The 63,196-nt window shown below is 35.6% G+C and overlaps 1 protein-coding gene and 1 non-coding gene across 2 annotated transcripts; one reads left to right on the forward strand and one right to left on the reverse strand.

Annotated features, from left to right (window-relative positions):
- Nucleotides 1–23,093: 23,093 nt before the first annotated feature.
- Nucleotides 23,094–54,950, reverse strand: LOC138707017 (probable cytochrome P450 49a1). Its single transcript, XM_069836576.1, has 8 exons — nucleotides 54,682–54,950; nucleotides 48,912–49,137; nucleotides 44,531–44,724; nucleotides 38,651–38,849; nucleotides 33,635–33,800; nucleotides 31,697–31,915; nucleotides 29,081–29,284; nucleotides 23,094–23,377 (listed from the first exon to the last, which is right to left on the reverse strand). Exons 1-8 carry the CDS (start codon nucleotides 54,842–54,844, stop codon nucleotides 23,225–23,227), a joined length of 1,524 nt encoding a protein of 507 aa, XP_069692677.1. The 5' UTR covers nucleotides 54,845–54,950; the 3' UTR covers nucleotides 23,094–23,224.
- Nucleotides 33,442–33,513, forward strand: TRNAY-AUA (transfer RNA tyrosine (anticodon AUA)). The gene has a single exon. It is a non-coding gene; the product is annotated as a tRNA-Tyr (tRNA).
- Nucleotides 54,951–63,196: the final 8,246 nt, after the last annotated feature.

Raw genomic sequence — 63,196 nt, forward strand, 5'->3', positions numbered from 1 at the left:
AGGTGAACAAATACTTTGTGAATATAATAGTGTATTTCCTATGTAGCACATAGGCTAATATTAAACCTATAATTGTTTTTAAGAAAACTTTTCATTTATATGTAATGACAGCTAGGAAGTTCGTATCGTAATTCCGATGTTGAACTTGGACTGTACCGCAACCGAATGCATAGCAGTACGAGACGTCAACATTTAACGAAGAATAATCCGGGAGAAATAAACGTGTTACACACTTCTGTTTGCGTAATTATTTAATAACGGATGAGTTTACTTTTTTGGAATCATGCCTAATATAGCATTACGTAAATAATACAATAATAACAGAATAGCTCACTTTGTTCAAAACCTAAAATACTTACTTACTTACTTACTTACTTACTTACTTACTTACTTACTTACTTACTTACTTACTGACTTTTAAGGAACCCGGAGGTTCATTGCCGCCCTCACATAAGCCCGCCATAGGCCCCTATCCTGAGCAAGATTAATACAGTCTCTACCATCATATCTCACCTTCTCAAATCCATTTTAATATTATCCTCCCATCTACATTTCGGCATCTCCAAAAGTTTTTTCCCTCCGGCCCCCCAACTAACACTCTATATACATTTCTGAATTCGCCCATATGTGCTACATGCCCTGCCCATATCAAACGTTTGGATTTAATGTTCCATAATTATGTCAGGTGAAGAATACAATGCGTGCAGTTCTGTGTTGTGTAACTTTCTCCATTCTCCTGTAACTTCATCCCTCTTAGCCCCAAATATTTTCCTAAGCACTTTATTCTCAAACACCCTTAACCTATGTTCCTCTCTCAAAGTGAGAGTCCAAGTTTCACAACCATAAAGAACAACCGGTAATATAACTGTTTTATAAATTCTAACTTTCAGATTTTTTGGCAGCAGATTGAATGATAAAAACTTCTCAACCGAATAATAACAGGCATTTCCCATATTTATTCTGTGTTTAATTTCCTCCCGAGTATCATTTATATTTGTTACTGTTACTCCCAGATATTTGAACTTCTGCACCTCTTCAAAAGATAAATTTCCAATTTTTATATTTCCATTTCGTACAATATTCCCGTCACGAGACATAATCATATATTTTGTCATTTCGGGATCTACTTCCAAACCTATCGCTTTATTTGCTTCAAGTAAAATTCCCGTGTTTTCCGTAATCGTTTGTGGATTTTCTCCTAACATATTCACGTCATCCCCGTAGACAAGCAACAAAACCTAAAATATTAATATAAATTAACAATAATATTCACGACTGTACACAACTCCACAGAATGATACTATGCGTTGTTTATGTGAACTGCTTATCGTCTGTAGCGAGCGGGAGCAGGGCGAGGCGCGGGTGAGATCTATACTTCTCCCTGTAACCAATTGAAATCTACTGTTTTGGTACGAACTTCCTACCTATGGTTATCACCTTCATATCATTCAGACGCTAAAATGGATAAAACAGGAGTAGAGGAACGGAATAGTAAAATTACCAATACGACTCAAAATATAAAGTCAAAAATGAATGTAATGCGACCACAAATGTCTGAATTAAATTACTTTTGGCGCAAATGAACGGTTTCACTGCAACACAGATGAAGTGGTTCTGATTTGAATTTCATTATACGGTATGAGATGTTACAAATGTTTCCACAGATCCATTGTATTCACAAATACGCAGCACTTGCGCGAAAAGTCAGGGAAAGTGGTGGAAGTAGGTCAGAGTAGGGATGGTGCGTATGGCGCGCGAGGGCAATGACCGCGCTGGAAACTGGAACTGCCAACTTCTGAGCAGCGAAATTCCAGCATGTTGGCTTAGCTTATATATAGAGATTCCTGTGTTTCACTCAACATTTCGATATTACTGTTTCACATTACACTTTTTAAAGAAACGTTAAGATGTTTTGACAAATGTCAACTTTCAAAACAAATGTCATCTTTCATAGCCTATTCTTAAGCAATGAACTATGGCTCTTTTATTTAATATAATTTTAATTAATTTAAAGTAACATTTTCTCCTATTTATAATACTTATGCTTTTATTATCTTGTAATAAAAAAGATAACTTACATAGAATGTGAACGTTTTTCCTATAATTTTCATTTTAGCCGTAATAAATAAAGCATGCCTTCTGTGCATTAAATTAAAGTAACATTTTCTCCTAATTATAATACTTATGCTTTTATTAGCTTTGAAATAAAAATGATAACTTACATAGAATGTGAACTTTTTCCTATAATTTTCATTTTAGTCGTAATAAATAAAGCATGCCATGATTTTCAGAGGGAAAACTATGTGATAGCTAGAAATTATAAAATTATGTATTGAACAAGTCTCCAGTTTTAATTATCTCGGTTTTAACCTATCGTATATTGTTCAGGATAACCTGAATATAAAAATGAATGGAATAATGACAACCTTAAAAAACAAGACATTAAAAACTACAGAGATGAAATTCTACTAACTGATGATAGTGCCTGTGATAACTTACACATGTGAAAATTGGACAATGAATGGATTATATAAAAACAGAAATAGAATCAGCTGAAATGAAGTTCTCAAAATCAGTAGCTGAATTTAGGCGTACGCAAGGGGAGGTTACCGGTTTTAACTCACTTTAGAACTTAAAAAAAATGCAACTTAAAATATACATCGACATAAGAGGAGCTAAAAGTAGGACTAGAGTAGATAGGTATCAGTAGGACAAAAAAGTAATATAGATATATGTAAAGCAAATAATAGAGGGTAGGCTTAGTTAAGACTATAGTACAGTAAATGATTGTAGTGATATGTTAAATAAGTTGGTCTGTGAAAATGAGGAATAGAAAAAGTAATTGTTACGTTGTTAGGAAATAGTAGAAGGTAGGAATAGAGGGAAAGAAGGAATATTTAATAAACGCAGAAATATAGGAAGTGTGGTGAACGAACATGAAAGACTTAGTGGGTGAACATTAAATGATGAAGAGAGGTCGGTCATTAACATCGAGTATTGTGCAAGTTGTAAATAGTATATGGAACGGACTGCTGGCCCGAATACTATATAATGTGAAGGGCCAGCAGGACCAAAGGTTTGAGTGAGAATAAACCATACCATACAATATCATACCATACATCGACATAAGGCATAATCCTTCTACCCATCCTGCAATATAATTCCTGTGCTTGGTGCTGCGGCATGTTCGAATTATAACAATACTATCTTTATTTACCACCAAGTACCGTCCTTGTAATAAAATGAAGCTGACACAATATGAAATTGAACTTGTGAAACATATTGAAAAGATTGTTTTGACAGTTCTGCATTGCAGATGTTAAGCATTGTGCAATGTCGATTTTAAACTCATTTTAAGATCGTTACTCACCTGTTCGTTAGTTTGAGTTCTGACTTTATTGTGAAACTTCGTTTAACGTTTTATGCATTTGACAGTTAATATTTAAATCAATATAAAAATTTTTCTCAGTAACAACAAAAAGTTGCAATAAAAATTATGTATACAAAATGTATGTCATGTACGAATATTTCTGAAAATATACAACCAAGAAAAATGTATAGCCTATTACTCAAGTTTAAGTAAACTTGAGTAATATATATTTTTATGCAAAGATTAAAACCTAGCACCGTTACAATTACACATATTGAGTAGCTTAATATCAAAGACGGACATCTGACCTCAATCGAAATTTAGATAGCTGTGGTTTTTATACAATTTTTCATGCTCTTTCCAGTTATAGTGAAACCATATGCAAACTCTAACTCTTACTTACTTACTTACTTACAAATGGCTTTTAAGGAACCCGAAGGTTCATTGCCGCCCTCACATAAGCCCGCCAGCGGTCCCTATCCTGTGCAAGATTAATCCAGTCTCTATCATCATACCCCACCTCCCTCAAATCCATTTTAATATTATCCTCCCATCTACGTCTCGGCCTCCCTAAAGGTCTTTTTCCCTCCGGTCTCCCAACTAACACTCTATATGCATTTCTGGATTCGCCCATACGTGCTACATGCCCTGCCCATCTCAAACGTCTGGATTTAATGTTCCTAATTATGTCAGGTGAAGAATACAATGCGTGCAGTTCTATGTTGTGTAAACTCTAACTCTACATTTATAAAATAAATTGTGTTAAATATTACAAAGAACACTGTGAATAAAAAATTGCCTCTAGATCAAAACTATGTAGACGATAGACGTCCGTCTTTGATATTAAGCTACTCAATATAAAAACTAAATATAAACATTTACATAGAGATAATAAATTTTACAGGAGAAAAAGTTCGTCCAAAGGGCTGGACTCTGGAAGAGTACCCAAAACGCTCATTGCATTTCCGCGTTGAATAGCAATACTTAAGCGTTGACGCAAATAAGTAGTTAGTATTTTAAATAATAATAATAATAATAATAATAATAATAATAATAATAATAATAATAATATGATATGATATGATATGACATATTTCGTCACAGCACTTCTTTACATGTAATGGCGTACCTCACATTTCTGTATCCGGTGCCACCATTAACATATTATTACAATAACACATTATTTGCAGTACACGTCTACACAAATACTCCCAATTACACTATGTACCTTTTTAATAATAATAATAATAATAATAATAATAATAAACATTTAAAATATCGCTAATTTAAATTGTAAACAATGTTATTAATGGCCCCCCTTGACAAAATTCTACGTACGCCACTGAATACATTCAGTTTAAATTAAAAAATTAATGAAACAATAAAAATTAGTACGAACATACGTATACTAAGAATGAAGACCGCCTACCAAAAACATATTAAACTCTAAACTCAGAGGCTACAGTAATGCAGGCAGAAGAAGAAGAAGAAGAAGAAGAAGAAGAAGAAGAAGAAGAAGAAGAAGAAGAAGAAGAAGAAGAAGAAGAGCAATTTTATAGTAAATATCCCGGCTAATTAAACTGAAAAACTTGCACTATTATATTTTCAAGTTCTACTCTACGCATGCTTTGTAACGTAACCTCGAATACTTTTGTTTGGAAGTGGATACTTCCTCTCCGAATGTCTTAGTAATTTTATTTTGTTTTAAATACTATTATCATACTGTACTTCGGTTGTTCAACAATTTATGGCATGGGCATAATACGCACATATTCCGCAGCCTCGAAGTTCGTCAGTATGGCAGAAGTGTCACTGCAGTGCATTGATTGTTGTAGGAGAGCGGTCGTTGAACCCGAGGGAGGAACCAAAACACGAGGACTGGCCGGGACGCGAGAAAGAGAGCGAGCATCGGCTGTTGTCTTCCCAGCTAGCACACGTGTAGCTGGAACAACTAGGTCACGCGCCACCATTGCCGTCATTGGGATTCTCACTTTTTATTTCAGTTTTATCGGTCATTACTCTATCTGCACCCACATTACTAAACTCAGCGATCATATGCCTTACTTTTCACGGTCACGACGAATGCTAAATATTATTCCTTGTCCTGGAAGAAGAAATACGATAGGGGAAGCAAAGCATTACGTTGTAGATACAAACAACTGAATTCATTACAGCATTTCTTTTGTTTTATACGTCATCAAGAGAATTCACGACATCATATTAAAAGAACTTATATATACTATGTCAAAAATAAATGCATAATATTTTATTATTTTTTTGAACTTACGTTGCAAGAATAAAAATTATATGAAACTCAGATATAAAAATAGTAATTTATAGTGTGCCTGTTACCGTTAAAACCCGAAATCCATCAAAACCAGTTTCAACTAGTAAAAACTACTGTACTTTTAAAAATGTAGGTAAATAGAAAGTGAGTTATTGTAAGATCACAGTCTACTATATACAGTCACGAAGCTTGAGTTTTGAGGGTGCTAGAAACAATAGACTGTGACGGTATTATTTTGCATTGCCTGTAATGAGGCGATATTAGCGATCCCAGTGGTGAGCAACTATCTAATGTTTGCATATTTACTACGTACTGAGCTTCGCGACTGTATATACTAGACTGTGGTAAGATCTACAATCAATGAGAGGTTAGGTTTGGTTTCTTTAGGCTTTTACCGAACAAAAACCTACCTACCATTGATTCTAAATCATACGAAAACTCGCTTTCTATCTACCTACATTTGCTTGAGCTACTAGATGTGAGGATAATATGAAAATAGATTTGAGAGAGGTGGAATGTGATGGTAGAGACTGGATTAATCTTGCTCAGTATAGGAACCGATGGCGGGCTGATGTGAGGGCGGCAATGAACCTCCGGGTTCCTTAAAAGCCATTTGTAAGTAAGTAAGTAAGTAAGTAAGCAAGCATTGATTGCAACAATTTTATGCAAAAAAGTCTCTAAATGTATGCAACACGAGAGACTCTCCAGAGATGAAATTGCATAAAACTAGGTGCATTAAAGAACGTATGTTGCAGCCTACACTAAACGAACCTAAAATCTGAGGTTTAGTTATAAGAACATTATAATTTTAAATTGTAGGCCAATATTTTGGTAGTGTTTTGGTTGCGAAGAAGTGATAAATGAATGAATATATTAATGTCATTGTATTGGTTGTCAAGGAGAGAGTAATTTAAAAGTTTTAGCAATGAATTAAAAATTTTAATTCATTGCTACAAATAAAGAATTTTTTAAGTTGTCAAGGACGAGGAAATAAAGAGCAGTTTAGATATCAGTAATGTATAAAATATACATTATTAACGCTTTAATGTCTACTAATGGTGAGGAAACACACTAGTCAATAAAGTACGGGGAGATGCAGTTAGGCCTATAACATTTAAAAAAAAAATACTCTTTCGATGCTAATTTGTGCCTAGAAAATTTGGACTCTTTAACAAGCCATTTTAACAAATATTATATGAAGGAAAAATAAAATTATTTCGATCTTTGGTTGGTTATGCTTTGACCTTAGAGAAAAGAATTAAATGCGAGACTTGTATTATAAAAATTCATAAGGTCCCTGAGCCAAATAACGCCATGTATACTTTTAACGCCACCCTATTAAAATTTGTTAACGACACAAGTTTTCGGTAGTGCACTACTGTAGCCTGCATTCGCTTGCAATCTAGTGATGAAATGAGTTACTAGCTGTCCGCTGACATTTACGAGTGACATTATATTCCATCATTTTCCTGTTATGTGTTGATAGTGAATGGCTGTTCTTATATCAAGGTAAGAGGCAATATTTTATTTTGTGTGTTGAGAAAATAATAACTATATTAAACTATAATATATTTTCGTGATCCTTAAACATCCTTCTATGTATAGAAACTATTTGCTATCTATAAAATTTGAAAATGTTAGAGAAACAGGCATGTCATGTTATCAAGTACTCGGTAGCGCTTTAACGCCATGTGGCGTTAAAGGTCTACAGACAAAATTTTAGGTTATGTTAGTACTAAGGCTGACAGTACAGCATCAGTGTGAAAACATCAGGAAAATCACCAAGCTTTCAACTTACAAATGTTCAGAATGTGCAGTGATGATATTGGTTCAATTGCATATCGAACTCTTAATTTTTTTTTTATTTTACATAACTTAATTTTGTTGTTTTACTTATTGGAAAACATTCATATTAAAGTAAGGTAAATGCTTTTGTGTTTAATAACTTTCTACTGTGTCACATTGTCTCTCTCTTTTTTTTTTTTTAAGTAAGGAGTCACTGGGAAACATATTTTTCTAATCCATCTGATGTTTCATTTTCAGATCAAGAATCTTTCATTAGTATTGAGTGATTTTGTATCTTTTATTAACAGAAACTCAAACTTAGTCGCTTAGTTCAATTTGTGTTGCTTAGGAAAAATAATTCATTAACGGTCTTACTAATAAAAACTCTTTATACAGACGTTTAACTATCCTATACTTATACAATGAGTAGCTCGTTTATAAGTCGTGTGTAAATTCCTTACTAATAATCACTACATACATCGTGTATAACAGTATAGTTGTTACACAACTACGTCATAGTTTCGTCATTACTTCATTCCGAATGGTAATAGAATATCTGTGGTTCTCTATTGCATCCGGAAGAGCGCTCTAGTGTTCCATGTTAAGTATCGATAGTACAACTGGTTCTCATCGATTACCACACTATATTTTGGTCAAAGAGTACAAGCTACAGCAATATTATTCTAATTATTCTGCGTTCTTTGGTTTGTTCTTCTGTGGTTACAAGCGTTGCTTACGGTTACAAGGCAACCATTATCATAAAATGGCTGTCGATACGAACAGCTGTTAGAGGGGCGGCCATTTTTTCTCTATATACAACGCTTAAACAAGGGGTTTCGTGTATATAACTACTGCAAAGCAATTCCCATTGTATAGTTACAGACTGTTTGAACGTCCATCGTTTATGCACGGTTTATTAGTAACGTTTTCTGTCTCAGCTCTGCATAAGTCTCGTATAAAAACTATACACGGTTTATTAGTAAGACCGTAACAATATAAGTGTATAGGTTACTAGAAAATAGGTGGCGTTAATTGGACAACCTGTTCCTAATAACGCCAGTTTACAAAGTTTTCCTATTTGAGTTCTAATTCTTGTTCGGTATATAATATATCCATTTTCATTGTGCTATTTTGTAAAGATAAGATTACAGTTTCTATTTCATAATTTTCGTGTTTGTACATAACTTATTTCCAGAGCAAAAGTGACTGAAGTGTTAAGATGGCGTTATTTGGTACGTGTACCTTAGAAATATGAATTTTAATGTTTTCAAGGTGAATGTGATCACTGTGATCAGAAATAGGCTTTTCGGTATTCCACCATGTTTTGGAACTTAACGTTTCCAATGTTTCGTGACTACATACAGGTTCCATCATCAGCGCTACTCTAGGCCAGGGGTTCCCAACCGGCGTATCGCACAGCCCCGTGAAGTGTGTCGCGAAATTTTGAAATTGAAAAATACATTTTATGCCATCTAAAAAAATCTCTTTACAATGCATTTTTTAATTCACAACGAAGTCTGTGATATGGTATATTTTATTTTGAGACAGACTTTACCACTGAAACGTGAACATCTGGAACAATGCTGAGTTTAATTTTTCTGCCTGGAAACAATTCGAATGAAAGTGAACACTGCAACAATGCTTAGTAATTACTAATTAGTTTACTCTTCCCACTTAAGCCTCGTTCACACTTTTCAAGTAACTTGAATTCAAGTCACTTGAAAAGACGAACTTGAAAAGTGTGAACTATGTTTCAAGTTGACTTGAAATCAAGTAACGGCTTGAATTCAAGTTTTAAGTGAAGTTGGATCCCTTTCTATTTTTTACTTGACTTGAAAGGACACTTGAAAAGTGTGAACGTCACTTGATAACTTGAATTCAAGGAGAAAAGAGCGGGAATTTAAATTAACAGCTGTTTTAAGAGTGTTAAATTAACAACTGATTGTTTTTCAGTTCTACTGGGAACGTAAAATAATAGGAAATAGTAGTAAGTGAAATAATGACCAAATATTTGAGTTTCTGAAGCTGTATAACATTCACGAAGGCCTGCGATTATATAAACTCCAAAGTTTCGTAATAGAAATGCAAAGGAAGCTGCAAGGAAGAGTTCATTGAAGAACTGAACAGCAGAGATTTTAACGTGGACACAGATGAGATAGCCTATGAAAAAGAATAAAAAAACTATTAAACTATAGGTAGAAAAGAAGTGAGGAAGACATGAGGGATTAAGAAGAGAAGAGCGTTGCTTGAAGGGATGACATTTATCGCCGAAACTGGCATGGTTCAATGTAATTGATAATTTTGGGGGGGGGGGAACTGTAACAGCTTCAAGATAATCATTTTCAATTATGGTAAATCAGACTCGCTTATATTTTATTACATTTGCGATAAGAATTATTAAATCTGCTTGAAGATTTAACTTATTCTATTTGTAATAGTCAATGGCCGTGTATTTCTCTTACTAATCTAATTCCTAACACATACAGTACTGAACAACGCGTCTCCCATCTCCCATTTCTTCAATATATTTATAATTTCCCTGGTACGGAGGCTTGCTGCTACAGAAATTCCTAATTGCACAACATCCATGGACGCCATTTTATCCTACTTGAAAACAAAATAACTTGAATATGTCTGAACTGCGACTTGAATTCAGATACTTGAAATCACGTGACTTGAATTCAAGTTACTTGAAAAATGTGAAAATGTGAGGCTTTAGTAATAAACAGAATTTAGAATCATCAGAACATATTGGTCAGTTTCAATAACTTACGTGTGAGCAGGTGATAGTGCGACTACTTTATCAAAAGTGCTTTTATTTAGATTTTATCATGGACAAATTTTTAATTCGAAAAAGACAATCTGAATCAAGTTCTGGTTTAGACGACAGCAGTGCTAATTCAAAATAATGTGAGCGAAAATTCCCTTCAGGGTTCACAAAAAAAGTACTGCGTTTCGTAAATATAGTGAAGGAGGGATATTTGAAAATCTGCTTCCAAACTAGGAACGTTTACTTTATGATTAATACAGTACTTCGAAATAATATTTCTGTGCATTTTAAGTGAATAATTCTAAGTTCTGCTCAAAACCACTGCCACTTTTAGCTCTAACTCCTTAACGGTTGAAAATTGGATCCATTTTAAAATTCCTTTTCAAAGCGAAAAGTTATATTTGTTCAGATAAAATTTTTGCACATTTAAAGAACAAAACTAAAACTATTTCAATAATTTATTATCATAATACCGTGACTGAGCATATTGGGAATTAAATCAACGACTTTCCCAAAACAGGCTATGAAATGTTTCTTGTACACTAAAACAATTTTTATCTCGAAAAGGAAGCAAAAACGGGTAAAATTGTATTAAACTTTTTTGTTTGAAATACCGTATCTCAAAGAATACCCCCTGAAATTAATTCTGGTGGATGATTCCTTCAATAAAGAGCAACAAAAATCCTACATACCATTTTGCTATATTTTTAATAATTTTTCAGAAAAATGTGCATTTTAAAATACGTGAATTATAAGATCGTGCAACGCTGTAACCAGTAGGGAGTGCATATCAGGTTATGTTGCTTTGAACAACTTCTTAACCTGCCTTGTTCTGAATAGGGAAGTAGAAGGTCATTGCAGTGTACATTGCTTTTAAACTCGTAAAAAAATACAGGTTATATATCGTTTAATTTTTATGTTCAAACTGTGTTAGAGAACGGATAATGAACTGTTCATTTTACGTTAAACAAAATCTTGAAATTTTGAAAATAAATTCTACAACCTAATTTTAATTAAGTGTTCAGAGAACACAGGCAATAAGATATGCTTATTTGAAAATAAATTTAAAATAAATATTTCTGCAGTCCTATTTCAATTGAATTTCTAGAGAACAAATACAATGATGATGTTTATTTCACATTATAAAAACACAATTTTAAAACATTTAAAGCTCTAAAGGAAAAATATAAAAATACTATATGAGTATTTTTATGTTAAATGAGCAAAATTAAAATAGTACATTATGCAACGAGCCTATAATGGTAGTAATTAAGACTCGAGTTTCATAATTTTCATACGAGCGTCTTAATCGCCATTATAGGTAAGTTTCATACGACTTTTTATGCTCGACCATATTTTTAACTTGAAATAATTCATAAGTATTCATGTTATGGTTTCTACGTGAAGAGCGGAACTGGCCTTCTAAATTGTGAGATGTGCGCAGACGCGAAAGTATTGATTTTTTCCGAGGAACGAATGTCACTGACCTTGATATAATCTAGAGAATAACATGAACATTAATCTTGATATAACCTGGAAATTGATTTAGAATTGAAAAACGAGATGACAAATTGAATTTATTTGAATATTACTTACAATTAACGCTAATTTTACAGTAACAGAACATAACCTTCTGCGACAGTATTGGATTTCTAGCCTCTGTGACGTTTTGCTAGTTGTCTTTCGATTGCATATCCGAGGATAATCGATACTTGCGGTTTTATAATGGTATAATAGTGATTTATCATTGGCTGAACAACTGAACTATAATGAATAGGTGTACTTTAATGTGGTGCATTAAAGGGCTACTACCAGGTGTATAATTACTACATTTCGGCATAGTCGAGCATAAACATTATTTTTAAAATCTTTCGATTTATTTTTAAATAAATGTTCGGTGAACACAGGCAATAAGAAATGCTTACTTTACATTATACAAATCTACTTCTTGTTGTTGTTTAGTCAACTGTCCGAAGACAGGCTTGAACTTCATAAGTAACATCAATAAGGCATCACTCATGAAGCAACTAGGTGAGGGGATAATGGGTAGGGTGGCCAGTTCCTTTCCTCCTCCAATGCATACATCGCTGATTAGCTACATATTCCACTAATAAGACTTCAGATGCATACAAACAATTGTTCTTCCTCTGACACATATCGTCAAGTGAGATGTAGGCCTACTGCCTGATAATAGATGTACATATCAACCAGAACCTCAATCAGAGGTAATATACTTAGTAATGATTAAAAAAAAAAACTCCGTTTGTCGTATGCAAGCATTTTCTTCAGACAATTAGAAATAGTTCTCTCCAAATTTCATTTTTAAAGTGGTAACCAGTAACTTACATACAAGAAATCAAAGTTCCTGAGCCGTCTTTAAAAGCAATTTTGTGAATTATGTTTACATTTCTCGTTTTATCACCAGTCGTCTCGAACACGCCAGCTGTTCATAGTACCTGGCCCTTCGTATATCTGTCTCTCTCCAGGCAATAACCTTTACAGCGTTGTCAGAGTGCATTACGTTTTAAAATTCCTTCGTAGAACGAAAATTTACACTTATTCGGATCAAATTCCTGCATATTTAAAGGACAAAACTAAAATTATTTTAATCATTTATTATCTTAATACACTGTTCTCTTAAATTGACTGAGCATATTTGAAATTAATTCAATAACTTTCCCAAAATACGCTATGAAATATTTCATAAAAATATTTTTTTCTCGAAAAGAAAGCAAAAGCGAGCAAAACTGTACTAAACTTTTTTTTTATATCTCAATATCTCATTGAAATTAATGACATTATTAATGGTTCACTCCGTAGGCCTATATCTATACTAATAATAAATCTGTAGCCGAAATTTTTCTGGTAATTTTCGATTTTCCAAAAAATAATTTATCCTAACATATATAATTAACCACCCTGAAACCGAAAATCGTTTTTTTTTTTTTTTTTTGTTTGTATGTCTGTCTGTCTGAATGTTTGTTACCTTTTCACGCGATAATGGCTGAACGGATTTTCGATGAAAATTGGAACATAAATTAAGTTCGTTGCAACTTAGATTTTAGGCTATATGGCATTCAAAATACTTTATTTAAAAGGGGGTTATAAGGGGGCCTGAATTAAATAAACCGAAATATCTCGCTTATTATTGATTTTTGTGAAGAATGTTACATAACAAAAGTTTCTTTAAAAACGATTTCCGATAAGTTTTATCCCAGGAAAAATGTTGATAGAACTGATATTTAAGGATATACAAGAGTTTTAAAATAACAATACAATACATTTCCATCGCCGCCTCAGATTATAGTGTCGTTGTTCCGTAACTTCTAGGTGCAAAATATTACATTTTTTAGTAGGAAGAAAAACAAATTTATTCATTCTATGGCATAGGAGATCGTGAATTCTTACATTTTCGAAAGAAAGAAATATAATCACAGTCTACTATATACAGTCACGAAGCTTGAGTTTTGAGGGTGCTAGAAACAATAGACTGTGACGGTACTATTTTGCATTGCCTGTAATGAGGCTATATTAGCGATCCTAGTGGTGAGCAACTATCTAATGTTTGCATATTTACCGTATTGAGCGTCGCGACTGTATATACTAGACTGTGATATAATTAAGTTATATATATAGTAGATTGTATTATTTGCTGCATCATTATTTAAGTTATTTAATAGAGCAAAAATCTGAAAATCGATATGTCACATAGGAGTTATTGCAGGAACGACGACGATGGCTACTATGAAATCAAAACAAATGACTCCGTCTATTTAAGGCGGCCTTGACGTTTATCAATATTAATATACAGAGAATATTTTGTGTGTTTGTATGAAGTAATCTCAGGAGCTAATTAACCTTCACTATTTGAAATTTGTAGTTTCTCTAGATGGATGTAATGCTACAAATGAGGACTGAGGTAAGATGAAAAGAAATCTGTACTCACAGAAAACTTGATATTCTGTCGAAATATTGTATAACTTGATTATTGCAACTTTACTTGGTCCACATAAAATACTCTAATTTCATACACTCATTTTACCATACAGATCACTGGAGCTGAGTTATTTTAAAAGCTGTCGTGAAATGGCGTTCCTGCGCTCATAATTTACCCATATTCGTTTCCTGTGTTTCTTAAAATAATATTTATGTAAGGTACCTCATTTTTTTATTTGCATAAACAATGATATACAACCGAGCGAGTTGGCTCAGGCGGTAGCATTTGAGACACGCATTCGGGGGTCCCGAGTTCAAACCCTGTGGCCGATCAATCTGACTGGGGTTTTTCATGATTTCCCTTAGTCATAAAGGCAAATGCCGGATTAGAAAGATACATGTCATTATTCATCACCGCCTCAATTACCAATACCAAAAAAATTAATCAAAATCTATAATCAGTTACATGAACACAAGCCATCTACAACACACAATAGAAACAGGAACTCAACAAGAGTAAAAACGGCCTGCTGATATACCCACACATTCTAAACAGGCGACATGACCACAGATGTTAAGGCGTGAATAAAATAAACTAAAAAAAAAAATGCACAGTAAGGTTAACATAAAAATGATCTTCGTACACAATCAACTCTATTAATTTGGAGTGATTTATTAAAGGATGCATTCAAGACTAATTTAGAAAAATGTTAAACGAATTATCTTTGCACCGAATGAGTGGTCTCTGGACCAAAATGATAGCATTTTAATTATTTAAATTAAGTAGCATATTAAACGATTTATTCTTCTATCAAACACGAATGTTCCCTAAACCCAATGTTCTATTTTAATTATGTAATTACTTTATATTTATTTGTAATAAGTGCAGCGGAGCGCAAGGGTACAGCTAGTAGGCCTATAAAGAGTGAGTATGAACTCTAATGACAAACTTCCAGAGGTTGTTCAGGGATGTTAGCTGAGTGTTTTGATATAAGGAAGTCATGGGAAAAACAGTGGATATAAAAAAATATGATACACAATGTGTAAAGTTGCTCAAGTATTGGAGGATGTGCCTGTAGGTGAAATTGACTGTGTATGTGTTTGTGACATTCCTCTCTTTAAATATGCACGTCTGACATCCTGTGATGTGGAAAGATCATTTTCACAGTATAAGTTGTTGTTCAGAGATAATCGGCATGCATTTGTGATGGAGAATTTGGAGATGACCTTTGTTGTTCACTGCAATTCTCGGCCAACTACTAGCACTCAAGTGTGGTTGGTGAGTATCTAGTAACATTTTTTTTTAAACTAAGTAAGGTATTTTCGTCATATTTAAAACAAAATATTTTTTTAATTTTTAGAAAATATTTTCGTACTTTTTAGCACATAAAAAATAAATATATTTAAATTTTTTAGCACATAAAAATCCGCTCCCTAGTGATCAGAAGTACGTGAATATGAAAGAAAATTTAACTCAAATCACAGCTTTAAAATATTCAATCAGAATATCATATCCTTGAAAATGTTAAAGACGACTTTATCATATAAATCTACTAAGGTACAGTCTTTGAGCTCAAAGGGTACAGTAGGTCTATAACGAACAAAGCGTTCAACTCTTACATGCCGCCAAGATGCAAGTATGGTCACAATTTTGTACCACAAGAGGACTCTCGCATCAGCTCAATATATAAACGGGAATAGACTCCATCTCTTGAGCAATACTCCAACTCGCGAACTCATGATGTCGACAGGGTAGCCAACCGAGGCAGTCTACGGTGAGGGAGTTGCCTCAAGCTTTACAGAACAATTTCTTAACAGAAATAGGTAAAGCTACTCTAAAGCACTCTATTAGGGAAGAACGCGAATTTACTAATGAATATTTAATATTCTCAGTTGTATACACTTCAGCCGTGTTTTACTCAGGGACGGATCAAGACTCTGGTGGTGTGGCAGAGAAGGCTTGATGGCCTTCGCTCCATCAGATTAAATAAATAAGGAATCGTTGGGGCCCCCGGCGAAAGTAATAATTGGGCTTCTGGAGTAAATAATAACGATAATAGTAATGATGATGATAATTGATTGATTAGATCGAGAGAACTGGAGAAATAAAATATCTTTTGGTTGAGGAAATCTGTGTTATTACAGAAAATTCCTTAATAATAATAATAATAATAATAATAATAATAATAATAATAATAATAATAATAATAATAAACTGGCTAGATCGAGAGAACTGGAGAAAAAAAGTATCTTTTGGTTGAGGAAATCTGTGTTATTACAGAAAATTCCTTATTAATAATAATAATAATAATAATAATAATAATAAACTGGCTAGATCGAGAGAGCTGGAGAAAAAAAGTATCTTTTGTTACGGAAATCTGTGTTATCACAGAAAATTCCTTAAGTTGAAATCAACGCATTTAATAACTCCTTCAAATCTACTTCAACATGGGGAAATGTTCATATAGGGATCCCACAAGGATCTATATTAGGGCCTCTTCTTTTTCTAATTTTTATAAATGACCTTGGCCCCATAATAAAAGGAATAGGTTAAATCCTATACTATTTGCAGATGACACGAGTATCATAATTACAGACAAAAACTTTGCCACATTCAAATATAAAACAGAAATAATTCTCCTTAAAATTTATGATTGGTTTACAACCAATAAACTAGCATTAAACATTAATAAAACTAACAATTCAATTTAAAACCACTTCAAATTTAATTTCTGAAACATTGGACACAATTATCAACAATATACCTCTACTAGAAACATCAACAACCATATTTCTTGGTTTGCATATTAATAATACAATAAATTGGAAAAATCATATCAAAGAAATAACCCCCAAACTTAGCTCAGCATGCTTCGCAATTAGGTCGTTACAACAATTTCTAAACAGCAGTATCTTAAAGACAATATATTTTGCCTATTTTCATTCCATTATGTCCTACGGAATAATATTTTGGGGAAATTCTGCAGATAGTAAAAATATATTCTTATTACAAAAAAGAGGCATTAGAATAATAGTTGGAGCAAAGGCTAGGGAATCATGTAGATTATTTTTTTTTTAATTAGAGACGATCCTAGACTATATTGTTGATGTAGGGCTTTAAAATATTTCTGTAAAAGAATCATGCAGATATATAATTAATTGTAGATGTTATTATGTAAATGCTTTACAATGGTAAATAAACTATCCAAATTTGATATTATTTTACAGGTAATTATTATTTTAATATTCTGAATAGTGTTTTATAAAGTGTAATGTATGTAGGGCCTATATTAAGCATAAAAAGTTTTATTCATTTAGCTTTTATAGTAACTGAAATAAATAATAAAAAATTAATTTCACCAAATTTTTGCAGGCCAATGGTGTACCTCGCCCCTTAACAGAGAAGAATATTAAACTAGAAAATAAACTGTAGGATGTGTAGGATAAACCATTGATTAAACTAAACTCAACAATGCAGCGCTTTCAGAGAACACCAATATAGCGCGACGTAATGTTGTGACGGAAGGCTAGCCTCATCCCATAAGGAAATATAAAGAATCGATACCCCCTCCCCGGTTCCTTACGAGTCAAGGTCGCAGCCATGTCTTTAGAGGCTCTTTGCCTTAAGCCTCACTGCTCACACTGTTCTCTCCATACTGGAGTGACTGCCATCAGTGAACGTAATACATGGAAGGATCGTAGTGCAACCAAGTGTTATGATACATCGTTATTACAAACTTATAGGCGTACTGTTACTAGGAATAATAACTCAAATTTTTTGGGTAGGCTAAACCTCAAAAGTCTCTTAAGAGCTTCACCACTGATTCATGGATGATAAGAGAATACTGATTACCGTATTTATAATTTTTCATGCAAATGAAGCACAGATGATACAAATATGGAACAAAACAAAAATATTCTCATTCTCTCTCTCTCTCTCTGTGTTCTAATACTGTATTTGTTTTCAGCTCATGTCGGTGAATATGTAGAAATCCTGCTAAAACGCAGTCATTCTCTATCACAAGCTTCACTTGAACTCTCAGAAATTTGAAACATGGCTCCCAATATAGTCGAAGCATTGGGAGAGGGAGGGAGGGAGGGGAAATGGGGAGGGAGGGATGACGGAAAGAGAGAGAGGGAGGGAGGGTGAGAAGGACGAGCAGGGAGAAGGTGGGAGTGGAGGGGGAGAGGATGGAGAGAAGGGAGAAGAGTGAGATGGGGAGGGAGAGGGCAAGGGAGAGGGGGAGAGAGGGGATGATGAGTGGAGGAGAGAGAGGGAGGGAGAGAGGGAGAGGGAGTGAGGGAGAGAGATCGAGAGAGGGAGAGGGGAGGAGGAGGGGTGGAGGAAATATTTCAAAGAAGCAGCTAGAAGGTCTGAAACAATTAACAGGAAATAAATATTTGTTAGGGACGATAAAATCTGTTCGATTTTTTCCCTGGATCTACAGCTCGACCAAGTTAAGTCTGCGAGCCGAGAGGGGAAGTTGGAGGCAGTTCTGTAGTGAAAGGAGGCGGTAACGAGAGGAGACCAGTACAGTCTCATATGACAGCAAAGTTTTCCTACTGCGCTTCAGTTCATAGAGCGGTAACAATTTAAGACGCTTTGAAATAGACTGTACTTCTACTTCTGCTTGACAGTGAGGTTTGGCGTTCTGATTGGCAAGCGTGGGCGTAGGAGAGAAAGTTGCATGAGGGGGGAGGCTGGGAGACAGCGTAACTGTTGCCTTTATCTGAAGACAAGGACAAAAAATGCATGCGCTCCGTAGTGTATTTTAAACGATGTGCACACGTTGGAATCTGAGCGTCAAGTGACCTATGTGGCAATTGTGTTTTGCCTCTACATTCCATCCCGATATCCCCACTTGCAGACTTGACTTGGACAAGCAGTAGTGTAAAAGCACGAAATTATCTTCAAATGATGATGGAGAATTTATGTTAATGACAGAACAATAAGAAGGAGATTAAGGAGATAGACCTCATCTCTAGAAAACCTGTGATTTGCAAATAGAGTTACCAGATGAAAAAAATGAAAAACAGGACATTTCATCTGAAGAAAAAAAAAACAGGATTTTCCACGAGAAAGTAGGGCACAGTAACATGACATGTGACATAATGCTTATTTTGAATATTTTATATAATAAGGTAAATTGTTACTCTTAATAATAAAATTGATACAAAACTGTCAATAAAATCATTAATTAAACTATGTAACTGTACATTACAAATAAGCTTATAACTTATTTAATCTCCTGACTGTTTTTTTCTATGTTATTGGGTTATTTTACACGCTGTATCAACATCTAGGTTATTTAGCGTCTGAATGATATGAAGGTGATAATGCCGGTGAAATGAGTCCGGGGTCCAGCACCGAAAGTTACCCAACATTTGCTTGTATTGGGTTGAGGGAAAACCCCGGAAAAAACCTCAACCAGGTAACTTATCCCAACCGGGATTCGAACCAGGCCACCTGGTTTCGCAGCCAGACGCGCTGACCGTTACTCCACAGGTGTGGACTCCTGACTGTTGATACTGCTGTGAGGATCCAATTTATTTGGGCAAGGCAATGCTATTTGTCAGCCAGTAAATACTAGGTGAAAATCCAAACAAGATAAATGTCTTAAATTAAATTTTACAAACATTATGTCTCTAATGGACTTCAGACATACACGGTTTCTCGCTTCAATCCACTGAGAAATTGAAGAGAGAGAAAAGGAGGACAATTTCTTATTTTCTGTAATTACTTGCCAGACGTAGGACACAATCTTAGTTATAGATACTCATCGTCTCTGCAGATATTTCTCTTCCTCTATGCATATCTGAATTCATCAAGCATCCGAATAATATAGGTAGCATATCGTCGTTGTTCCTGCAATAACTCCTATGTGCAAAATATAAAATTTTTTAGTAACTTAGGAAGAAAAAACACATTTATTCATTCTATGGCAGTTGTACATAGGAGATTGTGAATTCTTACATTTTCGAAAGAAAGAAATATAATTAGATATAGGAGATTTTATTATTTGCTGTATCATTATGTAAGTTACTTAATAGAGCAAAAATATGAAAATCGATAAATATGTCACATAGGAGTTATTGCAGAAACAACGACCATACACTTCGTCCATATTTCACGAAAGGCTGCAAAACGGTATTTGTCGAATACAGGGGGGAGAGCCATTAATCCTTCCCATTGAAGGCTTTGAGGAACCAACCTGGACAAATACCCAATGTCCCATCCCTACCTTCCCATGGTTCAGCTGTTAGTAAGCATAATTTTACAAGCTGAACTAAAGGGAGTGGCTACTCATCAATTAGCACTGGTCAGCTTGATGAGTTAATGACTGAATTTGGTATAATTTTTCTCTATTCAATACCTAATTCCCTCTTTACCCTTTCCTATCCTCTGACTGAACTCTTACTTTCTTCGACCCCGACGGCATTAGAGCATTCGAGGCCTAGGGGTTCATTTCACTTTCCTCCCTACCCTTTCTACCTTTCTGAATCTAGTGCTGACCTGCTATGGCACTAAAATCGTCCTCCAGTGGCTTAAGGAGGGAAAGCTGGTGATCAACAAGATCTCCCAGCTAGGTCCAATGGACCCGTCGACCAACAGCAGGTGTGGTCCTCCAGACATTCTGGGGGTTGTGTGTGAATGGAGTAGCCACCAAAACGTTAAAATATGGTGTTCACTTAAATCGGCTACAACTTGCCATTTTCATCAAAATCTGTGCGTCAGTGGCTAACCATGAAAAATACTGGAGTGCAAGAGGTCAAATGACTGGCATTAGAAAACAACAATAACATATTTCACGAAAGAAAATTGTTCTTGCAGTTTCCTCTGGACTTAAAGATATGTTACGTCACAAAATTCAGTTTTAAACTAACTGAAAAGCCTAAATAATTGAAATATTGCCGGTACCAAACAGTAACAAGAAATATATTTTTTTTTTACCAATGTCAGGTTGTCATTTGACATTTCTGGTCTCTCCTGGCAATTGCTAATTTGTAACCCACTTCTGAGGTTGGGACACCTGGAAGGCAGAGTTACACTGCTCCGATGATATGATAGGATGATTATGAAGTGCCAGGAGAGGTCTTAAACCTAAGACCAACCTAATTTTCAGACCATGGACGAACTCAGGAACGTACCCCTTTAAGGAAAAATTCCTGTGTTCTAACCAGGAATCGAACCCTGGACCTCATGAACTGTAGTCAGAAGCTCTGACCACTAGTCCATGATGCTGGTTAATAACAAGAAATGTGGACAGGGGTATAAACGAAATCATTAGCAAACCATAAACTTTTTTGTTGTAAGGACAACATTCATTGCACAGAACACGCTAGGATGAATGCTGAAGGGATAGAAGGGTCATAAACATAGGAGAAGAAAATATTGAAATAGAAAAACATGTGGAATGGTAAGAAAATGTTCATACAAGCAGGGCTGGGCAAAATACTGAGATCCAAGTATTTCAAATACAAATACAAACTACTTCGAATAATTGTATTTGAAATACAAATACAAAATACTTTTAAAAAATTAACCAAAATACATTTGTATTTCAAATACTCGATAAAATATATAGGCCTGAAGAAATAAGAATATTACTGAAAATCTAAAATATTATATTAACATTAAAAGTATTTTTACCTCGAAGTTTTATATAAACACTGTAACTGAACATTCTTCCTTTACCCAGTCAGCAATGAAATTATGCTACATATGAATAATTACTGCTCCCTTTGAAAACAACCAGTTCCTCAAATGTTCATAAGATAAGGATCCCCTTGCTTGTGAATGAATAAATCCTGCAAAACAGAACAGTATTTCTACAGGCGTAGAGGAACACAAACTTTTATTATATTTATAAAAGCTTGTTTCACTGTTGGGTAATTCTCTAAAGTGCACAGGGTTGTCCCTTTGCCATTGAAGAATTGTATGAGCTCATACTCCACAGCAGACAAGTTCTTTTCTTTTTGCTTTTCAAAGTCTGTTTTACTTGAGTTGAAAACATAAAAATGATGTTTTCATCGTCTTCATCGTCTGAACTGACCAAAGATGTAGCAGACAACTGCTCAGCTGATTTCACAACGCATATTCTGTGTCCTCTTCTTATCACTTAGTGAGGAAATGTCAAGTAGTCATCTCATCTTCAATGATGGGTGGAGCAAGCTGCCAAAATAGCTCAATTTTCTTCTGGGGTCAGATCAAACATAACTTTAAATCTTGATGAAAGTGAACTTATTAGGATTGGAGTTACTTGGAATAGATGGCGTAGATTACTAGGTAACAGAATATGTAATCTGTTTTTTAAGGGAAATTAATGTGGACAAAAGTTGGCCGTAATAGCACGTCTTCTCATTTGCATTAAATTAAGGGCTACGTCATTGGGTTTCAGAACTGCACAATATTCTTCAAGGTACTGAAACTCAACATCTTTGAAGGTTGGCAATCCCAGTTTTTCACATATACTGTTTATATCATGTTTGAATTGCAATATTTGAAAGATTGAGTCATAAAGAGAATTCCATCGAGTTGGGCAAGGAAACTTTAATGAATATTTCAAGACATCTGATATAATTTCTGAGTATTTGAGTCTCCTAGACGCATTCCATAATGCTGAACATTTAGCAAGTGTTGGGTGATGGATCCTTGATGCTGTTGGAGATTTCTTCATGGCATTAAGGAAATCAGTTGTGGCAAGAAAACTAAGTGTATGGCTAGCACATCTAAAATGGGTAGGCAAATAAGACAAAAATTCATTCTTCAAATCGAAATCCAAAACTTGAAGAACAAGAAGAAGAAAAAAGTATTTTGAGTATTTGAAATACAAAATACATCAATTTTATGTATTTAAATACAAAATACTTTCGAAAATCCTTACAAATTACAAAATACAAATGTATTTCAAATACTGCCCAGCCCTGCATACAAGACATTATGTTGATGTCTTATACAGTGTTTTTTTTTTTGCTTGCCATCATATTATAATAGCAATACAGGTTCAATATTATCGTATAACATAAAACTGACATACAATAAAATAGTTTGTTAAATATCGATAATATTGAAACTTCAACAGTGTGTCACATGGTGTCTCTTCATTTGTGATGCTCGATCCTGAAAACAGATGTTGATCGGCCTGTCTGGTATGCGGTTCATTCGGTACACCATGCCCAAAGATTCTGTGTTCTGTTCCTTGATGTTCAACTTATATTTTCTCAGCACCTGTTAGAAAATTTTATGAAATAATGCAGATAAAATATTCAAGTAAAATTGTAATTTTACATATTGTTTCACTTAGTATAGTAGTTAATGTAGTTAATTATTTAATCTAAATAAAAAAAAAATTAATTTTCAGATACATAAAACAAGATAAATTTGGCATTATTACGAGAAAGAAACATCATACAGTACCAATAATAGACATTAACAGAGGTACAAAGTCTATCTTACTGTGCTCGAATTTTTCTGTTATAGCTATACAGGGTGCACCTAAAAACAGAGACTTACAAATTGAGAGGACATAGACACAATGTTTAGAAGTGTCGGACTGTAGCAAAACACTTAAACAATGAAAGAGTAATGGAACAGAGAAAAATTCTCTCCAGCACCGGGATTTGAACCCGGGTTTTCAACTCTACGTGCTGATGCTTTATCCACTAAGCCACACCGGATACCCATCCCAGTGTCGGACAGAATCGTCTCAGTTTAAGTTCTAACTCTTGGGTTCCCTCTAGTGGCCGCCCTCTGCACTACGTCATAGATGTCTATGAACGTAGGACTGAAGTCCACACATGTGCTGAGGTGCACTCATTATGAGTGACTAGTTGGCCAGGATCCGACGGAATAAGCGCCGTCTTAAATCACAAAGTGATTTACGCGTATCATATATATTATTATTTTAATTTACCGAAGTACATATGATATTTCCATGCAGATATTCTGCGTCATCATACGATGACATGATATGCGTAAATTACTTCGTGATTTAAGACGGCACTTATTCCATCGGATCCCGGCCAACTAGTCACTCATAACGAGTGCACCTCAGCACATGTGTGGACTTCAGTCCTACGTTCATAGACATCTATGACGTAGTGCAGAGGGCGGCCACTAGATGGAACCCAAGAGTTGGAACTTAAACTGAGACGATTCTGTCCGACACTGGGATGAGTATCCGGTGTGGCTTAGTGGATAAAGCATCAGCACGTAGAGCTGAAAACCCGGGTTCAAATCCCGGTGCCGGAGAGAATTTTTCTCTGTTCCATTACTCTTTCATTGTATGATGACGCAGAATATCTGCATGGAAATATCATATGTACTTCGGTACATTAAAATAATATATATAATATATAAAACACTTTAAGTTTTATATCATATAGCTATGTTTTGCTCTGACTTCCATTGGTAATGTAACAGACATCCTAACTGTAGACAATTTATTCTCACACTCGACATTGCATTTCTGTCGTCAATTCTGTAAATGTAGCGGTATCTAATTCGATTTCTAGGCTCAGCCAGATTTGCAGGTAAAGGCGATACATACACTCGATCTTCACTGAATCCACATAAGGAAAAATCCAGAAATGCAAGATCTGGGGAGCGAGGTGGTCATGCTATCTCATTCCTCGACCATTCCATTGACTTAGGAAATGTATGTTTAGTGGTGTGCTGTCTTGCTGGAAGTGAATGTGTCCTTCTTTATAGTTTTTTTCCAATTGTGGAATGAAGAACTGGAGCATGACAGATACAGGGTGGCCCACGAAATGTTGAACCATTTATATTTCAATTCATTTGAATACTATGACCCATAATATAACAAACTACATAAACTTAGAATAACAAACTCAAGGAGATACCCATCCCCAAAACAATTTTTTCCTTGAAATTATTCAAATCTGCTTCACAGGGAGACTTGCATAATATATACGTTACTGTAGGTACATTAACAGAAAACCAAAATTCCAAGTCATACAGAGTTTGTATGCACTTGATGTGGATCTCTGACATCTTGTCAGCCCACTCGAGTTGTGTGGATATAAAGAGAAAAATTGAGATGGTGTCAGGTGCAGTTCCTGGGTAGCTCAGTTGGTAGAGTGCTGGTACATTCAACCAGAAGTCCCAGGATCGATACCCGGCCCCAGAACAATTTTTCCCTTGAAATTATTCAAATCTGCTTCACAGGGAGCTTTACCTGAAAAACTAGACTTGCATAATATATACGTTACTGCAGGTACGTTAACAGAAAACCACAATTCCAAGTCACACAGCGTTTGTGTGCCCTCGATGTGGGTCTCTGGAGTCTTGTCAGCCCACTCGAGTTATGTGGATGTAAGGAGAAAAATTGAGACAGTGTCGGGTGATGTTTCTGGGTAGCTCAGTTGGTTGAGCGTTGGTACGTTCAAGAAGAGGTTCCAAGGATCGATACCTGGCCCAGGAACAATTTTCCCTTGAAATTATTCAAACTCAAGGAGAATTGATGTTAATTAAGAACTTGTTCATGTGGGCACCATTTTGTCGCAGTAGCTCTTCAAGACGAATGTTCATATTCTGCAATACTTGCCAAGACAGATCTTCATCAATTGTGTTGCACACTTCCACAACATGGGCTCTGAATTCCACCAGATCTCGAGGATCTTTTAAGAATTCCCAAAGAAAATAATCGCAGGGATTGATATCGGGGCTGTGAGGTGGTCAAATTTGACCACATTGATGATGCTGAGGAAAGCAGTGGGACAACACTCTTTCACCAAACGTTTGATGCAGGAATTCGAGAACAACACTGGCTGTGTGTGGTCGAGCTCCATCCTGCATAAACCACTGCGTGTGCATTGGAAGTCGAGTAGCATAAAGTGCAGGAAGGAACTAGTTTGGCAACATGGCCATGTACCGTTCCAAATTGACCATTTGGTTGAAGAAGAAAGGTCCAATAGTGTTTTTAGCGGGGCCCACCTTGTGTTGAAATGTTGACAGAAACGTCTCTGTGTAACAATCACACTCTTCGTTTCTACATGTAAAAGCACTAACTTCACTCTCTGTTGAGTAGTAAGTCTGTGAATAATAAAATTATTCGGTAGCGGTAAAGTGTTTTATATGTTTCTAAAATGAATAAATACTTTTTTGAAAGTGAAAAATATAAACTTCTCTAGGTTAACTATAGAATAAAAGTTTATTTTAAAAATAATGGAAGAACAACGTCATCAATTAATTTAATACAGAGCAAGAGATGAATCGAAAATGTAACGTGGAAGTGTATGAAAAAACGCTTAGATTTGTGAATATGAAATTGAAAATAGGTTATTTTCTACGATGTCTGAGAACAGACTTAGTACTCTGGCTATGCTGTCCATTAAAATGAAGCTCCTAAGGGACATTCCAAAGTTTAACAAAAAGATAATGGATTAGTTCGCCGAAAAGAAACAGTAAAGGATGAACTTTTCATACAGGCATCTACCTAACGTTACGTTTTATTGTTTGCTTTAAGGAATATTTAATAGCCAATCTTGTAGTAACTTTCATGTATGCTTATTTAAACGTTTAGTAACATTTATAAAAATGAAAACTGCACACCCAGGACGAAAAGTCACAAGCTGCTACTGGGCACAAATCGTCTGAATAGTAATAAAACCATTATAATGCTAGGTACGGGAATTTAAGCTAAGACCCCTGCCTATATCATTCATTTATAAACATCCAAAAGGATCCAGAATATAAATAAGAGGACTCTATGAAAAATTACCGGCCACTGCCTCACTCAAGTTTCCTGCTACTTCAACAGATGTCTCTGTGTGCCTTATGATTGCAGTGATATCCAATATTCGATCAAAAGGTAGACAAACCAATTTCTAACAACAAATGAAGATTCTGAAAATGTGTATAATGTAATTTAAACTTGCAGAAAGGAATAGAAATGGATTATTAATGATAATTCGTTGTTCAAGAGACAGACACAATCGAACTATTGGAATTAACGTGCTTGGTCTATTCCAGATAGAACGATTTCAACTAAGAAAAAATCAAATTCCAGTTAATATTTCCTGAAACTTGTGATCACTATAGTCGAAAATACCGTAAAAAGATTCCAGCTCCATTTACTAATTTCAAGGAATAGAATCCTTTTTTTCACGTTTAACGAACATCTCTTATCATCTTTCTGCAATTTTTCCTTCACTTTAATTTTGTTCCCAGCCCTCCTGTTAGGCATTCCTCAGTCTCCTAAATAAAGTCTTAAAATAACAATTCTTTCTTTTTCTCTACAGCATTTTTTTCAATCTCTGCCATCTGTTTTCAATTACATATCGCGCCTTTTTCTTCTCTTTCATTCTTTGTCCAGTTATATGAATTTTCATTGTGTTTTCACTAAACTTTCTACCACCTTACCAAACTCTCTGCTATTTTTTATATCACTATCTGAATTCTCTCAGCTTCAGTTTTCAGCTGCTGGTAAGTCAAGTGAATTTAGTCATTTCGAATGGTCTCAACACGTATACACAGGGCCGCCGATAAGGGGGGGGGGCAAAGGGGACGAGTGCATATGGGCCCGTGAGCTGTAAGGGCCCGTCAGATTAAGTGAGTCTGATTACTTTTCATTATCACGAATAATTATTCGTAGACACATATGGGTAGGCCTACTATAAAATTTTGTAAGAATATTTGTTACATAAATTTGACATATTAACTCAACAATAGTAGAATTAATACAAATTATCACTTCATATATCAATATTTGACTTTTATACAATAGAATATCAGCTTCCCGCATTAACGTTCACCGACACAACAATTGCTTGAACTATGTTCCCGTTGCTTGTATTGAACACGTTCAATTATTTATTGGTTTGTCCTTTTTAACTACCAAGCTGGCCCACTGCAATATACTAGTGGACTCTCTCAAACTGAAATCGCAGGATACGTTTCTTTTTCAGTACATTGTATGTTTCGTGTCGAAACTTTCGTCTTTTCGTTGTCGTTTGTCTAGTAAATTCTGTTCATTAGTGTTACTGGTTATAGTTTAACTGCACAATGGACAAGTACAGGCATAAGTCGGGAGCTGAGAAGCACAAGGAGAGACAGAAAAAAATTGGAAGATATTAATATGGGTGCTAAACTGCGTGAATAATATTATGAAGATATTAATAAAGAGATCAGTGATGAGCCGAAATATTTAAAATCAATTCATACCTCTAATTTAGGGCCAATCCCACTGAAACCTATGAATCTCTTAAATAGTCTGAGGGAATTAAAACTGGATACTTTATTTCCAAATATTTGTATAACCATTAGAATATTCTATACAATTCCTGTGACAGTTGCTGATGCCGAAAGATCCTTCAGCAAAATGAAGGAAATAAAAAATGTATTCAGATAAACAATATGTCAAGAACGACTGAGTAACCTTGGCTCCTTAGTCTGGAGAGCTATCTTGCTAGATCTTTAAATTTTGATGACATAATTGATGATTTTGCATCAATGAACTCAAGAAGAGTTGTTTGTTGATGTTGGACTGCAAGTTAGAAAATACAGGTGTTTAAGAATAATGTTTTATGAATATATATTGTGCTAATGTGAAGTTTTGCTAAAAGTTTTCAACGTAATAAAAGTGTATATTTTTAGGTTTGTATCTGTGCATGGGGCTATCTTTTATTTATTTTGTAAATAATTATTATGGTTAGAATAATAGTAACTTGTAATTGCTACTTTTTCAATAGGGGCCCATAAATTCTTTCGGCGGTCCTGCGTATACATAATCTTATATTATTATCTTCCTCCCTTTTACCTGAAGTCGAAAGCTTATTCAACTATCGGAACGCAATTTTTTCTGACATATCTCAACAATAGTGCATGTTTTATCGTGTTTCTCACTTAATTCTAATGCTCTTAAATATTTGAATTCCTACAATGCTGATTAAAGCATTAACGCTTGCATACCTGTGCTAGAAGTAACTGTATCTCTTGCTCTGCTAAGCGCCGCCCGGGACACATTCTAGGACCATAGCCAAAGGGAAGAGATGCAAAAGGGTGACCTCTGATTGCTGAAGAATCACGTAACCAACGTTCTGGCTGATACTTCAATGGATCAACGAAATACTTGTCATCCACTGAGCTTACAGAGCTGAATGCAGATACTAAAGTCTGTAATAACAAAAAAAAAAAAAATAAAATAAAAAAAAAAAATAATAATAATAATAATAATAATAATAATAATAATAATAATAATAATAATAATAATAATAAACAATATAAATATATTTTATTCACTCTCATTTTGTTTTTATACTGGTGATAATGTCTGAATATACATCACTTGAAGTATTTTTTTTTCCCCCCGTTGTTGGTAACTCTATAGCATCTATTAGATACTTTATGGTTGTGCTAACAGATGGAGTTACTTGTCAACAATGTGACGCTGAAACGTGTGTTCAGGTTACTGCCCAGTGACAGTCCTGATGTATTTTTATATTAATTTGTGATGATTGGTTAATATTAACCCGGCACACTCACAATCACACTCACATTCATACAAGTTTCCAGACTCTAGACACCCAGGGAATTCTTCTTCTTCAAGAAAAATTCACCAAGAGCCGAGCTCGGGAATCGAACCCGGGACCTCCTGATCTGTAAGCCAGCATGCTAACCAACAGACCACGGGGGCAGTCAACTTGAAGTAATAATGGTTAATTTCCCAAGTATAATATATTGTGCTTAAATTACTCTTACTGTAATTATAAAGAGTATGGAAAACAAAAATATAAATTATTATTAACTATTTAATGGAGAAAAATTCAATCCAGCACTGGAAATCGAACTCAGGACCCCTCAGATTGGCGCGTTAAATGCTCTTAGCCAACTGAGCTATGCTAGGATCTGATCCACGCGACGGCCTGAACTCTCTTCTTAGTCATTTCTGTTTAGGTTATCATAATTACGGATACAAAAATACGGACATATTTGTTTTCCCAAAAATTCATTCTTAGTTTTTTGCCTAAGGGCAGGTCTTTCAGTAAAACCCAACATTCTCCAATCTTCCATATAGACATTTCGTCACTTTTTTACTTGTATGATACGATACGGACAAGGGCCTTAAAATACACACTTTCATACAAAATACAGATATATATGGTAGTGACCCTATTTTTGCATAAATCTGTATTCGTAAATTTGTCACGACAAGTGAAAAGCACCAGTAATTACTAAGAGTTTCGTTTGTTTTACTAACGAATTGTTGCATAAAAATTTGTCATTTGCAAAATAGTCAGAATCGCGAACACACTTTCTACTAATCCTTTCTTCTTGGTAAACTTTCTTGAAAGTGCAGTAATAACATTGCAGTTGATTATGCTACCAACCACTTCTATAAAATGTATAGCATACATTCGAAAAAAAAACAAACTATAACATGTGGTGTTTCCTGAAGAAGTTGTCTCCAAATATATGGAAAGCAGTTAATCTCTTATAAGCTTTTGTTAGATTATGAAACAGCATCACATAATAATTCGCCAAAATTCATTTTTCCTGTGTTAAGATTAAAGAAGGTAAATTTCACACAGGACAGAGTTGGCTTAGGAAAATTAAAGGAAACAGTATATCAAACCAGGAGTTCTGAAACAAAACATCTGAAATTCGAAAGTGGTTAAAACTTTTATTTCCTATTTATCACCATCAGATATATCAGATGTTTTTGCAGAACTAATATCAAAAGCCCATCATCCTCTAGGTGAATGTTTTGAATTTTCTCCTTATATTCTGGAAAAATATATTGAAACTTCAACCTTCCTCCCTGGATTATGGGCTGAAGCAGCACAATTTCGAATGGTAGTAACAATTTTTAATAGCCTCCCTATGGATATAAAAAATAAAACTCAAAACATAAAATTATTTAGGGTCAAATTAAAGAAGTACCAGTACGGTACCTAATTTCTTACGACTTCTATTCTGTAGGTGAATTTATGACATTCAACAACACTGCATGAATATTTCTGTCTTGTATTAAGTATTGATACGAACCCCTTGTGTTGTACTAGTAGACTATATTGTAAAACTCTTCTGTATATATTTCAACTAGACTGTAACTATGATTAAGACTTTGTAGTACTATTATTTTTTTTTTTTTTTACTTGTTCCATATTCTAGCTGTGAAGCGATGTACAAATACCATGGAATGTAAATAAATACAATACAGCAACACTTCCATCTGCAGAATTACCACTACTAATATCAAAATCAGGCTCATGTAATTTTGTACTAGGTTCAATTTTGTTAATATCCAAATCTTCACTGTATCAACAGAACTATAAGAATCAGAACAGTTGTCGTGCAGTTTTTTGTGAACCTGTTTGTTATTCATCCTATATCTGCTAGCAGATGCCGTTGCAGAACATAGAGATTATGTATGAAACAACTTAATATGAAATGCAGAAAACGTCGTATGAACACCACTACTTGGGTAATACCACAACACAGAGGAAGGTTCATTTCTCCCGACGTAGAATTGGAAAGGATTAAAATGATAATTTTTACTTTCTTAGTAATGAATCATCTACTAACCCCAGCAGGTACACAATAGCCTCCTATTACTGCATTACTAGCCAAATAGCGACCATTTGCTCCAGCTGTTGGGGACAATCGCAATGTCTCTTTAATACAAGCTCGCAAGTAAGACATGTGCTGAGGAGATTCTTGCACCATAGCTTCTTCATATACTTTTTGCTGCACTTCAGGATGAGTTGCCAAATAATGAAATGTCATGGCCACTGTTGTAGCCGTCTGAAAAAAAAAAGTACAATTGCATTACCACATTACCATTCAATTTTACTCTCTCCTCACACCACAACTTTTACTTGAAATTGTTTTCAAATTACTGTATGGCTACTAAACATCTTCAACAGTTACTGTTAAACTAATTTTATATGCATAATTGCTCGATTTCAGACATATTGTTGAAAACCGGTGATTTTTTAATACTATCCATTTGCACAGTATTGGTAAATATTAGGACAGTCTTTTATATCATGGAAAACTAAAGGAATACCCTTATAAGAAGTACTGTTATAAGAAGAAAACCACAACAAAGTTGGAGTCAACAATTATTTTAAAATTCTATAGCAAAAAAAAATATATATATATATATATATATATCATAGTTTAAGAAAGTTTCTGGAGTTTGACAACACTAAGAACATATTTAAACTGAGTAGCAGTGTCATAGCATAAAATTTTGAGCAGGGGAAGCTAACTCAAATTGTCTTTCATGTACATATGAGAAAACGTATTGCAAAAATATAGTCTTAAAACAAATAGTAATCAATGTCAAGTCAACAGTCCGAAGATTGGTTGGAACCTCGTAAGTAACACCAATAAACCATCACCTTAAATAGTACGTAGTAAATTATGATTTCATGGTTTACACATATCTCTAACAAATAGACACGTATACGTATAATTTAACACTAGCTCACTCTCTGTCATATTAAGAGAAATCACAATATTAATGGTCAATAAATACAGTATTAGTAATTACGTAAGTATGCGTCTGTCTTGATTGTGTCCTTCATTGACAGCAAGGGAGTCGGTCGTTTCTTTTTAAATTACACTTTTGTTCATAAGTCAGTCTTGATAATGGAATTATCCTAAAAAATCAAGTAAATTAGTGCCAGCAACTGTTATTTCACTCATTATTTATTATATCAGCCACAATGGACACTAACACTTCAACTAAACACAATCACGAAAGGGATAACTCGGAAACTAAATTCTTTTCAATGTTAAAGCTAGCTTCTTGCGAGCCTTGCGACCAGGGTAGTTTTGTTAGAAAGAGATGGAAAATCTGCGGGGTGGGTTACACAGAAGAATGAGAGGATTGAAAGCTGGTGTGTGCAGGCTTCATGTTTACTGCTGCATCACAAATCATCCTGAGCTGCCGCATCAGAATATTTAACGCCTAAATATAAATTCTATTAAAATTAATAAATAATTTTGTTCATAAACTGCAGGTTTGTTATAAAATTATTATTAACTGGGGAAGCTGAGCTTTTTAGCTTACATTGACGCTACGCCACTGCTGAGTAGTAACAATAATTTCCATTAAAATTTAAATTTTAAAAATGATAAAAACCAGTCAAATCAAATGAAAGAGTAATGGAACGGAGAAAATTCTCTCCGGCACCGGGATTCGAACCCAGGTTTTCAGCTCTACGTGCTGACGCTTTATCCACTAAGCCACACCGGATTCCACCCCAGTGTCGGAAGAATCATCTCAGTTTTAAGTTCCAAGTCTTGGGTTCCCTCCGGAATCCGGTGTGGCTTAGTGGATAAAGCATCAGCACATAGAGCTGAAAACCCAGGTTCGAATCCTGGCGCCGGAGAGAATTTTCTCCGTTCCATTACTCTTTCATCGTATGATGACGCAGAATATCTGCATGGAAATATCATATGTACTTCGGTACATTAAAATAATATACAGTCAAATAAAGCCATTTTACTAACAGCATCAATTCCACCAAGGAACAACTCCATCACTAGCATAACAACGTCTTTCCATTCCAATGTCGGATTCGTAAATAATGATGTTAACATAGGGTTGACTTCTTCCATTTGTTCAGGACTTTCATTGTACTTGCATTTCATATCCTGAAGTTTTTTCTCTACAACCCTGAAAGAAAGTAAGACATTAAACTACCTTCAATTGCTTTTTCAGTTAATGTTAATATTGCGTGTCTCAATCTAATGTGGAATACACGCAGGGTTTCTCGATACCGGTACCAGTACTGGTTGCTTTCTAGCACATGAAGCTCAAAGTCAAACTCTGTCACACATATGCAGTGTGTTCTCGGTTAGTCTGAATCATTCAACCATTATAAAAAGGAGTGTGTGTATTCAGAATGCAATATTTCTTTAAAAAGTGTGTGACAGGGCTGAATTTAAATCTTCTTTAGAACATTATTCTTACATATGTATAGAGTCCGCTCATGAAGTCTGAATACTATCTGTAGAAAGATTTCCTGGTGTGAAGGTTTCAGCTCGTAAAACAATCCGTAAATTAGTATGTAAATTTCTAGAGATTGGAAGTATTGCAGGTTATAAGCACAGAAAGAAAAAATGGATTTTGATAGAAGAAACGTTGGATGACACTGGCTTGGAAAATTCCACTAAAAACCCATTAGGCTATTAGTCCATCAAGCAGGAATTTCTCTTTATTCTGCACATAGAGCTACAACGTTGTTGAAAATCAAACCATATAAAATAATAATAATAATGGTTTATTTAACCTGGCAGAGTCAAGGCCACATGGCCTTCTCTAACACTCAACCAGGAGTAAAACTGCATTACAAAAAACACTACAAATTTACAAATTACACTACAATTTTACACACAAAACTGAATAAGATAATAATTAGTGTGTGTCATGAGTAAAGATCGGATTTTTAGGTACTAAGAGATATTTTTATCAATTTAGAAGAGATAATTGACATTGTGGTGCAGAAAGAACTAAGAATATTTAACTTTGTTTTATAACAATAAAAAAAAGTTTCACTTTTACTGTCTTACTGTTAATGCTATTTAAATATTGTTTGGGGAAAAATATAAAGATGTTATCTTTAAACTTTTATTTTATGTTTTGCTTGTTCGATATATTGCTAGACTCCCTTTAAAAAGATGTGCATTAAATGTTGCTCTATGACACTGATTGTAAATACTAAGGTTGGATAAAAAGTAATAGCAGCAGTTCGATATTTCTGACATGGCTTTATTCACAGGGGTACAACATTTACATACCTTCTATATAGTCGCCCCCCTTATTTATTACCTTTTGCCAAATGTTTGGAAGGCGTCATACACCATCAGCGCGTCCATCTTTGTTGATGTTCCATATTGACTGCCCTATAGCACGGATAAGTTCCTCTCTGGTATTGTACTGGGTCCCTCGCAATGGTTCTTTCACTTTGGAGAAAAGATCGTAATCGCATGGATCATATCGGGTGAGTACGGTGGATGTTCCATTAGTCCGCATTTTTCGTCTGCCTTGGAGGTACAGCGTGGTGCAGTATTACCCCATCAATGTCATATGCCACAATGAACATCACTTTCACAGCACTTTGTATAGGGCGCACTTTCTTCGGACGAGAAGAATCTGGATGCTTCCATTCATTTGATTGACGTTTCATGTTCGGTTGGTTCGTATGAGCAAGCCCAGGTTTCGTCCATAGCGACGATTCGTCCAAGAAAGTCGTCATCTTTCCTTTGGTACCGGTCCAACAAGGCCTGTGCGACTGAATAGCGGTGCCATTGTTAAACCTCGGTAACCCAGGATGTCTTGCAGAATGTGGAGCACAGTTTTATGGCATACTCAGACATCCGCTGCTAACTCACGCGCAGTCCATCGGCGATCAGCATCCAACAGGGAAGCAAGGAGTTGAACTGTGTTGTCCTCCATGGGGGTCGTCCTATACGGAGGTTGTCCTGAATGGTATCCCTGCCTTCCCGGAACGCTTTAACACATCATGCCACTGTGTGATATGGCAACGCTGCATCGGCATATGCTTCATGCAGTCCCTGAAAACATTCTTGTGCACTATGACCTCGTGTCACTTCAATTTTGATCCAGGAACGTTTCTCTAGTTTTGTAAACGTGGTCTCAGGGCGCTCGCACTATCCCTATGGAAGTCAACGTTCTACACACCGCAGTAGATTGACAGAGTACTGTCGCCGCTGGCTGCACTAACTCATCTAAGAGTCCTTGTTCATGTCCACACAGCTGGCAACTCACAAACGCACCATCGTCACGTGACAGCAGTGTTGCCATTACTTTTTATCCAATCTATGTAGCTCCCTCAAAGCATATTCCTGGGTACGTCATTGTATAGTTATAAACAAGCAAGTAATATCCTAACTCTAGTATAGGCCTATAAATAATTCTGCTGGATTTCAAAGCAGTAGGCAACTGATGCAACTCCATGTTCGAAATTCGCGCCATTCTCTTCTATTGGCTACAGCTTCAACTTAAGTAGACTTATGGGTATCTTCACTAAGTAGTACTCACTTTTCAAACGCAAATTCAAATGAATAGTATCAACTGTTATTTACAAATTAGCAAGCGTGCTTCGGTAGATTCACTCTCTAGTCTTTGTTGACCAGTTCTCCTTTGTTAGATTTCCGAGTGTTGTGAACAAGGCCTCAAAACGGTTCTAATGTACATTATGGTCCACCGCTGTGAAGTAACGGTTAGCACGTCTGACCGTGAAATGAGCGGGCCCAGGTTCAAATCCTGGTTGGAGTTCTTCCAGAGTTTTCCCTCAACCAATTGAAGCAGAATTGCTGGGTAACTTTCGGCGTTGGAACTCGGATTCATTTTTCTATCATTAATTCACATATCACCATCACCATCATCATCATCATCATCATCATCATCATCATCATCATCATCATCATCATCCATATCATAGCCTGGATTAAGTTCGCAGTGTAGTGTGCTGTACTTGTACAAGAGCACAGCCGTTTGGCTACCTAACCATTCACAGAACAGAGTGGTAAGCACAATATGTCTCAGACTGCAGTGTAAGCCTTTGGGGTCACTCCTACGTAAAAGAAAAAAAATGTACATCATATCCACTCATGTATACTCAATGTCAATTTTAGTACTGGTACCTAAAAATCCAGTCCTAGTCATTAGATACAACTGGGAAATCCTGGAAAAAGATGTACTTTTGTGAATATAATGCATGATGGAGAAATAAATTCTTATTTTATTCTCCGAGGATGCTTGGTTCCATCTCCACAGCTCCGAAAATTCACAAAATTGCTGCTACTAGTCCACTGAAAACCCAGACATTATTCACGAGGTTGTCTTAGATGATGGGAAAGTTGGTGTATGGTGTGCCATGAACAAGGAAAGAATAATTATCGGGGTATTTTTCTTTTTTCAAGAGTTGATCGACATGGAACAAAGGTACACATTCTTTCAAAGAATTCTGCTACCACTCATACATCTGATGGTTCCCTATATAAACTTAATCAAGTGTCACAGAACAGTCATTAGTATTAATAAAATTTATAGCCCTCTCAATCACTAGATCTAACCTCCTGTGATTTTCATTTCTGGGGTTCACTGAAAGGTAAAGTGTAGCCTACAAGAAAAACCCTCGCACCTTAGATGATCTGAAGCATAATATCCGTCAGGAGGTTGTCTCTATTTCTTGATGAGAACTTGAACGAGTAATGGAGGGTTAAGCAGGTGCCAAAAATGTATATAGAAAAGGATACCAAACAGTTTCAGCATATTGAGAGAATACCGGTATGTAACATATTACCAGTATCACCATAGTATGTCATGTGGCCAATAGGTGTACCATTTCTATGCATATATGAAAACTGCCATGCAAATAGACCATGTTAGACTGAGACATTCTGTATTATAATAAATCAGTTATACTTATAAGTAGGTGTCAAAATAAACACAAACATAATTACTGACAAAATAAGCCAATAATCAAGATGCATCTTGTATGTACCTAAATAAAACTATGCTTCAAGTTGCAACACTGTGAAATGTAAAGGTACGGTCACACATCGCTACTTTTGCAGTGCAACTTTTGTACTGCAGCTGCAAAAGTTGCATGTCGTGTTCACACGTAAGCCAAAAGTAGCACGCTGCAAGCTACTTTTCATGCTGCGCAACCCGAGTGCTGCAAAAGTTGCAACTGGAGGTTGCGAGTCTGTTCACACACAAGGCGCTACTTTTGCAGCCGCAGTCATGCTGCAGGTTTCCATCTCTGTGTTGACTTCTCAATATACATTTATGGTTATGTTCGCATTATTAAGAAACTCGTGCGAAAGCTTCCTTATCTATTATTTGCTTTTCTGTCGTATCTAGTGTTCAGAAATTGGCATTATTTTTACTATAAAGCTTTTAAAAACGCCTATATACTTAAATGATAACCAACAGCATATTCACGTAATCAGTGTTGGCAACCTTCCTGTTTGAAACTACGCTACAGAAAATTTAAAAAGTGAATTATATCGTCAGCAAATATGCTCAGACTGTGTTGTATATTTAATAACTGTTACAAATAATTTATTTTCATCACATTTAACATTAAAATATATCCAAACAATAAAAGTATCATTGGCACATTTGGGTGGTAACACTGGTTGCAACCGCAGCAAAAGTTTCAACAAAACCGATATCAAAAATGCTGCGGCTGCAACCCTGAGAACCCTGTTCACACGTTGCTACTTTTAAGCTGCGCGCAGCATGGAAAAGTAGCGGGCAGCAGGTTTGGCAGCCGCTACTTTTCGGGTTGCACCGTTGTTCACACATCGCAGTATAAGAGTTGCGCAGTTTTTTGTACTGTATTGCTGCAAAAGTAGCGACGTGTGACCGTACCTTAAGGATCTAGTCTCTTGTTACACTTATCCAAATAATTACAAAGCTAACAAAAACAAAAAAAAGTAGATCAACAATAATATTCAGCTATCTTCATGATTACTGACAGGCCTACTTACCGGTGAATGACTTCATGGGATGATTCTAACTTCTGATAGCCACTTGTTCGATAAAATTTCCACATAGGAAGGCCAACGAGTGTCTCATACAAGCCATCCATAAAGTTGATACTTGCATTTATAATATCCATTGTTTCAGCTTCTCTGTTGTTTGGTGCCAAACATGAGAACCGTACTCCAGGACTTGTTACAGAGATAGCTGTAATAAAAGACAAGTATTGTTCAATAATAGTACATACCAGTATATTTTTAACTACTGTAAATGCGTGATTAGGGTGTAAAATTAGTAACTAATTTTAAAAAATCTTGATACTACACATTTCTGGCACTAGTTTCTGAATTAGAAACTAATAGACAAGGGTGATTCGGAAAGTTAGTTCTGGTATTTTTTTTTCAGAAAGCACTTTATTGAGGGAACTTTTAATACATGCAAGTGAAAGTACACCTTTCAATTACTTTTCAACATACAGTAATTTCTATTTACATTCAGACATTTGTTGTACCGCTCCACAAGCTTTCTATCTAATTGTACCATACTTCTTTTGTTGTTTGTTGCCTTGCTTACAGAGTTTTGTACTGTAATTGCTTTTGATTGTTACATAATTATCTCCGTTCTTCCCAGTTCCCATGCTAATGATCGCTCAGTCACTTTTGGAATTCAGGTTTTAACAGTACAGCAGCACTACGTGCAGTATCATTCATGACTACCTATATTGAAATTCTAATTGTTTGCCCTTTATAGAAATTTTACTCAATAACGGCTCCAGGCCTATATTTCTTAGTTTAGGGCCGAATTCATAGTCAACACTTATCGTAAGGAAATCCTTAAGCAGTTGCTTATAATCATTTCCAATTCATAAATCCCACTGAAGTGAACACTTATTCAAATAAGGTAGCTTGTCAGCTTACTCAAGTGTTTCCTCATATGCATTGTAATCAGCTGATTCAGTGTACAATGGATGATGATTATGATTTTGATTAATTTATCGAGTCCTATAATGAAAAACCCTTTAGAGATGTATAATAACCAACATTTAAGAAGACATAACGTTTCGACAAGAACACTGTTGTGGATATTCTGGTGTCTCTCATTGAAATCCACAATACAACCATGAGGCTTACCGATTTCACCACGGCTGAAAGTACTGGTTGCTTTGAGATTTTACGATACAGCAGCATTTAGGTAGGTTTAAATGGTATTTTTTCGAAAAGTGTTTATGTCCCAAAAAAGTGTTATTTGCATTTTTGTTTGTACTCTACCGAAGGAATAAGTTGTTAAAATTTGCGTAATTAATATCACTTTCACTTTGTTTACCATAAAATAACTGAAAATTATATTAAAATGATTTACTGACAGGAATATTTTCGGAGTTTGTATAAAACTCAACTGCAATTTTGTCCCATGTCAATTTATTCTTTTGGAGAGAACAATTATCAAATTTTTTTTTACTTTTGACGATGTCTCTATATTTAATAATTATTTCTCTTAGCTTACTTCTTTCTTCTTCTGTAAAATGCTTTCTCGACATTTGTATAATTTTAGTTCTATAATATTTACTTCTGTATTTGTGTACGATAATAATGTCGATTTAACAATTTGAAGGCACTGGAAAACAATTGAATGTACGAAAGCGCTCACATCTAGCCATGTTGCCATATTTCTTTCGATGTCAAGGGAATGCTCAGTGGATGTGAAAGAGTAGCGTCTCTGCAATATGATCTAAATAAGTGCTAAGGAAATGCTTATTACTTAAGTGTTTCCTCATTTTATAAGTGACGCCTATGAATTCGACCCTTAGTCTGACAGTTCTCATTATATCTTCATAAACAAGAGTTGTGCTTGATCTCAAAACGACAGTAAATGTGATTCATGTAAGTGAGCAAGATATACAGAGTGAACTGTAAGCAATGTCATTAATTTCAGGAAGTTATTCTTTGAGATACTTGAAACAAAAAAGTTTAATACAATTTTCCTCGTTTTTGCTTCCTTCTCGAGATACAAATTGTTTTATATGAAACATTTCATAGCGTAATTGAATTCCCAATATGCTCAGTCAATTTAAGAGAGCAATATATTATGTTAATAAATGATTGAAAGAATTTTAGTTTTATCCTTTAAATGTGCAGAAATTTCATCTGAACAAATGTAACTTTTCGTTCTGCAAAGGAATTTTAAAATGTTACATTTGTTCGAATCAAATTTCTTCATATTTAAAGGACAAAACTAAATTTTTTTCAATCATTTATTATCATAATACACTGTTCTCTTAAATTGACTGAGCTTATTGGGAATTAAATCAATGGCTTTCCCAAAACACGCAATGAAATGTTCCATATAAAGCAATTTTTTTTTTCCTGGCAAAGGAAGCAAAAACGAGCAAAATTGTATTAAACTTTTTTTTAAATATTTCAAAGAATAACCTCTTGAAATTAATGAGATTACTTAGGATTCACTCTGTATCATAGCCAAATCTCTGTACCGGTATTGTCTGTTACACAGATCATAAAGATGTTCAATGTCGGTAAAAACTCAAGAGTACAAGATTCTAGAGGAAAAAAACGGACATTTTGAAGCTGTGGTAAAAACTGTGCTAATGGAAAAATTAAAAGAGAACTTAAGAAAACTGCAAACGAAGACATTAATAAATAGTGTGGGAGTAGTTTGTCAGCAACAGGGTGAAAAATCACTGTGTATTGGATCCTATGGTACAGGAATATGCTAGAAAGATTATGCTTAGTGTGATTTCTCAGATTACAGTGTTTGGGGAAAGTCAGGCAGTCAAAAATATAAACTGTGTGCAGAAAACCCTGTTTGTTTATTGGAAAAAATAAGGAAAAAGTGAGTAATTTCATTCTGTTCAGTGTAATGTTTGCATAAGTCCAATTATAGTGTGAATAACTACGTAAATGAGTAAGATATTTTATTTCAAATAAATTAAGTGCATATCCCTGGTATAATTTCTATAGTACATCTCTACTAAATGGAAAACTGGCTTTAACGAAAAATTTTCCTGGTCCCTTACGATTCTGTTAAGGGCAGGTTTTACTGTAAAAATAGATTGGTGACAGGCTCGATGTACCAACCCTACGACTACTAGGCCAGCACCCTATCCACTACGCTACGGGGCACTTTACACTTATTTCCTTTGTGTCTTATAAGGATTATGAAGAAATTAAAAAGCTAAAATCTCGAAAGTAAGGCCTACTCGACTGGATTTTGGGATGAGTAGTGTTTTTTTCATATATGTAGATTGACTTCACACAAGTTCAACAAAATCGGCGTCCAGAACACTGTGTACTCCCCTTGTTAGGTTATCTGAACCCTCAACAACATTTCTGAGAGAAACATTTGCCTTAATACCTAGACATTTCATAGTCATCACTAGGGCTAGGATTTTGATGAAATTGCATCTTTTTTCTAGTAAGCCAGAAACATAGCTGCTTTAGTATTTATGTGTTATGTGATAAACTAAGTGTTTTAAGACATATTTATTAGGGCATTTTTTGCATTTTTTGCCTGTTTCAACTCATAAGAGCATTTTTCGTTTTATTCGGTCATTTTTTAGGCATTTTCATTTAATTTTGGCCATAAATCCCCTTTATTAACGTAAAATAATGTTTATTTCCTTTGATATTTTCTCTTCATATTTAGTCCATTAATACCCATTTATTTTTTATAATATTTTAATCGTTTTTCTACACAAGTATTGCCATTTTAACGTAGTATAACCCATGTAATGGATGGATCAGTCCAACCACTCCTTCAATGTAGACTCTTCTATGCCTACTAGTTCCGGATTGGCCTTGTGGTGGACTACATGGAAATTACATCAGGTAAAATGATTAATTAAAGTGTACTACTTAGAAAAATTATGTAAAATTAAATAAACTTAAATGTTGGTACTAGAATTTAATTTAATTACTAGTCTAAGTATTAAGTAGTATAAAACTTCTTTTCCTACTAAGTCAATTATGTAAGATCAATTTTTAGAGCATTTTTAAGGGCATTTTTGTATGATTTTTTGGTCAGAAATACATTGTTTTTAGGACATTTTTTCATGATTTAGGTCATCAAAATCCTAGCCCTAGTCATCACCCAGTTCAGACTTTAGAAATGAAGCAATATCTCTCCCATGGCTGCTACCCAACAACAATACTTTACTTTTACTATTATCAGGTTTACAATTTTATTGAACTTTACTTGCGTCGAGTTTAGATTATTCTGACTAACATTCATTGCATCAAGAGCACTGAACCTGTTCTGCAGAGAATCTTCCACTTCTGGATTTGGAATTCTTAGGTTTAGTCCACATGTCTAATCCTAAATATGTAACCGAAAGTATTTTAGAAGAGATGTAGGCCTACATTTGACTTTTCCATTACCAGCAATGGAATAAGCCGACTATACACTTTTTGTAAACAATATCCAACTTTGTTTCCTCCTTCATTTTGATCAATGCTAAAGCATTTTGTTTCCTTAACATTATAGTGCTTCAGAATTATCACTTATTAAATAGTACGTGTTGTCACGTGGTCGATTCCATAAGTCTGTGGATACTCCCGTTGCCTTGTTGCACGGTTGAGTACTTCAGGACTCCTCGAACTACAGCAATTTCCTAATCGTGGAAACGAAATATATAAGAATATTAACAAAAATTTATGCCAACAGCACAGCAAAAATCAGACTAAACAAGGAAGGAAAAGAATTCAGACTTGAAAGAGGAGTCAGACAGGGAGACCCTATGTCCCCTAAAATGTTGTTGTTGTTGTTTTCTAATGCCAGGCGTTTGACAATAAAGTCATTTGACCGTCCCCTAAAATATTAACAGCCTTCTCGAAGAAAGGCCTACTCGAAGAAGTGTTCAGAAAGAGAAAGCTCAATGACGGAATAACTATTGACGGGAAGAAGCTCTCTAATATACGGTTTGCAGACGACATTGTAGTCCTAGCCATGTCAGCCAAAAAACTGGAAGCAATGATAGTGGAGCTACAGAACCTCAGCACGGAAGTAGGACTACAACTAAACCCACAGAAAACAAAAGTCATGACTAACAACTCCAAAATACCGATCACAATAGGAAGCAGACAACTAGACTACGTGACTGAATACATCTACCTCAGCCAACTAATGTCCTTTCACAACAGACGACAGAACGAGATTCAAAGAAGAATCGGAAACGCATGGAAGAGATTTTGGAGCCTCAGTTTCATTCTGACAGACAAGACATACAATTTAAAATTGAGAGTGGAGTCATGAACAGCTGCATCCTTCCAGTTCTCCTATACGGAGCACAGACATGGTCTCTTAACGGAAAGAGAGCGGGACATGCTGAGAAAGTGCCAACGGAAAATGGAGAGGAAGATGCTGAACATTACACTCAGACATAGACTACGTAACGAAGACATAAGAAGACAAACATACCTCAAAGACGCAGCAGAGATGGCCGACAAGCTGAAGAAGAAATGGGCAGGACATGTGATGCGACTCAACGCGAACCGGTGGACACACATTCCTACGACATGGGACCCAAGGATTGGCAAACGGAATATTGGAAGACAGAAGACAAGATGGGCAGACGAACTTAGAGCAAGATTCGGCCATCTATGGTCAAGAACAGCGAAAGACCGACAACAATGGAAACTAATCACAAAGTGGCTTGCAACCTAAACAGTGACTAGTGAACAATGGACCCTTCAGATATGACATTACAAAAGTGACCATCATTCCCGGAGTGGCTAACCGGGAACTGTTTGACAAGCCACCCTGCATAGTCAGGAGGCCCTTGCCCTTCATGGGATTTCGTGGCTAATTCTAAATATTAATCACCCAATATATCCATTCAGTTAGATTATATGAAAAGAAATTTTCACATTACCTACCTTCAATGGTGAATCTAAGCAAGTGTTGAAAGATATCAGTTACTACGTCTGAAGAAGTCTCGTCCATCTTTGTTTGAAGATAGTCCACGAAACTCTGTGCAACTTGCTTTTGTGGCTCAATGTAAGCCTGAACAACACGAGTATGAAGAAGTGGCAGGACTGCTGCACGGAACTTGTACCATTCCTCTCCATTTCTAAATTAGAGGACAAAATAACTCTAAGAATATGTAGTATATCTGAAAGCTTATACGTACCGGTACATGAAAAAAGTCAAATGTGAATGAAATACAGAGATAAATCTATACAGGGTGATTCAGACCACCCATAAGTCATTTATTTCGGAAACTAGTGCATTAAAATTTTCGAGACAAAAATATTTATCACTAAAGCACATGTGAACTTTCACTTGAGCTTGATTTCATCAATCAATCTTAACAGGAAGTAGGGTCAGTGGCGTATCACTTTAAAATTTCAAATGGGAGTAGTGGTCAAATATGGTAACATTTGATAGAGCTCTTCAAAACAAACAACTTTCAGAGGAAACGTTTTTATTAATTCCTACTCTTTCAATGAGAAAACGTACAAAAAAGCAATGGGTGATTCGGACCAACGTTAAGTCATTTATTTCGGAAACTAGTGCATTAAAACTTTCGGGACAAAAATATTTGTAACTAAAGCACGTGATCTTTCACTTGAGCTTGATTTCATCGATCAGCCTTAACAGGAAGTAGGGTCTGTGGCGTATCACTTTAAAATTTCAAATGGGAGTCGCGTCAAATAGGGTACCATTCGACAGAGCTTTTGAAAACAAACAACTTTTATAGGAAAAGTTTTTAACAATTCCTACTCTTTCAATGAGAAAACGTACGAAAAGATAATGTCATTAATACTGAGTAATGTTACGAAAAGAAAATGTAAACTACATAAGTACATTTAATATTAACTTAGTACACACGCACAATTACCTGGCTGAGTGTAGACCTGGTGGCCAGCAGGGATTAATACAAGTAAACTACCCCTTCCCCTTTTCGTATTGTAACATTTCTCAATATTGATGGCATTGTCTTTTCGTACGTTTTCTCATTGAAAGAGTAGGAATTAATAGAAACGTTTCCTATGAAAGTTGTTTGTTTTGAAGTGCTCTATCAAATAGTACCAAATTTGACCGGACTCTCATTTGAAATTTTAAAGTGATACGCCACTGACCCTACTTCCCGTTAAGATTGATTGATGAAATCAAGCTCAAGTGAAAGTTCACATGTGCTTTAGTAATAAATATTTTTGTCTCGAAAATTTTAATGTACTAGTTTCCGAAATAAATGACTGTTACAGGTGGTCTGAATCACCCTGTATAAGAAACATGCCGGTACTTAGTGGGCTTGGCTCTATTTTGTAGTAGTCTTAAAACTTAAACTACTTATTCTGAAGGGGGGGGGGGAAGGAACAAATAAACCCATTTGTACATATTGTGTCGTGTACATAACCATATTTATTACAACTTACATATATTAACTTCTACAATTATTGTATTTTAGATGTTCAATTGTCTTTTAATTTTTAATTGATATTTTAAATTTATTTTAATCTGTAATCCAAATGGACATAGTTTATGCAATTTTATACCTTTTGACTGTTTAATATTCCTACTTATACACTGGATGGTTTAAAAAAAACGTTTCCATGTTTCGATGTAAGCAAATCTCTTTGTAATTAATATGTTCAGTTCATACACTTTAAGAATACTGTGTCATATTACACAATCTATTCACATTCATAAAAGTCAATTTTCTAACACAACCTGATGATACCTGAAAAAGCGGAAGTACTTGTTGTAAACATTTGATTTATTCTATGTTGTTCACATATTAAAGTAATTAAATAAAGATTGTGATAGTCAATGAGGTTTTTATATAATAAATTATTATTTATACATATAACTTGTTGGTTTAATATGTTCTCAAAACTTCATTTCTAGTGTTAAAAGAAATAAATTAATAGACTGTAAAGTGACATTACTTTTTACCTCTGTAAATAGTGGGCTACACGATTCCTAGTATTTTTGTTGAATATTACCCTCAGTGTCCTTTCCCGTAGTAATAACATGCTATTGACTCCTGTTGCACTTCTCCATATATTATGAATTCCATAGTTAATGTGAGATTCAAATAGTGCAAAGTATACCTGTCTGAGATTTTCTGTTGAGGCTAATGGCCTTAACTTCCTAAAAACAAAAATTACCCTTGACAATTCAGTACATATAAGTACCTGTTCTTTCTATGTGCTCATGCCATCCTAATTTTGGATACAAATAAAAACCTAACAGTTTAACATGCGATATTTCATATCTAGTATGTTCGAGAGACCTAAGATCAGTTTGTGTTTTTTTTTCTCATTAAGCTCGACCTGTAATCATGGAGTCAAATTTCATGCTACGGCAGCCAAATACATTATATTAAAGGGTTAGGTACAGCTTACAGCAGTAAAAGTTTTGGAAATACTCAACATTTTTTTCCTACACTACTGTATCTTGCACAATAATGAAAATTGGTATGTGTAAAATACTGTCCTTCTGCTATATGAAAAAAAAATACTTTTACGATAAAAAAAATTATATATATAATATATATATTTTTTTTTTCAAAATTCAAAATGTTGGCTGTTCACTGAGCAGTGATAAAGCATTTCCCTCATAATTCATAAACTTGTTAACTTTTTCATGTTCTCTCTCTTTTATTTTATTGCTGAAACTCATGTTTACAACATCATGCTCTTTCAACTACATTCCTTAATAAATAATATTTTTTTTTATTTTGTGTTACAAGAAAATACTGATATTTGACTATTTTTTAAATGAATTGATTTCTTATCAGACAATCTATCAAAGGTAGAGAATTGATCTTGCATCATATTGTAGATATGACATGCATAAATACACACAAAAAATTTCATCACAGAATGTTGGATAATTTTTTAGTTATGTGGAAAACGCTTCATCACTGAACAGTGAACTGCATTTTGAAAAAAAAAAAAAAAAATGTAAATAATTTTTTTTTAATCGTAAAAATATTTTTTTCATATAGCAGAAGGACAGTGTCTTACACAGACTAATTTTCATTATTGTACAAGATACAGTAATGGAGGAAAAAAATGTTGAATATTTCCAAAATATTACTGCTGTAAGCTGTACCTAACCCCTTAAGGAATAGTTCCTGCAATGTTCGAACATGAGAGATGCAAGCAAGACATTACAAACTTCATGTTATTTTATACGAGGCGCGTCCATAAAGTAACTTTCCCACTTGTCCCACAGCTAGCAAACCATATGTTGAGCGAAGCGATTGCGTGTACATGATAGAGTATGTCCTGGCATGGCGCATGCACTAGCGGAACTTCCCAAGTGCTCTCAGTAGCTTCATTGCATTGGTTGAAGATGGACGCTCCTATTACAGCTCCCGCTGTGTGTGAAGTGCGATCAGTGATAAAGTTTCTGAATGCATGGAGCGGGACATCTGCGGGAACTGACTGCTGAGTTCTGTAATTGTGAAGCGACGATTCTCCATGATGCGTTCCCGCACAAGCTCCACAAGGTCGTCTGTGATGATGGTTGGTCTCCCACTGCGCTCCTCATCATGCACATTTTGGCGTCCTGCTGAAAATTGTCTACACCAGCAGCGCACCATCTGCTTGCTCATGATGTTAGGCCCTTAGACCTGGTATAGCTGACGATCAATTTCAATCGGCGCTATGCCCTGTGCATTCAAAAACTGTATTACTGATCGCACTTCACACGTGGCGGGAGCTGGAATAGGAACATTCATCTTCAACCAATCCAACGAAGCTACTGAGAGCACTCGGGAAGTTCTGCTAGCACATGCACCATGCCAGGACATTACTCTGTCACGTACACGCAGTCGCTTCGCGCAACATATGGTTTGCTAGCTGTGGGACAAGTGGGAAAGTTACTTTATGGACGCGCCTTGTAGGAAAAATAATCGCAAAATCTGTGTTAAAATGCATAAGAAGCTAAAACATGAATGGGTGGGAGTGGAGACAGGTACTATTTTTATAACGAGGTGAAACAAACACGACAGGCCTCCTTCTGTAGAGCGAACATTGGCGAATATCGAACTTCGTCATACTCGACAAACTTGAACCGAACCCAGTGCCTGTAATGCACGACACTATTAAGGACCCTGTCCAAGAATTCACTTGAGCATGGTTTCCATTTTTGTTTGCTTTTTTTTTTTTTAAGTATAATGCAGATTCTTTCTTCGGATTGGATTCATCTGGTCACGTGTTGTACTGTTACTGGAAAAACAAACCTACAAAAGTCACCCTTTGGCTCATAGAGGACAGAATTACCTTCTTATCGTTTACTTACCCTGGAACTATCCCTATGCTGCCAAATGTATTTTGCCGATAATAATGAAGTGCAGGGAAGGGGGGTCTGTATGGGTAGCGACCCTCATGACGAAACATTGTTCGTGTATCTTCTGCATCCACAGTCACAACAAAATCTGTACCACCGAGTCGCAGTTTGAAAACAGGCCCAAACTTTCTACTCATGTCCACGACTGCTTCTGTCAGCCTTTCAGCATTATAAGGACCTGTAATTGTTAGCATCATGTAGTACTAGAATTTAGTATTATAGTATAATGTGAGAATACTGAAGTTTTCACTGTACCGGTACAGATCTAGTAATATTACTAAGTTATTGTATTTGTTACTTACAAGTATGAATTTTATTCTGAGTCTTTCTGTGCATTATGTCAGCATATTCATAGACATATTGCGAAGTGTAATACATTTGACAATATATAAATTATTTCCAAGAAATAGTCTGCCCAGGCATCCTGGGTTGCCAAAAACACAGAATAACACACATATAAGAATAATAACGATTACAGTAAAATAGATGAGTCAAATTGAAATGTGAAAAGGAGCTTAAATTTAAGAAATAATAAATTTGTACATATATTGTAACAATCACACACTAACAGATAGAAAAAGGGGGGGGGGAATTATGATATTCTGTATAAATGATTTTTCAGAATCGCCACAGATCCTTTAATGGCTGAAGTAATTATTTGTGGAATGATATCATGGATTCCAAATGTTTTGATAGTGTTTATAGTTGATCGTGGGATGGTGTCCCTCGCTCCAATCATTAAACCATGTACTTCCCAGGTGCCTTCCATCTGATATTTTTCTCGAAAATACGGAATAGTGGGCTCATAAATTTGTTGTTTCTCTTTGTTGACCTCAGATGGTTGGGTCTGGCTCACCTCAAATCTAACAGTTGGGTCCAGTATAAAGCCTTTACTATTAGTCTTGTCTAGAGCCACGATGTCCGCTCTTCTAATTCCGCCGCCTTCAGACGCAACGCAGTGCACCTCTTCATGGACCTCGTAGGATCTTTTTCTAAGGGCTTGTGCTATTAGTTTTCGGATGTTATGATGGCGTGAATTTCTCAGGAGTTCTCCATGCTGACAGGATCCTAGGACGTGTGCTAAGGTTTCAATCTCGTTGCAGTATCTGCAACGGAAACCGTCCAAGGATCTCCCATGAAGACTTCTCACTGGTGCTACGTTAGCATTCATCTTAATTGCGTCCCGCCATTCAGAGGAAGACAGACCCTCCTTAGGAAAAATCCATTTATTTCCAGGAGTATATTCTTGAAATAAAATAACACCTTTTCCTTTATGTAGAAGCGCACACCATTTGTCGTACTCTTGTTTCCTAAGATTTTGTCGTAGTTTGTGGGTGGACATTGAAACTTTTGTAGCCTACATAACATTAATTCATAGTGTAAGTTATGCATGTTAGGTTTTCTTACACAAGTTTTGAATAGGTAACGTTTTACAGCCACACTTTTGACAACCTAAATTGCAGTGACACCAAATTTATTCATCCATAATGATCCCACACGCATAAGCAGACAGACAGCAAGCACACATATACACATGCGCACAGACACCGACTATTGGAGCAGAAATAATACAAGATAATACAAGTACAGCAATGTCAAACACATTCATTTTAATTTTATTAGATGTACTACAGAAGTCCATGCTAATATCAAATGTGCTATCAGTTGTGTAATTATTTTTACAGGGTATGCATAACAGTAGGCCTAATGCCTAATTCATGCAGTGAAGAAGAAAACAAAACTATTATTTTATTGTGCTCACAATCAAAATTCAGATTACTGGAAAAGCAAAAAGGTTTTAAATCCTAGGGAACTAAATCAATGATACGAAATTAATGGTGTACATAATCCTTTCATTAGCGCACCCGGGTTCAAATCCTGGTTGGGACAAGTTACCTGCTTGGGGGGTTTTTCCAGGGTTTTCCCTCAACCAATTGAAACAGAATTGCTGGGTAACTTTCGGTGTTGGATCTCGGACTCATTTCGTCATCATTATCATCCATACCATAACCCAGGTTAAGTTCACGGTGCGGCATGCCATACTTGTACAAGAGTGAAGCCTTTCGGCTACCAATCATTCACAAATAGCAGTGGTAAGCACAATAAGCCTCAGGCTGCAGTGCAAGCATTCGAGTCCCTCCTCCATACAAGAGAAAAAAAAATCTCTCATAGAGCTATAATTAACATATCTCAGCAGTTTGGTCCTGTGTTCGGTATTTCTTCAGACAAATTACGTAACATGAACGTCATCTTCGTCACTAGTTCAAATCAAAATACCATTCTTGAAGCATAGTTAGGCCTACATACAGTAGTTTTAACAAAACCTGATGGAATCTAAGGGAAATCACCGTTCCAAAATGTTTATTTATCGGAACAGTTCATTTATACATTTCCATTGAATTCACTATATAAAAGCCAGACTTCCTAGAATTCTAAAAGCCATGCTCCAATACTGTCCCCAGGGGAAGAGATTTTTGGGCTGTCCAAAAAAAAAGGTGGACCGAGAATGACTCACTGACACCATAACAAGCCTTAGGCCTTATACTTGTTTGGATGATGATGATGATGATGATGATGATGACGACGACGTATAAGCCAAATAATCAGCAGGGTAACAAATCATCATTCAGATTGGCAACCAGTCATGATTCATCTTTCGCCCACTTCTTTAAATGTCAGTACCTACTGAATTACTTGCCTCATGTCACGCGCATTCCGGAATTTGGTGTATATATGCTGGTAAATTGTGTGCTGGAGGACCCACATATCACTATCTTCAGATAAAGTGTCCGATGTTCCATCACTATCACACTACAATGTATGTCCTTCCAACATGACAGCGTCGCCACTGACATATTATTCCAATAAGTTATACAACTCCCGTGTAAATTCACCTGTCGATATACGTTGGAGCTGTGCTGTATGCTTGGTAATTCTACATCACCTCATTCACCAGTATCTGTACCATAGCATGAGGGTTACAAGCCATTTTGCAAAGCACACAATAGTCTACACATATTCCACATACCGGTACATTATTCGTTAATGTAGGAACAGGCATGTGCCCGGAATCACACTACCGGTACTTAAGTACCAGTCACTGATGTACAAAAGGACAACTACTAGGCATGTGCCATATCACCTAATGACACTAGAACCCTCAGGTAGAGTGTGTTTGATAATTAATGGTTGCAAACATTACAGGCACGTGCTATATTTTCATAAGCTATGTTATTGGGGTTATGGGCGATTGCAAAATGTCGCACTTCGCACCAGTTACTTTGGTCTCATGCTTGTCCACCCCAGACAGTTTCGTAAAAATTCTCGTCGGTAGGTCCAAAGCCTTCCCTTGTGAGTCAGAAATTGTTTCTTTCTATGTATGAACATTCCTTCTGCAGTTCACTATTGAAAACATATTTTCTTATGCGATGACATATTATTTTCATACGTATTATTATTCACAGTTCATTAAAAAAAATACACTGTAGGCTATTTCACAAGTTCAGAACGCTACACCATCGTCTACCAAAGTTACAAATGCAATGAACTCAATTTTGATGGAAGCATTTGTTTTTGCAGTTTTCATTATTGTTGGCGGCATTTATATAAAAGTATAAAACATCATAATCTAGTGATAACTAATGTTTCAACAAAATTAACATCAAGAATGCTGCGGCTGCAATCCCAAAGAATTCTGTTCACATGTCAATATTTTTAAGTTGCGCTCAACATGACAAAGTAGTGAACAACTGGTTTAGTAGTCAGTGTTGTTAAATTGGCTGTTTTCCGACTACTTGTCAATTTTTTTTAATGCCGTTTAATTCAAATCCAGTTTATTATTATTATAATACACTGGCGGACAAAAAAAAATTGGGACACCTGAATTTTACTTTGTAAATGTTATTAATAGGTTATCAATGTGTTTTAAATAGTGATTAATAAGATTATAATCTTACTATAAAAAAAAAAAGAAAATGTTCATGACTTCATAACATCAACAATTACCAACAATAATACCCATTGTTGTGACTCTGCTTAAGCAAAATGTTGTTCGAATCTAGATTGTAATGTTATTGTTGGTAATTGTTGGTGGAATGAAGTCATAATAATTTTCGTTTTCAGTCTATGTTGCGTTTATAATCGTATAATTAAATTAATCGCCATTTAAAACATATTAGTGACATATTAAATACAAAACAAAGTCAAATATCCCAAATTTCTTGTCCGCCAGTGTATTATTATTATTATTATTATTATTATTATTATTATTATTATTATTATTATTATTATGATTTTGCATCTGTCTTTAAATAATAATCCTGCTAGTTTTTAGTACAAGGTATTTAATTATCGTGATGCCAGTGATGGAAAGCCATTGAACTCACATGTGTAGAGGCTCGGCGTTATCTTGCCCAATAACAATTTGTGACCCTTGGTGACATAAAGATGCATCTACGCGGTTCAATTTTCCATGCGCGTACGCTTGCAATCTGGGAAAAACATTGAAATAATCACGTTGAAAACGCATATTCAATTATCAGGATGCATGCAGATTTTGTATCTAGTACATGGTGTGTCGTATTGAACGTCATCTTCATTACGTATATATAATACATAAATATTAAATAATCAATCTAATAGTAGACCTACTTGATTTTCAAAATTGTGGTCCATAGGCACTCGTATTTGCGATATCTTCAATAAAGCTAATCGTACTTGCCGCCATTTTCAGCTTAAAAAGTCCACGTGTCCACCACCACCAATCAAAACAAGGTCCATGTCCAGTTTATTCACGGCCATGTAGAACAATCAGCTGCTCGCTACATGCTACAGTTGAACGAAATAATGCAAAAGATATCCACCGGCGATGGGTAGCTTTCAATTGCTGCATGCGCTCACATTTTTTGAGGAAAAAGACATACACAATTGAATGCGTTTCGTTCACTCTTGAATGCATTGTTTGAATACGTAAAGTTTAAAGAAAAGTTGAACCGTAAAGGTGCACCTTAAGGGGGTCATGAAGTGTTATTGGACAAGATAACGCCGAGTGTGTAGAGCACACAAGTGAGTTCGCCCAAGCAGCGTCAATCACAACCTTATGTATTTCCCAATACAGAATAAAACTTTTCTCTGCACCTTCAACTTCTACAGCTCTATCAGCTCAAACCGTGGAAGCGCTGATTGATGATATAATAGAGTGTAACTTGTTAACTGTTGATTTTTAGGTGAACTAATAAAATATATTTAATTATTTGCATGATGATTATTGAAACAATGCATTCTAGATGTTTAGCGCATGATTTCAGTTGTTTCTGACTGCGTTTTCAGTTGGAAAATGTTTGCGCTACTGGCAACACTGTCGGTAGCCGCTATTTTTTCGAGTTGCCTGTTGATCGTGTTGCAGTACGCTATAAATTATAGTTGCGCAGTATTTTTGTATTGCAGAGCTGAAAAAGTAGAGATGTGGGGAGTGTACCTACATCTTAATAGCAACTAATCAATGCTACATTAAATGATTAATGATGTTTTTTTTTAATTTAACGTAATTAAGAGCTTCAATTCAAATGAAACTTATAATAGTGTAACATAATATATTTTTCTATATTTAATCTCCGATTTTCTTTATTTTATTTTTTTGTAATGAAATTTTGTTTTGTAATGTTGGTATAACATGAAACCGGCCATTATATAACGATAAAGAGTACATAATTCAATTACAAACCTTTGGGACCAAACAAATGTGCATGTCCAATTAAGGGCCACATTCCCGATGGCGATGGAATATCACAGAATGACTTCTTTGAAGAGGAAGAACACTTTCTCATGCATTGCAATATCGCACAAACAAAACTATTTCGCATAAAACTTTCACGCAACATGGCCATCCTGCTTTCTCGCTTACTGCCGTCTGCTACGGACGCTACCGAAGCAACTAAACGAATCAGCAAATACCTCCGATCAAGAGATGTAGCCCTCTGCCTTCGACTACCATTTCAGACGAACATTATGTATACAGGAACTGAATATCGTTTAGCGTCCCCTAAACTCAAGGTCACGAAGTATCTTGCATTTTTATTGAGTAAGCCCAAACTCGCATTGTGTGTGTACAGTAGAGTATGTATTGAAGGAACAGAGCAGAACGATCTACTGCATTAGCAAAAATATAGACAAAACAGTAAGCTACACGCACCACTACCTACCGGTACTTCAAAATGCTTCGTCGTATCAATGAAATCTATTGTATCAAAAGGAACTAAGACAAATATTTAAAGTGAATAGTGAAATATTGTATCATTTCATTTTTCAGAGACTTCAATGACAGTAAATGAATAACACCATTGCATGAATTTGATACAAGCAGTGACGAAACAATCAAGGTAGGGAGGTAAGATTTATCCCTCTAAAAATTCAGAGGGTTAAATAGTATAGTTTTTACCCCCTACAATGTTATCACATCTTATGCTTGTATGTCAATAAATATTCTTAAAAATAAGAAGTGGAAGTAATAAAAAGTGAATAAAATTCGTTAATGACGACGATAATATTGTATAATTCCCTGCTGCCTTCCTTTAATTCGCTAAATTTATACCGTAGTTTTAAACTACCAGTAGTTGACAGTATAGAATAGTTAATCCCCCCCCCCCCCAACACAATTGTGACAAAATTTGTCATGAAAATTACATGCGACAAAATTCTTACTTACGTTGTTGCGCCACTACCTATAAGCGAGGTAGAGTGCAATATATTTGCTTCAATTGTTGGTGAATCTTTGTTTCCACCATGCACCATACACAACAGAAAAAAAGTACCGTACTTAAATCATTCAAAATGACCACAAAATTGTAATACACCACCAGTGGCGTAACTTTGGGGCCTGCAGATCCGTGGGTTTAACGGGACCCGCTGTATTAAGACGAAAGTTTAAAACTCCACCAGTCGAAAAGAAAATTATTAGCATTAACTATTATTATTCACAAAACACTGCCAGCTGTGTAAGGCAATACATTAGACCTATATTTTAAACATGTTTGCTTTCATGTGGAAGAGAAACGAACAATTATTATTTATCTGCTTCCATACCTGTACAATAAAAACAAGTACGTACCGGGTCTTTCCCGGGGGTAAAAGGCGATCAGAGCGTGGTGCCGACCACACCACCTCATTCTAATGCCGAGGTCATGGAAAGCATGGGGCTCTACTTCCATGCCCCCCCCCCCCAAGTGCCTTCATGGCATGTTACGGGGATACCTTTACCTTTACCTTTACCTAATCTTTTAGTTTGAAATATAAGTAGGCCTACCATTCATTATTTTATTATCACAGCAGTATGAAATAAAAGTTACATGCATGATCCGATACACAGTGCGTGAAATTCTGTTGACTGGTTTTTGTAACAGTGTCATTGCGTCGTTTTAGAGTCAGCCATGTGGCTGACAACATGTATCTAACAGTTATTTGTTTGTTTGTTTTTTAACTTGGTTATTTAACGGCGCTGTAACAACTACGAGGTTATTTAGCGTCGATGGACTTGGTGATAGCAATATATTTTGGCGAGATGAAGCCGAGGATTCGCCATAGATTACCTGACATTTGCCTTGCGGTTAGGAAAAACCTCGGAAAAAACCCAACTAGGTAATCAGCCCAAGAGGGAATCGAACCCGCGCCCGAGCGCAACTCCGGATCGGCAGGCAAGCGCCTTAACCGACTGAGCTACGCCAGTGGCTATTTGTTTGTTTGAACATGAGACAGATATAAAGTAATAATAATAATAATAATAATAATAATAATAATAATAATAATAATAATAATAATGCATTACTCAACCGAGGTCAATGGAATCCTGCAGCCCGCAGCGCCACTTGTACCGGTACTGCTCCTGTGTTCGTATAGCGTCATCGCAATAGTTCACATTACGCCCGCGGTTCCACTCGCCTCGGTCGAGTTAACTATGTACCCTAATTATTATTATTATTATTATTATTATTATTATTATTATTATTATTATTATTATCATTCCTATTATATGCATTATTTCCCATTTTCAACACATTTTTAAATAATAGGTACGGTATGTACTTAACATTTTATCTTCATTACCCTATGTTAGTTACGTATTAAATTATAGTAACCTTATCATTTTTAATATTGTTATTAATTTATTGTCGAAATAGTAGTGATAAGTGCAATTTATTGTGTATAAGAAATATGATTCTGTTAATTATGTCAAAATAAATTTGTGGAAATTAAAAGAGTTATCATTAAATAATATCGCATAAAAGGTATCCGGACATCTGATTTAACACAAAAATTAATGAAGAAGCAATGTGACGCAAATCTAAATTGAGGTTAATACTCGTACTATTGCTGTACTAAAGAATACCGCGTAAGTATTTATGTACGAAGACTGTTCAAATTAAAAATAATTATAACACATGTCTTTTATTGATGACACAAGGATATATAGATAAATAAATAAGTACCGGTAGCGGTACATAAAAAAGATATGTCCCTTGGACCAAAAATAAATACCTAATTCAATAAAGCAATAACGACATATGTACTTACGCAGTAGGTATTCCGAAGTAGTTCCAATACTATATAATTTATTTGAAATTAATCATCACTATTTCTGACTACATCAGGAAATATACATTTTTATGCAAAGTTAAACAGTCAATATAGGGTAACCTATCAAAATATGTACCGGTAATGAGACGAATTATTATTAAGTTACAGTAAGTTAAACTTACTAGCTTTTCCCAACGTGTCGGCAATCATCTGCTACACTTTATCTTTTACTGTGATGTTTTATAATTATTATTCGATATAATATGGGATGATTCCGTACCAAATCTATCAATTTTTCACCCATATCGTTGCTGGAATCAGACTCCATTACAAGGTGACTTATAAACTACACACTAGGGAGCTCTGGACATGTATGCTTGAATCATGACCTTCTTCACAGACTATTTTTCCAAAAAACCATATCACTGATGATAGCACTGAATTAAGAGGACAGTGTCCTAATGCTGCTTCATTACGAGTCCTGTGGAAAGGATAAGGGCCTAATATATTACAATGATATTTAAAACATTATGAAGAAAGTATTAACAATTCCAATATTTAAAGTTAACGTTTTACCTACATTATATTTTTCATCATTTTACTTCCAAAGCATTTTTAGATATCATAACCCCAATTGCTGAAGAGGTATCCATGTTTGTTTAATGAACAAGTCAACAATCATGCAAGCATTTTCGTTTACTAGCTACTACGGACTTGATTCCTATTCACTACGTAGCTTTGGATCGTAACTTCTGATGTCACATCCGGCTATTTAGTCAACAATCTAGTTCACTTCAGCTGAAAATGTGGCTTCGAGACACGGTCTTAGAATCTGCAACGGTTGCCGGCTATTCAAGCGATCCATGACGCAATCTTGTGCAGATCGAGTGAGCGCAGCATTTTTTTTCAGTTGGTTATTTAACGACGCTGTATCAACTACGAGGTTATTTAGCGTCGATGAGGCCGAGGATTCGCCATAGATTACCTGGCATTCACCTTACGGGGGGAAAACCTCAACCAGATAATCAGCCCAAGCGGGAATCGAACCTGCGCCCGAGTGCAACTTCAGACCAGCAGGCAAGCGCCTTAACCGACTGAGCCACGCAGGTGGCTTGCGTGGCATGTTAGAAACCATCATATCGTAAAGGTGCATCTACATGGTTCAAATTCCCATGCGTTTACGCATGCAATCTGGGGAGAATATTGAAAGAATCAACTTGAAAACGAACGTTCAGTTAATAGGCATGCAGATTTTGTGTCTACACGGTGCGCAGTGTTTAACATCATCTTCACTACGTATAATACTGTATATTAATAAAATTAATAAATATTAAATATCAATCCAATACTTAGGCCTACTTGAGTCGCAAGATTGTGGTTGAACACTCCATAGGGACTCGTATTTGCGATTATCTTCAGTAAAGCTAATCGTACATACCGCCATTTTCAGCTTGAAAGGTCCACCATCACCAAACAAATAATTTTCAGTTTATTCACGGCCACCTAAAACAATCAGCTGCTCATTACATGCTACTGTTGAACGAAATACGCACAAGATACTCACCAGAGATGGGTAGCTTTCAATTGCCGCATGTGCTCTCATCTTTATTGGAAAAAAGGATGCACAGTTGAATCCATTTCGTTCACTCTTGCATGCATTGCTTGAATGCTTAAAGTTGAAAGAAAAGTTGAACCACGTAGATGTAGAGATGTCTGCGTGAAAACGAAATTCCGTCCCGGTATTACCTCACAGGACACGTATGGCTCTTGGAAACCACCGCATTAGAAACCATCATAATGTATTGTCCATAAGAGATTTCTTTGTGTGGAAACGAAATTCCGTCCCCCACATTTATCTGGGAGAACATGCGTGACTCTTGGAAACTACTGCTTAAATAAAATGACGATTCCGTCTCTTGGCTTTAGTATTAGCTTTGAGGTTTAATCTTGTTAAGATGGGTCAGTTAACTACTATTTCTGTGAGGAAAAAGTAATGAATCCAGTTAATGTACGACACTAGAGTTTACATTATGTTATTTCCAAAATAAAGGTTTCTCTTCTTCGGGCGAAACAAATTCGAAAGAAAGAGAAATGAGACAGTATATTATTGAAGAAATTGAAAAACATCAGATGGGCGTCAATGTTATTACGGAGACATGTCTAGATATAGAGGAAGATAGTGATAGTTATACTGGGTGTTCATTTTAAAGTGTGTCATGACGTCACTGTTGTGAGTCAGCGATTTGAAGCGAGTTTCAGCTTTTATGTCAGAGAAGTTGCCTATTAATCAAGGCGTACAATCTGAACTTGAGAACGTGTATGGTATAACTTGAACGTAGTAGCAACAGATGGCGGTCTGTACAGTCTGTGTGCTACCATAAGCTCTTTCGAACTGTGTTTTGCGTGGGCAAGTCGTACGCAGGGTATTTGTTATCATCGGTTGCGTACGGCAACATTCCACAGTACAAATCAAATGCTCCGTGTCCATGTTGACCGTCGAAGTTAATGTCAACAAATATGTAAGTAATCGTTTCACCCACTCCCCATATCCCGACAGTAAGAAAAAACTCACCTCAATACGTGTTTCCAAACAGTTCACTTTCCTGTCACTACAGGCGTTACCGTACGTATCAGTAAACTGTACTCTTCGGAATGAACGCCGTACTTGCTAGGCAACTTCTCTGCCACATAGGTAATACGCCTCTGCAGAAGTGTAGGATTGAATTCTCTAGGCTCATCGACTAGCCACATGACGTCATACAGCAAGCCATGACACACTTTGAACTGAACACGCTATTAGTGATACTTCACTTTCTTTATCTATGAGTGAGACCCAGACTATAAGCATAAGTGGTGTTAAGGGTCCGTGTTCAAGCCTTGATATCCAATCCACGGCCTCCAGTGAATCGAATGATCAATCACCGAGTAAATCAACTAATTCGAGCTATGCTTGTAGCCCAGATAAAAAAAAAAACAGAGAACATTAGCAATGATTATAAGGAAAGAGCAGTAACATTTTAGATTAATGAAGATGACAAAAAAAAATGGCTTTCATCCCCTCACTGTTTGGTTAACTGTCCGAAGACAGGTCTGAACCTCACACGTAATATCAACAAGCAGGGTGCGAATTAAGACTTTTGATGAGTGGGGGATAGAATCCTAGATAGAAAATGCCACACATAAAATTATTACCCTCATTCGATACTGCTCAATGCTTGGTTGCACTGAGTTGCTTGTCTTGCATCTTGATTATAATAATAATTATATACATGAGCAGGCTTAAGATAAGATGTTTAATTCCTAAGTTATTGATTGTTGTCAGCTTGCTGGTGATAATACATCAATATTATTTTATTTGCTTACTTTATACTGTATTTTATAAAGTATACTCGTATTAAAACAATTATATTTTGTGAGGGGGATAAAAGTTATCCCTGGCAGGGACGTTAATATGAATTTATGAGAGGAATAACTTTCCAACAAAGGGGAAACCCCCGTCCCCATTAATTCGCACCCTGCCAACAAGGCACCACTTATGAGGCAACTAAGCCAGAAGATAATGGGGTAGGACAGCCAGTTTCTTTCCCCCTTCATTGCATAAATCATCGATTTTAGCTACATATTACACTAATCAGACTTCAGATGCATACAAACAATAATTGTTCTTCCTCTGACACATATCAAGTGAGATGTACTGCTTGATAAAATATATATATATATATATATATATATATCTTACAGATGGCTTTTAAGGAACCCAGAGGTTCATTGCGTCCTCACATAAGTTCGCCATCGGTCCCTATCCTGAGCAAGATTAATCCAGTCTCAACCATCATATTCAACCTCCCTCAAATCTATCTTCATATTATCTTCCCCTTTGGACGAACTTTTTCTCCTGTAAATTTTTTTTTATTTCTATGTAAATGTTTATATTTAGTGTAATTGTAACGGTGAAAATATTGTTAATCCAATAATTTTTTATTTATTTATTTTTTCATAAGTGTATATTATTTTTGGGAGTGTTTTTGTAAGTAATTTTATGAGGTTGTTATTGATATGCTGATAAATTATTTTAAATTAAATTGGTTATTATTAAATGCTGTTCACAACATAGAAGAAAGATAGTTGCTTGTTGAAGAACAAAATGGCGGACATATTCCACATTTAAACTGAATCCAATAAACCCCATATCTACGTCTCGAAATCCCCAAGGTCTTTTTCCATCTGGTCTTCCAACTAACACTCTATAATATGTATTTCTGAATTCGCTCATACGTGCTACATGTCCTGCCCATCTCAAACGTCTGGATTTAATATTCCTAATTACAGTAGGTCAGGTGAGAAATACAATCCATGCAGTTCTGTTGTGCAACTTCCTCCTTTCTCCTGGAACTTCTTCCCTCTTAGCACCAAATATTTTCCTAAGCACCTTACTCTCTAACACCCTTAACATCTGTTACTCTCTCAAAATGAGTCAAAATTTCACAACCATACAGAACCAGTAATATAACTGTTTTATAAATTCTGACTTTCACCTTTTTTGAGAGCGGACTGGATGACAAAAGCTTCTCAACTGAATAATAACCGGTATTTCCCATATTTATTCTGCGTTTAATTTCCTCCCAAGTGTCATTTATATTTGAACCATTCAGAGCAGAAGTGTTGTAAGTCAAACTTGGGTAATGATGTTTAAAGTAAATATTCTGTAAAATACAGTGCAAAGTTGCAATTAATATGTCATTCGTGCTATCCACTGACTACTAATAGTTTAAATAAACTGAATATTAATTGCTACTTTGTGCTGTATTTTATAGAATGTTTACTTTAGTCCTCATTACCCATTTTTGACTTACACCACTTCTGCTCTGAACGGCTCATTTGTTACTGCTGCTCCAAGATATTTGAACTTTTCCACTTTTTCAAAGCAGTTTGGCCTATGTACATTTAGCAAATATTTTTTCCATCTGTTCAGATTGAACAAGTGTCAGCAAGCAAGTGAAAAGAGGAAGAAGAAAAAAAAAGTTGGAAAACAATGAACATGGCAATGCAGTTGGATCCAGCGGTGATACTATATTATCATCTTTGGTTCCAGCATACAAGCCAACACGAAAAATAGCAAGCAACCTAATCTCAAAATCCAGCATGACAGCTAACAAAGCAGCCACCAGGGAGCAGGATTTCCAGCACATACCTCAGTAATCTATGTGGCCTCCCTTGTTCCTAATAACAGCTCTGAGACGATTTGGCATGGATTCCACTAATTTCCCACAAATATTCTTCATTTCTTCATCGCGAAACCATACACCAATGAGGGCAGAAATCATCTTCTCCTTTGTAGAACAATCCATTTTTTGCATTCTTCTTTTGCAAATTGACCACAAGTTCTCGATGGGGTTGATGTCGGGTGAGTTGCCTGGCCAGGGGAGTACCTGAATATTCTTCTTGTTGAAGAATTCTGTAGTTTTTCGAGACGTATGGCATGGTGCACCTCTGCCATCCGGAAATGATTTTTGCAGCTGGGGTACGATTCTGGTTTCCAATAAGTGAATATATTTGTCAGAATTCATCATTCCCTTGATAGGTATTAATGCTCCAGGCCCTTCATGTGTAAAACAGCCCCAAAACATTACTTTAGGGGGGTATTTGGGTGCTTGTTGGAGATGAGCTGC

Source organism: Periplaneta americana, chromosome 1, assembly GCF_040183065.1.
Source record: "Periplaneta americana isolate PAMFEO1 chromosome 1, P.americana_PAMFEO1_priV1, whole genome shotgun sequence".
Lineage (NCBI taxonomy): Eukaryota > Metazoa > Arthropoda > Insecta > Blattodea > Blattidae > Periplaneta > Periplaneta americana.

Excerpts from the sequence above, each read along its gene's own strand:
- LOC138707017 (XM_069836576.1), bottom strand. The coding sequence starts at position 54,844 with ATGGCCATGTTGCGTGAAAGTTTTATGCGAAATAGTTTTGTTTGTGCG. Across the intron at positions 38,850-44,530 it reads GCTTAGATTCACCATTGAAG|CTATCTCTGTAACAAGTCCT; the intron begins GTAGGTAATGTG and ends CTTTTATTACAG. Across the intron at positions 29,285-31,696 it reads GCTATTGTGTACCTGCTGGG|ACTTTAGTATCTGCATTCAG; the intron begins GTTAGTAGATGA and ends TTGTTATTACAG.